Below are 70997 nucleotides of genomic sequence, written 5' to 3' on the forward strand. Positions count from 1 at the left end.
CCTGTTCTCCCAAGATCTCCACAGCAGAACATAAGTATCCTGTCTGCTTTGGCACCCAAACCCCAGAACTGAGTATTTATCTGCACATTTCAGCTCAGGCCTCCCTGAACGCTGCACATGGACTTGGCAAGGAAACCGGCATTTGGTATTTGGAGCCGTCATGTTTGCTCAGTGCTAAGCTGAATCTGAAGCCCAGTTCTCTGCCCTTAGGCCACGGGACTGGCAGAAAACATAACTTAAATCTAGTAAGTGCTCTGACTCTTCTGCTGCTTCCATCTCTGCCCTCTTCCTGCACAGCTGAGGATCTCCCAAGCACAACCGGGGAGCTCATGATGGATGGACCACGCACATCGCAAGGGGGCGAAGACCAACAACCTGCGCGGCCCCTTTGAGGAAAAACAGCAGGCTTCACTCAGCCGTGGAAGACACTACTGTCTTCTAAGAAAGTGCAACCCTAAGAGTTCTTTAAAAATGTTTTGAAGATGACATTTTACCTTACTAAAATCGGTTGAATTTTACTTGGTTATTTAAAAAAAATTGTATATTTTTGTCTCTCTCGCTCAAAGTTGTTACCACATCCAGAAAAAGCAAGAAACAGGAAACACACTGGGGCTCCCTAAAGCTGCTCAGTGTGTGGGAACCCACCACAGCCAAAGGACCACGTGCGTCCGGGCCAGTCGCCCTTCCAAGCCGGCTCAGGTGGCTGTAACTGCGGAATTGGTTGACCAGGTCCTGGGTTTCGACTCTGTGGACCTGCAGAGAGGCACCGAGGAGGCCAGACCCAGCAGAGGCCAAGAGGCACTCCCCTGTGGCCCTGTGGCCCTCAGCAGTGTGCTGCTTCTAACACCTGCCTGAACAGCCTGCTGGTGAGAGCAGCCCATGTGTGAGCTCCTGCCATATGAAAGGAGGAGACCGAACTCCATTACGGTTTGGATGTGAGGTGCCCCCAGAAGGTCATGCATGAGACAATGCCAGGGTCAGAGGGGAACTGACTGGTTACAAGAGCCTTAATCCAATGTGTGCATCGATCACCTGATGGGATAAACAGTAGCAGGAGGATGTGGCTGGGGGAGGAGGGCGCCTTCAAATTCCGTCCTGGTTGAGCAGAGCTCTCTCTTTGCTTCCTGGTGCCACGGCCCCAGCCGCTCCCCTCTGCCACACTCTTCTGCCATGATGTCCTGCCTCACCTCAGGCCCCAAGGAGTGGAGACGGCCATCTATGGACTGAGACCTCTGAAACCATGAGCCCCCAAAGGAACTTTCCTTCTCTAATTGTTCTTGTCAGTTCTTTTGGTCAGAGCAGTGAACAAGCTGATTGAAACAGTCACACCTCTATGCCAGCTAACTACTAATTGGTTCCATTTATTATAAACTATTTTTCTCAGGAGCTATCAGAGTTATAATTAAATATAAACATTTTGGGTTTTTGAAGTGTATCTTGAAAAAACTGTACATGTAGTTCTGTGCTGCCCTATTTATGCTGTTGGAGGGATTGTACCATGAGGGAATTATAGATAAGAAGGAGATATTTGCTTATTTCAGAATCACAGCAATTTGATTGGCCATTAATTTTGGAAGATATTTATGGAAGGAGAGAAGAGAGCAATATTTAAAAACTGCTGTTTAAACTTAAGAAAAGCACATTCAATTACAGCTTAGTTGCAAGATGATTGTGTTTTCTAGACTGTTCTGTCTGGATCTCATCACCCACAGCCAGAACTGATCTGCTCTGACCCTCTGCTCCCCTCTGTTGTACAATTTCGTTGTCATTCAGAAGCAGTTCCCAGGTCCAAGGAGGACTCTTGAAGTGCCTGTCCCTGGTTGAGATCTCTAAACTGCCTGAAGTTCTCTGCAGCACAGCAGAAGGATGAGCCGCAGTTTTGCTTCTTCATTCTTGGTTCATTTATTCTGGGGGGGGGGGGGTGTTTACTGGGGATTGAGCTCAGGGGCACTGGACCACTGAGCCACATCTCCAGTCCTATTTTATATTTTATTTAGAGACAGGTTCTCACTGAGTTGCTTAGCATCTCACTTTTGCTGAGGCTGGCTTTGAACTCGTGATCCTCGTGCCTCAGCCTCCTAAACTGCTAGGATTACAGGCGTGCACACCGAGCCTGGCTTGGTTCAGTTTTAGGCTTCGGTGTCCTCCCTGCACTGCCCTCCTCCTGACCTGTCTCCTAGTGGAATCTGAATAATGACAACAGTGTCACCATGCCTAAGACCTTGAACTCTTCAAGCTTGGACCAACTATTTTTCTGTGATGAAGATCAAAAACTTTTTTTTTTCTTTTGCATTTTGAAAGAATATGTTAGAATAACTTTTAAAGAGATGTAGGATGGATCTAAAAAGACATTCCAAATTTCGATTGCCAAGATTGTTTCTCAGAGGTTGGGAAGAAAGAATGTCAAGAGAAGGGAAGGAAATTGGGTCCAGATGCGTGAGGAGCCACTCCCAGGAAATGAAAACCGTCTCTGGCGTTCACGGAGAGGGTGGCGATCCAGGGCGAAATCGCCAGCCCGAGCTGCGTGTAGGACAGAATCGAGAGTCTTGATGAGCAGGCCATGTGAGATCCATGCTTTTCTGGATCTCTTGGGCTTCTCAAAGACAGTAAGTAGGAAACTGTGCCTCTCTCCACACATCGTGTCCTCTCTCCACACATCGTGTCTTCTCTCTGCTCTCCACTCTGACCACAACGGCAAGGCCCACACACCACAGCACTGTGCACTCCACTGGCCAGAACTCTCAGGGGAGAGCAGGAGGCTGAGTGTGTCTGATGCCTCCTGGTTCCTCAGCCCAAGTCAATGAAGGGCAGTCCTGGGGACAGAAGCAGAGGGCGAGTTCCCAGCCGATGTGACCTCTGTCCACCAAATCAGAGCCAGGAAGGAGGCTGGAGATGCTCCTGAGACCTTGTCAGATGCCGCTTTCACCTCAGAGTGCAGCTCTGGGAAAGTCATGCAGGCTGCCCCAGTGAAGATGGGCTCACAGGAAGTCCCGGCCACGCTGGACGGGAGCAAAGGTTTCAGTCTCAACCAGCTTCTGTTGCCCCAGCTGAAACATGGGAGAGCAGAGCCAGATGTTTGGAAAGACTGGCAAAGTCTCGGAAAGGATCCTGGATTGGCTTTAGGTCCGTCAAATCCCTTGACGTGCAGGGTCTCTGCAGGGTTTCTCTCAGGCTGTCATAACACCGTGAAGAACCAGTAAGCACGTTCCAACCTCTACACTGCGTCTATGAGCTTTTACAAACCAGAGCTTTTAGTTGAAGGATCATCATTTGGCTATTAGAGATACTGAGATTACAATTTTTTTTTAATGTGTTCTAACAACAATCAAGAATACATAGTCCTTTTCACCACTAATCCTTTAAGGCATGTTTTAAAAATTAAAGTAGACATGATTCTAGAGCAATTTAATCTAGAAAATAATTTGCTACAATTATTTATAGATTCTGAATAGTTTTCAATTCATGGAAACAGGGTTTATCATTAAAGCCATGGACTAAAGATCCTACTACCTCAAGTTTGTGTGCATGCAAGCTTAGATTAGAAATACTTTGTGTCTCTAAAAATAACAAAATGGCCATTAAAAACCTATTTTTTAAATAAGTTTGAAGTGGTCAGTTATAGGTAACACACATTCTTAAGGAAATCTGAAATGGTCTTAAAGAGTAAGTTGCCTGGAAATCAGAAATGACACAAAAAGTCTATTTCTTTTTGGAAAATGATCTACAAATGATTCTTTTTTACACAATAGTTGGTGGTTTATATTCTGCTTAGGATTCTGGAGTCTGGACAATGCCACAACTTAGCTGTTTGGCTATGAGAAGTTTTACCTCTCTCTGGGGTCTTTTTTCTTTGCACTTGACTAGTTAAGAGGTGAGCCCCAAGTCCTTAGACCCCTCCCTCCTGGGTGATGTGGGACTCCTGGGGTTAGGCACCCTGTCCAGGCCAGCAGCTCTCTGGCAGTCAGGCTCAGGATTTCCTTTTCTAGTTCTTTTGTTAATTAAGAACAAGTTATTCTTTCTTGTCTCTAGCTTATGGGAATTCTCCTAAAATCTAAGCACTTCAGTAAATTCAAGAGCTCTGCTTTACTAGGCTCCCCCTTTATCAATGACAGAAATTTCACAGTGTGCATTTCATTTGTCTATGATTTTAAAAAGGTGAATTTCACTGGGGCCTTGAGAGAACTCGCACACTGATCCAGACTGTGAAGAACCCCCATCACAGCGGGCTGAGAAGTGAAAGCTTGGCTGCCCTGGCGTGGCCTGGTGCCCAGGGCTCCTGGGCACGAGCAATACTGAGCTGTGGCCTTCGCCTTCGGAAGTGGCCATGCTTGGATCCAGCGCCCGCTCCGTCAGTCTCGGGAGGAGCTCGAGAGGCTGATCCTGCCCTCGAGGCCCCGTGTTGCAATGCAGGACGGCATCTGGGTTGTGGGCGGCCTGAACCTCTCCTTCCAGGGGTCACCTGCATGGCCCTGGGTACGTGCATTTCATCCTCTGACACCTTTGGGTGCTGTTGTGCAGATGTGTCCCTCTCCCTGGTCTGCGGGCCTCTGGGCTCTCACAGGGGACATCTGCTCCTTCACTGGGCAGTGCAGGGACCACCACCTACACCACAGTAGCTCACAACCCTACCCTACAGGGTGCTGCTCAGGAACACGGCCACTGGGAGGGTCCTGCCAGCACCGAGGTCGGTGAGGAGCGGAAGCGCCACACTGTCCCCACAGGGCATTCTAATTCAGCCAGGGACTCTATAAAAGATGCAGAGGACATCTAAGAAAGCCATCTTATCCAGACCTACCCTGGGGCTACAGTTGGGAAAAGGAGGAGATGGCAGGAACAGAGCCCCTGCAGTCAGATCAGCCCAAGGTGGCTGCTTCCGTACCCTTCTGGTGCTCGGGACACCTGGGATTAGGGACAGACCCCAGGAACACAGACGCCTAGGGTGCCCACGACGAAGCTCTGATAAATGGTTTCAGTCGTTATTTGCCTAAATCGCGTATGACACCCAAATTGCTTTTGGAAAAATCCATGAAAAATCAGAGGTAAGAGCAGCAAACTGTTCGTGTTATAAAATGGCAGCTTTCATGGTTTTCTCGCCCTAAGTTCTGGTTGGTGTTTGCTAAGTTGCTTCAGTTAAAGGTCACAAGGATCATTTCCATCATTAAGCAGATGGAAAGCACGCAGTCCTGCACACGAGTGTTTGAAACACACTGTGTTCTGGTCGCTGGGACGGTCCGTGCCGGCTCCTGGGGTTGACACGGCTTGGTGTTCCTCTTGCGTTAACTCAAGCACACCGTGGCAACTCTCACAACTGCTGACTCCTATCAGTATGAAAATACACATTTCATAGCTGTTTCCAATTCCTGGTAACTGCAGAGAGACACGCATTCCCTTTTAACCATTAAAAAGGGGTCAGTTTGGTGTCAAATTCCAGAAGGCTCAGTGTGAGGGACAGATTAGAAACTGGACACATCAAAGTTGCTGCTCGGGAAAATGGACAGTGTATAATCTAATATCTTTAATTTTATGTACATGACTATAATGTATGTCAACTTTGTACATGAGATACATATAGAATTTAAACATTTTACTCAACAAATAAGAATTTACAATAGTAATATAACTGACTAGAAGGCTGTCCACTTTAGGATACTTAGATTAGATCTGTCCTTAACAGGAAAAGAATTTAATAGTTTACAATCATAGAAACACTGACATTTAAAACATGACTTTATAAAATAATTTATATATATTTATATTTATATATATATATATATATATATATATATATATCTCCTAGCATCTATAGAGAGGAATGATTTGCATTTGTGGATGTGTGCAATGAATGGTGTACTTTAAACTTCTGGGTAATAAAATAATTTAGAAGCAGTTCATGCAGTGGTCAGAGCGAGGGGTGGCAGGCAGTTCCTTCAAGGTGTCCCGTGTCCTTGATGTCCAGCGGCCTCGGATGCACACTAGGTGCCGGAAAGCATGCTGGAGCGGGTCTCTCGGCAGCTCAGGTAGACATCAGTATTCACGTGGATCTCCTTCCTTCCATAGCACGAGCACAGGTTACGACTTCTGTGGGAGCTGTCAATTAACAAGTGACTCGAGGTCCCTCCTGCGGAACCTAACAGAGCTTCCTGGTCTTCACGACTTTACTCTGGTACTTCACAGAGTGCCCCCCATGCCCAATAGCGTAAACGTCGAGCAGGTAAGACTTGCCGGGCTGGAGACCTTTGATTGTCTCTGTGGTCACCGCTTTCTGCAGGTTCTGACTGTGGAAATACTTGCAGAGGACCTTCTCGGACTTCTGCCTGGTGTCTGGTCCCAGGCACTGGTTCTGCTCTCTCTTCCTCTGCTCTTCGTTGTAGTGATCATCCACCTCTTTTCTATAGATGCAGAACTTGTTCCTCTCCTGGGTGCCCAGCCACGCCACCGTAGCCGAGGAGCAGGTGCGGAGCCTGTCGAAGGCTTTGATCCGCGTGTCTTCAGGGAGAGAGGGGAAGGACTGCTTGCCGGGTCTTGTGGTCGCCAGGATTTTCAGCATGGAAGCCCCTTTCTTGTTTCCTTTAAGTCGGATGAGGTACTTGGCTTTGGGTTTTCCTCTCAGCTGGAACTGCCGGATGCCCTCCACACTCTGGGACAGAAGAAGCTTCCCATCTCTTCTTACTTGGACCTGGACAGCATCCAGGCAAGAGTGAACGAAGAAGGTCACTTTCTGGTGAGAAGAGACTGGAGCAAAGCGGAGAAACTTGGCCCCCTTCCTCTTGACAAACACGTCTGTCGCCTTGCCATCCTTGAGCTCCAGGGTCTTCTGCTTGGCCTCGCCCTTGGTCCTGGCGAAGGTGCCCACGTAGGCGGTGCTCATGTTGGTGTTAGCGTTGACCACGAAGACGTCAAAGTAGTGCTGCGTGTCGGGCTTCAGGTCCGAGACTGTGAAGATGTTCTTGCTGCCTATGCAGACTTTCTGAATGTCACTCTTGGGCCTCAGGTAGACAGGACGGGCCGGTTTGGGAGAAGTCTTTGCCAGGAAGCTTCGGTCTTTGCCCAGGTGGTCGGGAGGAAACCCGAAATGCGTGAAGTCGAAGGGACTGAAGTCGAGGCCAGGTTTGGGGACCATCATGAAGGCGTCGTCCGCACCCAGCTTGGCTTCCACAGCACAGAGACTTTTGAAGTTGTGCTCTTTGTTGATGACCACGCAGTACTGGACGGGCTGGTTCAGCAAGGAGGCGGTGGGGCTCGGCTTCCAGGCCAGCGTGACCGTGGTGCGCCCCAGGGCCGTCACGTCCACCCGGGGGTCGTAAGGGAGCTCCGGGTACGGCTGGTCTGACTCTGGGGTGGTGGTGGCGTACACTTTGAAATGCGTGTCCTTCTCGGTGGAGAGGAGCTCCAGCTGGTACAGCCCGGCGGGGGAGCTGGAGGACAGGAAGGCTTCCACGGCGTTGCCGCGGTAGGAGAAGAGCTCCGTGCCCTGCTCGTGGGTGGCCTGCTGCCTCTGCTGCTCCAGGGGCTCGCGGTCACCTGCAAGACAGGGGCGAAGCACGGGCTGCAGGTCCTGGGGCCTGTGCACCGTCCTCACCTGCTCTCCGTGATGAAGACGGCACTCTCACCACCGAGCACGGGGACAGTCACCATGGGCCGGCCACCTCCGTGCTCCGGAGGCCGGCCTCGACGGCGCTCTGGCCGACTTCCACGCAGCCCTTGCCCCGCGTTGCTGTGCAGTTGGGATTCCTGTGGCCTCTTCTCCACAGCCTAGTAAATTTCTTATCGTGCACCTGTAGACCTAGACCAACTGCTAGTTTTTGAATCCTTTTTCCCCCTTCAATCTGATATCGTAAGAAATAACGCACTGGTTGATTTCTGACCATTATGAATAACCAACTTATCAAGTATTTGGCTTTTGTGAATTTATTTTTTCAGCACAGAAGCTAGTTAGGGTAATTTTTAGGACCAAGCTTCAGACTTTTCAGAGATGGTTGACCCTGACCATCAGCCTGCCTGCCTGCATGGGGGAGATGGTCGACCCTGACCATCAGCCTGCCTGCATGCATGGGGGGGGGGGGGGTCAATTCACTGGTGTCACCGTCAGCAGGACTGGACAACCCAGTGACAGCAGCTAAGGTGCGATGTCCAGATGTGCCCAGACACCACAGGGGAAGTACTAAAGCCCCCCTGACTGCCATCCTGTGCCACCCTTGGCACTGTGGGCATCAGCTTGTGCCGGGCCTGGTGAAGCCTGGCAGCCAGCCTGGGAAGGAACCTTTGTGGCCTCGCTGCAGGTCGAAATCAAGATACATGAAATTTCATACTCCCCAACTCTGAGGTGGACAGGCCACAGCCCAGGGCAGTTAAGTCATGACCTCTGAGGGACAGGCGAAGCTGGGGTAGCTTCCAAACCCCAGGGGTCCCACCTAGGCTGCAGGTAGTCGCAGGGGCCAGCAGAGTATGCCTACAGCCTTCTCCTCCATCCTTCAGCCCCGGCCTGTCCCCCCATCACCCAGGCTCGTTTTACCAACAGGAGAGCTCCCAGTGTGGCCGTCTCCCTGCCCTGGTCTCCCTCTGCGGCCTCCCTGTCTCCCCAGCCTCTGCCCTGGTCTCCCTCTGCGGCCTCCCTGTCTCCCCAGCCTCTGCCCTGGTCTCCCTCTGCGGCCTCCCTGTCTCCCCAGCCTCTGCCCTGGTCTCCCTCTGCGGCCTCCCTGTCTCCCCAGCCTCTGCCCTGGTCTCCCTCTGCGGCCTCCCTGCCTCCCCAGCCTCTGCCCTGGTCTTCCTCTGCAGCCTCCCCGGCTCCCTGGCCTCCCCCAGGCTGCTGCTCACCTGAGCTCTCTCCGCTGCTGTGCTCGGGCAGCTCCTGCAGTCCCAGCTTCCACTCCAGGGGCGCATCGCAGGGCGTCACCGTGACCGAGAGCGGGGTGTTATCCTCTTCGACTACAAAGAAGTACCTGTGGGAGGGCGGGCCAGATGCACCGTCAACCAGCACCGGAGACTGGACGGAGACAGTGAGCCCGGGGAGCCTGACGAGGGGTCCCCAGCCTCAAGCCGGGGGCTCAGCGTGGGTGGCAGCAACGGGGTGACACTGAGACATTGGCAGGCACCCTCCCCAGGGTGGTGCAGGCGTCCCTGCAGGCATCCTGCCTGGTGCCCGGGTGGGGAGGGCCTCCGCAGGGCCAGGTTGCCTCCTGTCCTCGCGCGGCCCCGCCACCACATCCCGGTTGAGAGACGGTTTTAAAGGTGAAGAGGCCTTCCCGTCAGCGGGTCTCTCTCTCCCTGGTCAGGAAGAGTTCCTGGAACTGGACACGTTCGGGATTTTAAAACAGAATTGTTAAGGCAGGAGGCTGTTTTCCCCTCAGGGCCTTTACCTGATGCCTCCAAAGATCTTTAAAGGGGAACAGAGGTAAAAATGTGGCCCGACTGTAAAGACACTGACGCTGGGACTGCTGTCAAAGGTGACTTCACCAGGCTCTCTTAGGTCCAGGGCGTAGGAGAGGGTTTCCCTCCTGCGCACGTAGGGCTGAGGACCTTACTCCTGTCCTCTCCGCACCCACCGCCCACCCGCTGTCCCAGACCACAACCTTCTGCTCCTGCTGCCTGCTCCCTGCTGCGCAGAGCCAGCCGTCTGCACATCTCTGTCTCTCTGGCCCGGTGGACCTCACCCAGACGCTTCACCTCTCCTATGTTAACAGATGTGACCTTTCAGCCTGATTCCAGGTCCAGCCTCCTTCCTGCTGTGCTCTCTAAGACAGGGAGGGGATTTCAGACTGAAGACATCTATCCAGATTCCTGATTCTCTCCCCCAGATCAGCGCCTCCAACAGTCCACCGCTTTTCAGTGAATGACAACTTCGCCAGCCCTTTGAGGACGAAGGGTCTGGAGTCCTTCTATGTCTTTCTTTCCCCTCCGCACAGGACGGACCAGCAGACACCTTAGGCTTCGCTTTTAAAGTACACCCCAACTCTAATGCTCTGATCCACTCCGTGTGGCCCTGGCCCAGTCCCCCAGCATCCCATGCCTGAGCTTGCGACAGTCTCCTGACCGGCCTCGTGCCCCCAGCAGCCCTGTCGACCTTCCCCTCCCTCCAGGAGGAGGGCTCCCCCGGGCTTGCGGACAGCTTTCCCTGGACCGAGACCCCCAGGAGCGTCTCGTTCCACTCAGCACCAGGCCCTGAACTGCAGGGCTGCACAGGCCCCTCCCTGCTCCTCCGGCTCTGTGGCTCCTCACCAGCTCCTTGCTGGCCACATGGACTCCTGCCATGGGCCTCTGTGTGTGACGCTCCTCCATGGGAGAGGCATTTCCTCCGGGGCTGGCCTCGCCTGCAGACCCTTCTCCACTGTGGACCCCGTGTCTCCTGCGCACTCTGGTCCTGGTGCAAAAGCCCCCCATCTCCCACCACACGCCTCTCCTTCCCTGTGCCCCGCGCTCCGCCTACACCAGGGCAGGACGCTCGGCTCGGGTGACTGGACGACATACGTGCTGAGGGAGTGAATGGCGGCCAGCCCCACGTCCACCCATGCTGTTTGCCACTCCCATGCAGCCTTTATGTGGCTGTAGAGGGCTCGCTTCAGACAGGTCCACCTGTGACCTCGGCTTTGGGAAGTCCTGACCTTCCTCATGGGTAGCTTTCCCTCGGACGTCGCCCCCGTCGAGCGCTCTGTGTGCCGCTCGCACGGGACCTCTGGTTCCCAAACGCTCCCCTCGAGAGCCTGGAGGGAGGCTCCTCCGCAGCCCACAAGCTTCACACACACAGGACGCCGCTTCTCAGGCGCCTGGGCCACCCATCCTGGTCGGGTTCTCCTGTGGCCCCCGAGGGCCCTGCACTCTGCACTTGGGCACCTGCTACAATTTGGGATGATGCATTTGTAGACTGTCTGGTCGACGATGCTTTCCCCACAGGGCCACGGAGGCTTCACTTCCCAGCACCTCGCAGACTCCTGCAGGCACAGGCCTGTGAAAGACGTTTCTGGGTGAGAAATCACCAGGAGAACCCTAAGGCCAGTCCCGCCTTCTTAGCCTCCGGCCTGAGGGTGTGCATGCCTGGATCCACCTCTATCAGAGGCACTGAAGCTGAAGAAAATGGGAGCGTTTTCCCCTCACCGTCCAAGGGAGAACCTGGAGCGGGGCGTGGGTGGGGCGGGGAAGACGAGTGAAGACCCTATAAAAACAACACTGGTGCATAAAGCAGGAGACGATCATCTAGAGAAAGCAGCAGATGGTGGAGCTGTTCACGCACAGATTCAAGTACCACAACCTTCCTGAAGAGAAGGGTCAGCAGTCTTGATTTTAAGCTCAGCCTACTTTTTGGAAAGCAGACTTTTGTCCCATTGCCCAGGCTGCAAGAAAGGTACCAACCACAAACCCGCAACTGTGCCTGTCTGTTTTACAAGGAAACAGATTCAAAAAGTGATTTTTCTGGCATTACGCAGGTAGAAGCACCCCAACCTCCCCACTGCGTCTGGGACCTGTGCACCACAGACACTGGTGAGAAGCACCCCAACCTCCTGCCACGTCTGAGTCCCGTGCACCACGGACACTGGTGAGAAGCACCCCAGCCTCCCCGCTGCGTCTGGGTCCCGTGCACCACGGACACTGGTGAGAAGCACCCCAGCCTCCTGCTGCGTCTGGGTCCCATGCACCACGGACACTGGTGAGAAGCACCCCAACCTCCCCACTGCGTCTGGGTCCTGTGCACCACAGACACTGGTGAGAAGCACCCCAGCCTCCTGCTGCGTCTGGGTCCCATGCACCACAGACACCGGTGAGAAGCACCCCAAACTCCCCACTGCGTCTGGGACCTGTGCACCACGGACACTGGTGAGAAGCACCCCAGCCTCCTGCTGCGTCTGGGTCCCATGCACCATGGACACTGGTGAGAAGCACCCCAACCTCCCCACTGCGTCTGGGACCTGTGCACCACGGATACTGGTGAGAAGCACCCCAGCCTCCCGCTGCGTCTGGGTCCCGTGCACCATGGACACTGGTGAGAAGCACCCCAGCCTCCCGCTGCGTCTGGGTCCCGTGCACCATGGACACTGGTGAGAAGCACCCCAGCCTCCCCGCTGCGTCTGGGTCCCGTGCACCACGGACACTGGTGAGAAGCACCCCAGTCTCCTGCTGCGTCTGGGTCCCGTGCACCACAGACACTGGTGAGAAGCACCCCAGCCTCCTGCTGCGTCTGGGTCCCGTGCACCACGGACACTGGTGAGAAGCACCCCAGCCTCCTGCTGCGTCTGGGTCCCGTGCACCATGGACACTGGTGAGAAGCACCCCAACCTCCCCACTGCGTCTGGGACCTGTGCACCACAGACACTGGTGAGAAGCACCCCAGCCTCCTGCTGCGTCTGGGTCCCATGCACCATGGACACTGGTGAGAAGCACCCCAGCCTCCCCACTGCATCTGGGTCCCGTGCACCACAGACACTGGTGAGAAGCACCCCAGCCTCCCCGCTGCCTCTGGGTCCCGTGCACCGCAGACACTGGTGAGAAGCACCCCAGCCTCCTGCTGCCTCTGGGTCCCGTGCACCACAGACACTGGTGAGAAGCACCCCAGCCTCCCCGCTGCGTCTGGGTCCCGTGCACCATGGATACTGGTGAGAAGCACCCCAGCCTCCCCGCCACGTCTGGGTCCCATGCACCATGGACACTGGTGAGAAGCACCCCAGCCTCCTGCTGCGTCTGGGTCCCGTGCACCACGGACACTGGTGAGAAGCACCCCAGCCTCCTGCTGCGTCTGGGTCCTGTGCACCATGGACACTGGTGAGAAGCACCCCAGCCTCCTGCCGCGTCTGGGTCCCGTGCACCACAGACACTGGTGAGAAGCACCCCAGCCTCCTGCTGCCTCTGGGTCCCATGCACCATGGACACTGGTGAGAAGCACCCCAGCCTCCTGCTGCGTCTGGGTCCCGTGCACCACAGACACTGGTGAGAAGCACCCCAGCCTCCTGCTGCCTCTGGGTCCCATGCACCATGGACACTGGTGAGAAGCACCCCAACCTCCCGCCACGTCTGGGTCCCGTGCACCACGGACACTGGTGAGAAGCACCCCAGCCTCCTGCTGCGTCTGGGTCCCGTGCACCATGGACACTGGTGAGAAGCACCCCAGCCTCCTGCTGCGTCTGGGTCCCGTGCACCATGGACACTGGTGAGAAGCACCCCAGCCTCCTGCTGCGTCTGGGTCCCGTGCACCATGGACACTGGTGAGAAGCACCCCAGCCTCCCTGCTGCCTCTGGGTCCCACGCACCATGGACACTGGTGAGAAGCACCGCAGCCTCCCCGCTGCGTCTGGGTCCCGTGCACCATGGACACTGGTGAGAAGCACCCCAGCCTCCTGCCGCGTCTGGGTCCTGTGCACCACGGACACTGGTGCCCAAGCAGGGCACAGGGCAAGTTCAACCCTGCCTTCCATCCTGGCAACATGAGGTCAATCTCCCAAGCCAGCAACCCGTGTCTTAGTAACTTGAACCCAGAGCACAGGCAACCATGGCAAGGGAAGGCCTGCCTCCCGAGGCGGCCACGCACACAGGGCCACGGGCCGCCTCTCCACGTGGAAGCACTTCTGTTGTGACAGCGGCAGGGAATGGGCCTGTGCCCGCAGCGCTGTCGTCCACCACCACAACGCATGCGCAGGAGAGGTCAGCCGAGGGGACGGGCCCTCGTCCACACCCAGACATTTACCTTCCAGTGAGGGGGACAGGGGGAGGCATGCCAGAGGTTGAGGGACACACACGCACAGGCCATCAGCCCACACAGGCCACCTATAGACACCAGCAGACTCGTCGCGTCTCCCCTTCACTCCCCTGCGCTCTGCCTGAAATGCCGGGCACTAGCAAAGGCTGTGTGCGACCCTGGCGTCCTCTGCCCTGCCCAGCAACCATGACTGCACTCCTCACATCACCCCTCCCGTGAGAAGGGTCAGCAAGCACTGCACCCAGTCCTGGAAGCCAAGGACCTCGTAAGCATTTGGGGAAAAATAAAAGATGGAGCAAAGGAAGGGCGGGAAGAGGCGGCTTGGCCGCCGCTGGAACGAGGCCGTCCTCACAGCGCGCCTGCCCCGCTGCAGCCTGTGCAAGCTGCTCTGAGCAAGTGTGGACAGCGCTGCGTGCAGTGAGCACCGCAAAGAGAGCAGCGGGCACCAGCACTGGGAAGAGAAGCCATTCCCGAGGAAAGGCTTCCGTTTGACCCAATGTACTCAAACTCTGCAGGGGACAGAATCACAGAAAGCGAGCTGAGCTCAGCAAGAATGCAGACAAAAGAGCACCGGTCTCACGTGCTCCGCTGCCCTGCCCACCCCTGCAGGTCAGGGACCCTGTCTGCTGAGGAGGGGGCCACAAGCCACGTCCACACGGCTGTCCGTCCCCACGCACCTTCGCTCCTGTGAGCGTCACTTAGAGGTACAGAATGGCCTGGGATTTACTGGGCTCCTCCTCAGCCACATTGGTCCACATGAGTCTTTCCACTGGGGTCCCCCTGATCCCCTGCCCTCTCTCCCACTGACCACAAGGCAGCAGGTCAGGGGCCCAGCAGAGGGGCTGCCTCCCAGCTAAAGAGACCAACACGGCATCTTGTCTTCCATGATCTCCGGAAAGTGGATTATTAGTGAAACGAAATGGTTTGTCTCTTGGAAGGTCAAGCAAGGTATCTCAACTTCAAAGCAGAAACTGCTTTGGAAATGTAATTGTCCCAAGATGAACTAGGGAGGGAGGGGGGCGGGCTGGAGAAGGGCAAAGTGAGCAGCTTTGAGCACAACTGGCCTATCACGTGTCATTTACATGATGTGTGCACACACATCCACACGTTTTTAAGGTTGGACGACTTAGCAGTATTCTGTGAGCCCAATTTGTTGACGATGTTGGAGTAAAGGAAATGAGCAGCGGTAGTTTTTAATCACTGTTGGATTGAATTCTCTCAAAATTGGATCATATTTGGTAAAGAAATAGAATCCTTGTAGAACTTAATGGATTTGACGAATTGCATTTTAATCCTACAGTCCTACATATAAGAAAATAATCCTCCCAGAGAACAAAATAATGCCAGAGTCCTCTTCCAGCTGGAGGAGAACAGGACCAGCAAGGATCAGTAGCCTCCCTCGGCCCCCGAGGGGCTGCACCACCGTTCTTTCTCAGGGGAGCAACAGGTGAAGCTGCCCCCGGGTTGGTTGCCACCAGCCAGCTGCCTCTGCAAGGTGCTTCCCTTGAGGGGCCCCAGGAGCTCACAGACACAGGGGGTGGCAGGGAGAGTACCTTCTAGGAGTGTCTCTGAAGAGATAGCTGCTGATTTCCGCCCCATCTGGAATGACCGATGAATCGTGAAACAACGCCTTGTCTCTGATCTGCATCTGGAAAAGCTCCTCGTCTCGAGTGGGCAGCTTCTGGGCCCTAGAGCCAAGAGGAAGCAGCAGCCACAGCAGACTCCAGCAGAGCAGCACCATCCTGGGGCAACAGAGGGGACACAGCATTAGTTCTGTAGGCAGGCCTCCCAGACCCTCCTGCAGGGCAACACCAAGCTGGCACTGAGCCCCCCGGGGGTGTTCCTCGATTCTGGACGCACACTCTGGGAGTGTCTCCTCTATGTTTTTTCCCAAACTGTCTCATGACGTTGAGAATGAATTTACCAGAGTTTCAGACACTCAAAGGATTTTGAAATTAAAGACACTCATGCCTTAACCTCCCACTTCAGTTATGGTAGAAGCCAGGGTGATCATTACAGATGTCTTACAGTCCACGGGTAAAGCTGGAACCAGGCGGTCATTCGGGGTCAGCCTTTGCAGCTGCAGCACAGCTACCGGAGGTGAGCTGGTCCTGGCTCAGCAGTACGGTTACCACTTGCTGATGTGGTGGAACTCTTACTTTCAACGTAAGTCACAGAGACCCATTGAAAGCCAGAACATTACTATACAGATTATTTTATTCTTCCTTAAAATTTGAGCTGGGTGCAGTAGCACCTGCCTGTAATCCCAGCTAGCTAGGAAACTCAGGCAGAAGAATTTCAAGTTAAAGGCCAACCTGGCCAATTTTGGCAGACCCCCAGCAAGTTAGCCAGACCCTGTCTCAGAGTAAAACATAAATAAGAAGGACTGGGGGTGTGGATAAGTGGTAAAGCACCCCTGCATTCAATCTCCAGTACAAAACGAAATTGACTAAGAATTTTGAATCCATCAGGATTCAAGCATTAGAGAAATTTCTACATTTCAGTTCTTTAAATAGTGAGAGATTCTGATGCAAATATTTGCCATAATTCGAGATGAGGTGAATGCCAGTTTTATTTTAAATAGTCACTAATTTAGACACAACTAATCAACCTCTACTCAAAACATCATGTGACTCTGATCCTGTCTTTCTTTGAGTGCTATAGAAATAGACTGACAACTAAAAGCATTTTGTAAGGAATGCACTGGTCGTTCAGGTGGAAATGAGAGAAAGGCAGCGGGTGACACCGGGGCTCCAGCTTCTTGGGAGGCTGTGCAGCGGAATCTCAAGTGTGAGCCCAGCCTCAGCAACTCAGCGAGACCCTGTCTCAGAGTAAAAGCTGGAATGGGCTGGGTGTGGCTCAGTGGTGGAGCGGGCCTGGGGCCTGAGTTACACCCCTACTGCGGTGGGGGGCGGGGATGTGAGCAGGCTCACCTAGGAACCCCGAGCTGAAAGCCATTAACGTCTTTCCTTCAAACACTCCGTCTGCCTTTTATTTTACAGCTTTCTACTCAAAACATGAGCCGCTGAGCTGCCTGGCTCTGCCCGGCCCTGCCTGCACTCAGCGCCTGGCCACCTCTCATGGGACAGAAACCCATTCCAGAGGACACGCCAGCGCCAGCAGGTCCTGAGGCCCGGCCCCACGTCCCATCCCCTGGAAGCCTCAAGCAAGCCAGAGCAACTTCCCATTTCCCATCCACTCCTCTCGATCACCCTGTGAGGGAGAGAAAGCTTCTCCGCGAACTAAGAGGCCTGGCACTGAGCTTCAGTCCCAACCAAACGCACGGTCCCAGGCAACCCCAAGGCCGCTCTGGACCTCGGTTTCTGAAGGGTTTGGATGAGAAAGCCCCAAGATCCACAAAGGGATGGAGCTCTGAGACTAGCGGTACCCTTCCCACCAGACAGCACTCAGCAGGGAGGCCAGGCCCAGGATGACCTGTTCCTCGGGAACTAGGGGCGGGGGTGAGGGGGCTCCCAGTGTCCCCAGCTGTCAGCACGGTGCCCTCTGCGGGGTGGTGAGGGGGCTCCCAGTGTCCCCTGCTGTCAACCCAGGTGCCCTCTGCAGGACACGGCCAGGTGGCTCAACGTGATAGCTCAGTCAACTGACCCTACTCAGGCAGGTGACGGACGGAGCTGAACGGGGCCTCGGCTCTCCGCCACTATCCCTCCCCTCAGCTCCCCTTCTGCACTCTCGACCCCTGTGCGCAGAGATACTTATTTAATCACAACAAAATCACTTCTTTTCGTGGTACATACCCAAACTTTTCCTCCTGAGAAAAGAGGACAATATTAAACAGCGGTCTCTTTGGGAGCGGCTGGAAGTTGGCCTCCTGTGCTCACCAGGAGTGTGGGCGGACGGCCAGGGCAGCTGAGCTCCAGGGGCTCCGCATCTGTCCACAAGGCTGTCCGCTGCACAGGGCCTGTAGGACCGGCCAGCTAAGGACTGTGCCCCTGGAGTTAGCTCAGTCCTAGAACCAGAGGAATGGCCAGTCATTGTCATAAGGGGAACCCAGGTCCTCGGCTGCCAGTCGCCAGAGTGAACCGCAAGGGGATGGCATTAGTGAATGTCACCTCCCAGTTGAATTCTAACCTGCTGCCTGCAATGCCCACCAGTGCCAGCTGCGGCCCTCTGAGGTGGGCGCTGACGCTTTTCTTTAAAAATGAGAAAGCAGCACAGACAGGTAGGGTCCCCTAGGGAGCACCACACTCCTGAAAACTGACCATGCTCTGTAAGTGACTTTGCAGTGCAGTAAACGGGTCTGCACGTTCTCCACGCAGCTGCTCAGCACCGACCACTCCTGAGCAGTGTCGGGTGGCCGGCTCGGGCAGAGCAGGGCCCGCAGGATGGGGCAGCCGCAGCGAGGCTCTGCTCACGCACCCCTGCAGCAGGAGCCTGGACGCTTCCCAAAGGTGTTTGTAAGGTTGAGTTGTCTTTATTGAAATGCTTAAAACTCGATGTGCTTTGGGTTTGGAATTTATTTTTATTTTGGAATTTGGATATTTGCACCTACATAATGACATACTTGGGTGTGGACCCAAATCTAAAGGCAAAATCTGTACTTCTTATACGCCTCATGTGCATGGTCTGAAGGTAATATCACACAATATTTCAAACAATTTGCGGATGAAATGAAGTTTTATGGTGTGCGATCTTCCACTTGTGGCTCCTGGTGCTCAGAAGTTCTGGTCCTGGAGCCTTTCAGATCTGCAGGGAACCTTGGCTGGGTGGATGAAGCTGTCGGATCTAAGGGTGGCATGGTCCCTGGCCTCAGAGCCCTCCTGTGCCCTGTCAGCATTTGTGGGAACTGGTGCCAGGGAGGCAGTGGGCGAAGCTGGGATGCTGTGCTGTTGTTCCTGCTGAGCTGTGGAGACTTGCTGGAGGAACGGAGAGCGTGTTTGTGGTAGAGGAGGGTGGACACCAGGCAGCAGAGCAGTCAGACAGAAGGAGTAAGTTCCAGTGTCCTGGTGCCTGGTGTCCACCCTCCTCTATAAAAACACACCCTCCATTCCTCAAAAAACTGGGGATGGAACCACCACATGACCCAGAATGACCCTCGGTATTCATCCCAAAACACTAAAATCAGCATACTCTAGCGATCGGCCACCTCGATGTCTACAGCAGCACAGCTCAGTGGCCTCACTGGAATCACCCAGGTGTCCAACGACGGAGGCACGGACTTAGACACTGTGGTACAAATACACAACAGTGCGACTCAGCCATCAAAGAAAGAATGAGATTCTGGCATGGAAACGGGGGATCCCATGCTAAGGGACATCAGCCAAACTCAGGAACTCAAAGGTCGAATGTTTTCTCTCACATGCAGAAGCCAGAGCAAAATAAAGGGAAGGAGGAGGGAAGGAGAGGACAGTATAGAGGGGAGGCCAGGAACGCAGGAGACGGAGTGGCAGAGGGAGGGAGGGAGGAGGCAGTGCAGAATCAATTCTCCAAAAATCGTGTTGCGTGAATATATAAATACACCACAGGGAACTTCACCTTTATGCATGAATAAAAAGAAACAGTCAAACGTAAATAGAGGAGCATAAGGAAGTCTAGCAGAGAAGAGGAGGGAGGGAGGGCAGAGGGAGGCGGAGGGAGCTGAGCTGAAATCAAATTCCACGCATGCTTGAGTTTGCCGGGTGAACCCAGCAACCATGTGCGACGCTGAAGCTCCCATAAAGAAGCCAACCCGCCAAACTAAAACTGTGAGGTCACATTTTTTGTTTCCGAAACCATCCCAAGTTATGGGCCGATTTGGGGCAAAATTGATATTTTTCTTAAAAGTGTTCAAGATTAGCAGGACCCTGAAACACAGGAATTCTATTTTATCACTAATGATTTTCAAAATGCCATCTAATAATATTCAGCTGTGGTTGAGGAAGACATATGTGGACATCAGGGAGCATCAACCGCTAGTTCAGCTCTGTCAGTATACAGACGGGGTGTTTTGTGTTTTTAACAAAATGCATTTAAAAGAAGCTCCAAACACAACTAACCAAAAATTACTTTGCAGATACATTGTGTATATTTTTGTAACTTGTATTCACAGTACAAAATGGAAGCTTTACCCAGAAATTGTTTAAATGGTGGTTTTAAGATTTTATAGGTTTTTTTTTTTCCTTGCCAATAAAATGTTCTCTCTCAGACATTCAGTTTGAGAATTGGTCACTTTACATAAACAACTTATCCTTCCTAAGAACCAGCCTGGTTCCGTCGGTCTGTGTGGACAGACGTCTAAGGTTACACAGGTGCCCTCTGATGGATTCATTTTCCTCTTGTTTCTTTTTATTACTTGTAGGTGTCCGGAGCTTAGCTAGATTTCAAGTTTAAATAAATAACGTTAAGCAGAATTTCACTTCAGCGTGATTTCTTTTCCAAGGCCATCTGGTGGATAAGGCAGGAAAAGTCTCCTTACACCAGGCGATCTTCCTGTCTGTCCACCAACCAGTTCAAACAGAAGCAGAGCGTGGCCAAGATGATGCGAAACACTTTTCTTCTGCTAGCGAATTAATCAGCAGGGCTGCAGGGTCACTCACAGCCCAGGACACCCATGTGGTCAGCCCAAGGACCATGAAGACGGGCTTCAGGCTGGACTGGAAGGTTCTGGTGGATCAACCCACAGATGCTAACCCAGAATTCTGACACCATTTATGCTGCAAACAGGCTTCTTCACGCCTGGCACACACCCAAGGCTGCCAAGGCTGAAGAGAGAAAAGAGAGTCCTAATGGTTTGATGTACCTCCATCTTTGGAAAATAAACGATGTGAGATGGTTTCTTCTTTGGAATGCCAATGCATCCCAGGTTAAAAGGAGAAATTGTTTCAGAAACTAATTGCCCCCAAATTACACGCATTTTCTACTGACAGAGGAGAGGGAGAGGGTTTGTGTGCTGCAAAGTGAATGTCTTCCACCAGATTTAGTAATAAGGTGCACTCACGCATACGCGCACACAAACACACACGTTTTAGGTCGAAGACATCATGAGTCTGATTAGTTGCTGTGGTGGCCAAGGCAATGAGCAGTGGTCCTGAAGGATCCTCTAAATACGGGCAGGGGCGTGGCTGCCCTCCCTGGAGAGCAGGAAGAGCGTCAGGCCCAAGGGTTCTTCGAAGGGCTCTCTTTTTGAGCTTAAGGACCAGGCTGATGGGCTTCTCTCTCCCCTTTCTTTGCCTTCTCTGCTGGACTCCTCCAGGTCAGAACAGCAGAGATGACCTGGAGGAGCTTTAAGAACACGCCGATGAACAGATGTCATTGGTCTGCAGGACGCCGGGGCGGGCGGAGCAGACGACAGTTGCCGAAACTCGCAAGTAACTCTAAGAGTTTTGGGCATTGGTTTGAATTTCTCAATCTAAGGGACCTTTAGTGCAGTTAAAATAAAGGGTCACATGGACCTGGGTATCCGTGGAAGTGCTCCTGAATGTAAAAGGGCCTCGTGGTAAGCGGAGGAAGGCCGCGGGCACTCAAGCAACACGCCACCACAACCAAAGCCAGGTGACGCCCCCTGTGGCCACGCAGATGGAGAACTCCCTCCAGGGCTGTGGCAGCAAAGCGTCCCTGTGATCATCAAGAGCAAGCAGCCACTTGGCCAGTCTTGATTAAACCTGATTTGCTTAGAGAACACCAAAATTTACTCTATGAAACTGAACAGTGACTAAATGTATATGGCTGGATGATTTTAGTACTTTAAAAATATATTCAATGCTCCATTTGTTTACAATAAAATATAAAATTAAAAAATATACATAATAAATTATATTTGTCCAGCAAAAAAAAATGGCTTACATAAAATTTTTAAAATTAATTCTAAATATGTATATATATATATATATATATATATTCAATGGACCTAGACACAAAGGTTGATTGAAAATCTTAAAGTAAGGGAATTTCACTAAAGCACTTGCCTTCAATACTTACAGACTGCTGTTTGGTGACACTACCTGACCAGTTCAAGGAACGTGCCAGTCTGGTAAACACACAGCTGCAAGGCCCTCTGGATGGAAGACACTGCGGCACAGGGTGGAAGGCTGGTGACCCCAGAGCTGAGCTCCACGGTGCAGCGGCCAACAGTCTCCCCACGTGTGGTGGGAGGGGGTAAAAGCAGATCCCTGCCCTCCTAATATCAACATCAAGGCCCTGTCAGCTCCCTGGAGAATACAGGACAGCTCTGTTAAGAATGTGCTCAAGTGTGCGTAGACATTGCAAGCTAAGAAGCTTAGCACCGACTCATCAGCACAAACGCGCTCAGGACGCACACAACCAGAGAAAACAACACATCAAGAGGCACTTAGAGACTACCCAGGGCCCCTGATCCTGCACAGGCCACAGACTGGAAATGAATTTACATGTCCGAAAAGAAGGAGGGTATTCTGAATGACTTGCTGCAAATGCATCTGGAATAAATGAGATCTAATGTTTAATTACAGACAGTGGAAAGTGCATGATTATAACTTAGGATAATTTCAAGGAATGGTCTGCCGCAGAGATTTCTGTGATTTTCTTTTCCTCTTTAAATGCGAATGTTTAGTCTTTTCACTTCCATTTTTGAGCTGGAGGGCATTTGTTTTTGTTTGGACCAAGCCGCGCTCATCTGATGACGAATTTGAAGCATTTCATCCGGCTGGGAAGAACCGACAGTCTGGCCGGAGGAAGGCCCCGGTCCGCACTGACCCAGAGGCACGAGCAGAGGCCTGGGCGCCGAGCACAGACGGCCATCCTTCGCCAGCTTGGGTGTGGGGACCCCGCAGCAGGAGTGGACTCCCAGGAGCTGCACGTTTTGTTGTCTTTTGTAAACAACTGAAGTTAGTTGTCTGAAGTTAGTTGGTTGATGGAAAGAATCTAAAAATATCCTTTGTGACGGCTGGAGATGTGAGGGAAATGGAGCAGATGTCCCCGCACTGGGGAGAGCGTTCCAGCAGGGAGGGCCCCTGGTCTGCCCCAGGAGTGGCTCCCCGGGGGCAGAGCCAGCGCAGGGCAGACCCCCTGCCGACTGCGGCTGGTGGAGGGAGGAGTCTCCACTGCAGCCAGGCAGCCTCTCAGCACTCCCCCGACGTCCCCACTGTGGTTCTGAGAGGAAATCAAATGGATACAGAAAAGCAACCTAGGACGAGAGCCTGCCAGGGTGGCAGCAGGTTCCACCCCTCGTCCTGGCCACCCCGCCCGGCAGCCACGGCTCCAGTGGGCCAAGTCAGGCATTGGGATTTCAAAGCGGGGCCAGGCCTCCAGAGCCAGGGCTGCCTGAAGGAGGACCGGCGTTCCCTCCTGCACTGCTGCCAGTGCAGAGAGCCTGGGAGGGCCAGGGTCACCCGGCAGGGAGGGGCAGAGGCCGTGGAGTCCAAGAGCGAGGCCCCTGCAGAGCTTCCTCCCGCGAAGGCCCCTGGCGCGTGTGCAGGCCAGGCGGGGCGGGGAGGCCAGGCAGGAGCCCAGCGCCCAGAGCACCCCAACGCCCAGAGCACCCCCGCCCCAGCACCCCAGCGCCCCAGCACCTGGCTGGTGGCAGGAACAGTGCTGGCTGCTTTCCTTGCTTTCACAAGGAAAAACCTCGTTTCCTGCTATCTGCTCCCAGATGAGAAAGACTCCTGCAGAAGTGGTTTACTAAAGGCACACCGCTCTCCAGGAAACCCAGAGGCACAGGGCAGGTGCCCCGAGCACTGAGACCCTCTTGGGCATCACAGGTTCGGCCCCTGGGTGTGCAGCACCCTAAAATTTTGATTTTTTAAATAACTGCTCTAGCCGAGGAGTGAACTTTTCAGTAAGATACCCCACAGATTCCAGAGGGTGTCCCAAACTAAGTGTGGCCAGAAGAGCCAAAATCAAGAGAACAAAGAAGTAGCCAAGCACCAACCTGTCAACCACCAGGTCAAACTGAGCTGGGTGACGTATGAGCTCAAGAACCATCCCAGGAATTGACGATCTACGTACAAAAACAAAAGCCACATACCCCAGAGTCCAGGACGCTGGCATGTCCGGCATTCTGTTTGAGTCGACATCTGTGTGACGAGCCCTTGCTGCAGGCAGGCCCTCTCCAGGGCAGTGACTGCACCGGAAGTGTGCGTTCAGGCGAGTCACGGTCATGCAGAGACACATACGTAAATGGAAAACAGAACTGCCTGCTACTTTTCGCCATGCAGAAAATTAAGGCTCACCTGAAATAATAACTTTAGACTGAATGTTTAGAGAAGGTTTTGTGGAGGAAGTGACATTTATGCTCAGACCAAAATGACCAAAATCATTGGTGGAAAGAGCCTCCTGGACAGAGGAAGCTGGTGCAAAGGCCCTGAGGTGGCACTAACTTGGGTACTGAAGAAAAGCAAGACCATCTATGTGGAGTAGAGTCTGGGAGAGGTGAGGGACTTCCTTTGGACTGCATGGGGCTCAGCAGTACACCAGAGAGTAGAATTCTGCTGTCTTTCTGGAGCAGGGGAGGACCTTGAGCTAATCCATGCTATCTTACAAAAACTGTCTATTGGGCAGAAAATGGGTGTAAGGGAAAGACGATTTTAGAGGCAAAACCTCATCTTAGTAAAAGCAAGACTGTGAGACCAAGGCTGCTGCAGTTCTCCACGGCGAGGGAGGCCACCAACCTCTGCAGAGGAGAGGCAGAATTACAGAGGTCCGGGGGGCTGTGTGGCTGCACCCCAGAAGGTGCGGGCGGTCGGAGGCAGAGACCAGACTCCGCATCACCCACAGGCTCGCATTGTTCAAGGACACAGCAGAGTGACACAGGGGAGCCAGCAGATGGAGTTGCCAGCGGAACCCCATCAAGTAACGTATGAGTGGCTGCCCATCTCAGGTGCCCTTTCAAATTAGCCTGTATCAAAAAAGGTGTCAGGACAGGGCAGAGAGGAGGGAGGTACTCTCTGCACAGGAGAGACACAGGGCAAAGGGCCAGGTGGAGCAGCAAGGTGTGTGGGGAAACAGCAGGCGAGGGCTGCTGCCATCCCAGCTGCTCGGAGGCCGAGGCCTGAGGATGGCCAGTCCAGGCACCAGCGAGACCCTGCCTCAAAACACAACCCAAGAGGACTGGGATATAGCTCAGCCCACAGCAACCCGGGCTCAAGCCCCAGATCCTCACAAGAAAGTGCACGTGCATCTGTTTGTCTTTATCTATTTCCACACCCGCGTCCACAGACACATAGATATCTTTACACAGATGTAGATGTTTAAACACATCACTGACCTCCAGGGTCCTGATGAGAAATGGGATCTGTCAAACACCTCAAGGAAAGGAGGCATGCACACACACACACACATGCACACACACATGCATGCACACACATGCATGCTCACACATTGCACACATGTACACATTCACATGCACTCACGTACATGTATACTCATACACATACACACTCACACACACACATCCACGCACACACTCTTTCACACACATGTGCACACCCACACATGCACACTCATACACATACACAATCACACATACACATTCACACACGCTCACGCTCTTTTGTGCACACACACACACTCTCACACACATGCATGCTCACATATGCACATGTACACACTCATACCTGTGTACACTCACACATGCACACACACACACATAACACATGCATTCCCATACACTCACACACACTCTCTCACACATGCATGCTCACACATGCACACTTGCATGCACTCACACACATGCACACTCATACACATACACACATATGCACCCACATTCACACACATGCTCTTTCTCTCTCTCACACACACACACACACACACACACACAGTTGCTTCTTTGAATTTTATTCCAGGTGAAGGCATGCATAATATTTGAGGCACACTACTTGGTCAAAAGTTCCTTCTTCCAAAGAAGGAAGAAGTCTCAAGCCATGTTCTAGTTCTGGAAAGTGGTGGTTTATGGTAACTTAGCAGGAAAGAGAATAAGTTGGATACAGGAGTTATGAAGAAAAATGATAAGAATATCAAATGATCTGGACTATGACTGGATCTCTTCACAAACTACGTCCACACAGATCAACTAAATAAAACCCACAGGTCACACCTGCCACACGCCTGTAACTGAGGCCACTGGATACCAACATGAAGCAGCCCCAGAGGAGGGACGGCTACAGGCCACAGGGAGTGAACTCGACAGGCAGAGAGAAAGGCCAGGGGAGCTCAGAGGAGAAGAGAGCAGACGGGCCCACCGCCATCACTGGGCGGGAGGGGACCCTGAGAGAGTGCCAGGACCCTGCACGTTGTGTGACATTGCACAGCGACAGCACCGGCTGATGGCCTGTGGAACACAGCGTGACGGCAGGGCCTGCAAGTCAGGGGCCGGGACAGAGCTGGAGTCGGCCTTGGAGAGGCCCCCGCCGCCCATGGTCCATCACAGCAAAGCCGGGCCCCGGCTCTTTGCATCAGCCCTGGGAAACGCTGCGACCTTCCAAAGCACCGTGAACACAGAAAGGCTCTCCTCCTTCTGCCAGCCACTACCCAAGTACGGTCTGGACTCCTTCCGTGCGGGGTACCCCTGCCTGTGACAGACCTGGTTTCACAAGTTGCTTTGGGGATTCTGCCAGCTACGTCTGCTGGACACAAGGGCTGCATCTTCCATCAAGCTTCGATCAAATCAATCTTTCCGTGATGGACCATCAGGGCCATTGGCAGGGCGGGGCGGGGCGGGGCGGACATCGGCTTTCCAAGAGCAGCCTCCCTGCTCCGTGCTGCCCCTGGTGGTGCCCTGGTGCTCCTGCTGCCTTTGCCAGTGGGTAAGGAGACCGTGGGCAAGCCAGCAACCCCAGGAGGCCACCCGAGGAGGAGCCCAGCAGCCAGAGCGGGCAGAGGTAGTGCAGGACCAGGCCTTCTAGGCGGAGCACCAAGCAAGTAGGGTATGAGAAGGGACTTTCAACCAAGGAGGACACAGAGGGGGCTGGGAAGGACAGACGTCAGCCACCCAGGCCTCACACCCGGGAATCCGCTGCATCCATCAGCCACCAAGGGGCCACGGGGACCAGGGAGTGCCCTGGCTCACTGCAGCTTGGGCAGGGCAGTCCCACCAGGAGAGGAATAACTGGCCCCACTAAGCCCAGACGGACACCAGCTGCTCTGGGCCCATTACCAGATGAAAGAGGATTAGAGGCCGCAGGCGCTGCAGCTCACCCAGGGGGCATTAGGGTGCAGGAGATTGGAGTGCGCGATGGAAAGGCTTATCTGACAAGATGCCACCCTGAAGGGACAGGGAGTGTCCAGCAGAGTGAGGGGCTTCCTGACTCTCTGCAGGGAGACTGCAAAACAGAGCTGTAGAAACTCTGGGGAGACTGTTCCCAGGACGGCGGCAGCGTGGTGCTTATTTACATGGTTTCTTATCTGAGCGCTGTCTGTACACTGTTAGGAAGTCGACTCCTATTTATTAAGTGCTTATTGCAAGTCCCCTGGGGACCCAGAGGCCCCTGTCCTCCAGGGAAGCCAGACTCGTTGTTCACGCGCTTTCGTATTTTATGTTTCCTTTTGTCCCTGCGGAACACATTTTCATTGGGCGGGGGGCTGGTTCAGTGATGGATAGAGCCTGTGCCCAGAGAGGCAAGGCCCTGGGCTCAGTCTAGCACCCCTCCCTCCTCCACAGAGTGTCTCTACAGTGTGACTATAGGTGGGGCAGGGACCGTGCTGAGACTCAGTGCCCATGGCTGAAATGTGGCAGAAGTTCCCCTGGGGGCAGCTGGAGGCCGCCTGAGGCTGTGCGTGAAGATCAGACACACACTGGGCAGCTGGGCACGGTGGGTGGCCACACCTGTAATCCCACCCTCTCAGGAGGCTGAGCTGGAGGACTGCAAGTTCAAAGCCAGCCTCAGCAACTTAGCAAGGCCCTAAGCAACGTAGTGCACTCTGGCTCAAAAAAAAAAAAAAAAAAAAAAAAGAAAAGAAAGAAAGAAAAAGAAAAACAGTAAAATAAAAACCAGCTAGGGATGTGGCTCCTTAGAAAAGCACCCTGGGTTCAGTCTCTGGGACCACAAAAAAAAAAAAAAAGAAAAGCAGCACACACCACGCCCCCTGCTGGGGACAGCACTAGCCCAGGCAGGGCCTCACGGTAACCCATTTCTGACCTCCTGCCAATCTGCACAGCCTCCCACATTTGTTCTTTTCCACCCGACGTGCCACCACCCCAAGCCACCCATGTCACCTGGCCTAGCAGCTCACGGTCACCCCAGCTTCTGCCTCCATCCTTGGTCTGCCGTGCTGACCCTGCAGCCTTGAGTCACACCACCTGTTTCATCTTCTGCCACAAGTAGGTCAATGGCTTCCCCTTATGAGGGGGGGTCCTTGGCAGGCGGGGTCCTCTGGCCCACCCCCACTCTGCCACCCGGAGTCCACGGCCTCCTCCGACCCCTTCCAACTGTGCACAAGAGACCCCCAGGGCAGAGTGGGCGTCTCCACACCGAGGGCAGTTGCAGTGCTGACCACCCTGCCGAGAGCAGTGAGCGCTCACAGCGTCCTGTGGGCCTGTACTGAATGGAGGAGACTGAAAACACCCCCACCAACTCTTGTCTCTTCGGGGAGCTGGTCCACCAAGTGACGACGTGAGGCAGAATCAGGCACGGTGTTTTGGACAATTTTAGGACTGCTGAGCGTAGGACAAGTTCCTAGTGTGTCCTTACCATCCTGGGTGAACCTCAGGGGCAGGCATGAGCAGCCGCCGCATGGTCCAGGCATGCTCTAAGCTACCTCTCCTGCTTAAGACGGAGGTAAGTGCAGGCATACCTGGAGGGCGTCCTCCCCTGGAGAGGGACGTTCTGGTTTGGCTGGGGTGCATCCTGCCTAAGCAGAGGAAGGGCCTAGGCCAGAGCCTCCCAGTCTGTCCTGTGCCCACGTGCCGCCCAGCTCAGGAAGCGGACTCTGGTCCAGTGGCTCTGGGTGGGTTCTGCCAAGCACTCCTAGGACACGAGGGTGCTCACAGTCCCTGAGAAGCCAAGTTGTAGACGGCTTGGTCTTTCCTGGTCCTGTGACCCTCATGTGTTTTACTTTAGAACTCCAAAAACACCAAGAGGCCTCTCACCGCGACTTGAGTAACTAGAACCAAGACGATACACGGCACAGGCGGCAAGCGAGAATGACCTTACACAGCTAATACGGCCAAATCCTAAGTTCTTAGTTCTAGGAAAGAGAAAAGGGGTGGGGGAGGAGGCAGGGGTACATGTACTTAGTTGTAAAAAAGGACTTAAAAGCCACGTCTTGTTACACGTGTCTTCCACGAGCCCTCCTGTGAAGGCCCAGCCCCTCGCCCCTGACGCAAAGGCAGGTCCGTCTCTGCAAAGAGGAGATCACACTCTCCAGGACACTGTTCTGATGGCCCAGGAGGACCCAGCAGGCAGCTCAGGTGAGGTCCCTGTGCAGGGGGCACCCAGGCCTTGATGTGCTAGGCAGTTGCTGGTCCACCATGCTCCGCCTGCCCTTCTGGAAGCTTCACTTGATCCTTAAGGATGAGCTGCCCAGGCCTGCAGCTGGGACCCTCCTGCCTCAGCCCTCCGAGCAGCTGGGACTGCAGGCATGGCAACAGCCCCACTGTGACTTCCTCTTTCTTTCTCCATCTTGCTCTCTTAGCTCAGCTCTCCAGATCTGAGGTGAACTCTTCCTGAAGTCTGGCTTCCCATCAGTTCAGGACTGAATTTTCTCACACACATCTGAATTCAATTTTGTTCCTGCTTTTTACATTTTCTGTCCTTCACTATCATGCGATTGTTACTTTTATTTATTGAAGTTTGAGGATCCAAAAGGCTGCCAAAGCCAAAGAAGAAAAGATCACCGACTCAGGGCGAGAAGACCTGAGTGAGAGAAGTCTGCTGGGGCCATGCCAGCAGGCTTCTGTCCCCGGAGGCTCCGTCTTCCACCGTTTCCTTATCTGCAGAGTGGAAAACTGTTCTCAGGGCCCTTACGACATCAAATGACATAAAGGACACAAATGTCTGTTTATAACAAGAAGTCTTCCATTGACCCACAAGAATGGGGCCAGTTTCTCAAATGAGTTGCCAAGTCCTCTCCCACAGCAAGTTACCTGTGGAGTTGCTTTCTTAAAACAGAGCAAGGAGGAGTTTGCACATCTGATGGCCCACCCTATCTGAGGACAGCCGCACTGCTTAATAAACAAAGCTGGATTAACAGAGGCTCAAGGCTGGATGGACCCCAGCTTCCCGGGCAGTGGACGCAGCAGCGGATTTAAGACACACGTGTTCGGATTAGAGCGCTGCGGATCAGGACCCGTTCCCGGGATGTTCCGCATTATTATTTCTGGATTAAGAGATGATTTGAAAAGAGGACACTTTCAAAGGGCAGATGAGGCAAACAGACCCCAAGATCACTTCTAAAGAAGTTCGTATCAAAGTATGATGAAATAATATAGGAATATAAACCTGCAGAACTAGGGAGACCCCAGGAGAGGCTGCAGCTGGCGGGTGCTGGAGTCAGCACGAGATAGAGGCGTCAGAGGAGAGGGGTCATCCCACCATGGGTGGGATGCTTTGCCAGTGTGCACAAACACCAAAAGTGGAGCTCTCTAGAGACAATGACGGAGTACACCATGGACGTGCCAGTGTGGTGGGGGTGCATGCCTTCAGGGGCCATCCTGCTGTGAAGGATGAGGGAGGACATCTGCTCCAGCCTTTCCTCTATCTGCAACTGCTCTCCTTGGCTCACTGACAGGCACAATCTCACCCAATGTTTTTAGGAATATTTATTTAAAAAATCTTAACTAAACCTAACTTCAGCTCTTAACCCTTAGGAATGCTGCACTGCTAAATGGACTAGTGGAACAGCTAGTGAATTACTACCAGTGAGCACCAGAGGGGCGCCAGAGAGCTACCCGGGAGCACCAGAGGGGCGCCAGAGAGCTACCGAGGAGCACCAGAGGAGCACCAGAGGAGCGCCAGAGGAGCGCCAGAGGAGCGCCAGAAAGCTACCGGGGAGCGCCGGAGGGGCGCCAGAGAGCTACCGGTGAGCGCCGGAGGGGCGCCAGAGAGCTACCGGTGAGCGCCGGAGGGGCGCCGGAGGGGCGCCAGAGAGCTACCGGTGAGCACCAGAGGGGCGCCAGAGAGCTACCGGTGAGCGCCGGAGGGGCGCCGGAGAGCTACCGGGGAGCACCAGAGGAGCGCCAGAAAGCTACCGGGGAGCGCCGGAGGGGCGCCAGAGAGCTACCGGGGAGCACCAGTGGAATGCTACAGACCTACTAGTGAGCACCTCAGAAAAGCCAGAGAACTACTACTAGTTACAGTGGAATGACCTGTGAACCACTAGTAAACCCTGGTGGCATGACTAGTGAACTACTAATAAACCTGGTGGATAGACTAGTGAACTAGTAGTAAGCCCTGGTGGAACAACCCATGAACTACTAGTAAGCCCTGGAGGAACAACTAGTGAACTAATAGTAAGCACCACCAGTTTCAAAGGGGATTCTGCATCATGTCGATTGTGATTGCTGGGCACCTGTACAGTGTCTCCATATCATGGATCACGTGTCTCAAATACATTTGTGACTTATTTTTCTAATCTGTTTTTCTTCTTGTGCTCTATATTAAAGAAAATGTGTCTTCTGTTTCCTTGTCCAGGTGACTTGTCTCCAAGGTGTGTTTAAGTCTCTGTCTACTAGGGCAAAGCTCAGACTCAACAACAGGCAGGGAACCTGGGAGCATGGAGCTCCCCAGCGTGATGGGTGCTGTCAGATTCCAGAGGGCTGGAGAACGGCAGAGGGATCTCCTTCAAGCGGGACCTCAAGGCCACGAGTGGACTTCCTGCAGAAAGCTGACACTGTCCTTTGCCTTCACGAGGAAGCAGGACTTGTGTGATGCCAGCTAGGGCGTCAGGGCCAGGAAGTCAGCCTGGGGACCCACCGCGATCGGGGGCTGACACCGCACCTCACGTTCAGCGATCCCCATCAAGGAAGACCTTCCAGGACAGATGTGGGACATTACTTACCTATTTATCAGGGCCAGTCCTTTCCATCCTGAAGGACCAGCGGAGTTCTTACTCTCAGACTTCTTATGCTTTAGCTTAAATAACAATATAAAAGTGAAAGAGTTTGACCAGCTTCCCAAAACACTTACCTAATACATTACTACCAAAAACAAGCAAGCAAACATTTAGATTATGAGGATGAGCTTGTGGATTTAGGCTAAATAAAAGGTATTTTTGAATCATTAAGTTGTGAGAAAATGCTAAGCAAATTGTGTCTAGGCAAATTGATTTGGCCATTCATCTCAACTTGAAATTGGTAGACATTTCCGTCAATTTTGCTTCTGAAGCCAGAGAGTAACCACTTTGTTTAAAGTTTCTGTGCATCAGGCAAGTCTCTTCCCTGAGACTGGGTTTCAGATTTCTCATGAGCAGCAGGGCACAGCATCATTGTCCTGGGCTGCTCTGAAGATGAAGGGGGGCAGAGGATGTGCAAGTACCTTATACACAGCCGTGGGTCATTCAGGATTAGGATGCTGTAACAAACACAAGTGCTTTCATCTACAACGCGAACTCAAAGCACAAGAAACAACTTCAACATTAGCAGAGAACTGACAACATTACTGAAAAAACAGTGAAATTTCAAAGAACATTTTCAAAATGTAGCAACATACACAAAAAAGAGTGTTTTTCAGAACTTTCAGAATACTGACATTTTCAGAACATAATGGGGTGCAAGATGGATTGATGACGGAATTATGCAATGCTTCTACAAGCAAGCAAAAATAGTCTTGAGAGTGACTAGTTTATTTGGGGGCTTTTAAATATTTTTTTAAATTTTACATATTTTATCCTATTTATCCGAAATCATCTTTAAAAATTATCCTAAGTCTTTTTTTTTCCCTTTTAAAACTTACTCTTGGTGCACTGGCTTAAACAGTAGTGGGCTCCTTGTTGCAGATTCATAGATGCACACAATAGGCAGTACGACTTGGTCATTCACTTAGGGGCTTTCTCAGCTTCTGTTCAACCCTTTCCAAGACCTCTCACTCTGCAGCCTGTGTCTGTGCTGTGTGGCCTCCAAACTTCTTAGCGTCACATGTAAAACGCTCCTATGTACATACGTGTTCTACAACGTGGCGCTCTGTGCTGAGGTGAGCGTCCTGGTCCATCGGGTGATGGGATGCGCACTCCACATCTTTCCCTAGCAATGTCCATGTTGCGGCGTGGCAGGGCTGGCTGTGACGTCACGGCTTTACCTTGCCTTTCACTTTGTGGAGACGGTCACTTCTGCTAGGTTTTACTTTTCAATGGCCATCTGATGTGCCCAGTAAGAGAGTGTTGGTTGATTTGCACACTAGCTAAGATTCACAACTACCCTCTTCATTAACAGGTAAACATAAACAGAAGTGACCTGTGCACTGCAGTCCTGTGCAAAGGCGCCCCTCTCAGGACCTCTGGGGCCGTCGTCATCAGAAGCTGTGAGACCGGCAGGATGCGGGCAGCCAGAAACCCCCACTGAAGGAGTATCCCGCAGTGATACTCCTTGACATTTTACTAAATGTCAAGTTTTTAAGTGTGAATATTCACTGGGTCTAAACGTGCAGAGATAATCTCAGTGTCCCAACTCCTGGACATGGAAAGCCTATGTCTGAATTTACACCAAGGCATGATGAGGACAGCTGACACAACCCAGGGGCCCCGGGCAAAACTCCCTGCTCCAAAATAAGAATCTCGAGATGGTAAGGGCAGAAAACCCAAGCAGTGCAGTTCTAAGTGTGACCAGTGAAGCTGGACCTGGAGTTACTGGTACTGATACCCAAGATGGGGTTATCAGAAGAGGAAATGAAAGAGGGAACCCGCTCAGAAAAGGCAAGGCTGAAGGAGCTCAATTAAATGACATTTCTCCCGAAAATCTGTCTTGAGGTAGCCTCATTTCCACCCAGCTTTATCCAGTCACTGAACTTCTCCATAAGCTGTTAACTGATGTCAGTTTACCGTTTCCTGTCGAGGGGTATTTTCATAGCTACAGGAAACTCCCCAAACAAGGTTACTTTAATAATTAAGAGACGAGACGGTGTTTTAGTTCCAAAGAAGGCTTGAGAACACCTGGGGCAGGTGCCTTTCCTACATGTGACACACCCATTAGTCCACCTACCAGTGAGGCATGTGCCACTGCGGTCGTTACAGAGCTAAATTTTTATCTCCCACTTAAGAGGGCTTTCATTTTTCCATGATTAATTAAGTACTTTATTTTTGCAAACTTTCAAGGATCACCAATGGAACTGGCATGTCAGAGACCCAGGCAGGCATGGAGGTAAGCCATTGCAGGTCTCTCCCACTGGGATGGGCATTTGGTGAACACTGCTGTCCCCCTTCACTGTCACCACCGTGGCCACATGTCTCTTCATTTACGGGATCCACTTCTGAACTGATCCAAATTTGAAGCTTTTGGTGATACTGATGTGTTTGAGTGAGTGTATAATGTAACATGGAGTCTTGGTGTGGACGTGCAGACAACAGTCAGCTCTACGTTATGAAAAACACACACGAAAAACTGGTGTATCATTATCCATAAGCACATATGTACTATGTGTTTTTAAATGCATTTTTAAACAAGATTATTCAAATAGATTAAGGATATTTATGTTTGAGTGAAATATTTTTGGGGGGCATGACTGATAGTTCAGTTAGAAGTGCATTTCATGCCAGGCCTATTTTCCTAGCAGCTGGGGAGGCTGAGGCAGGAGGATCTCAAGTTCAAAGCCAGCCTCAGCAACAGCAAGGCACTAAGCAGCTCAGTGAGACCCTGTCTCTAAGCAGAATACAAAATAGGGCTGAGGATGTGGCCCAGTGGTTGAGCACTCCTGAGTTAAATCCCCAGAACCACCTCTCCCCCCCAAAAAAAGAAGTGCATCTCATTGCTGGAGTAAAATGCACACTGCCCTACAAGGCAATCCTGCTGCTTATTCTGCATATGCCTTGACCTCAGGAGGCAGGGAGGTGTGCATCACTGACTTGAGGTGTGGGTCACATCTCACTGCAGTGTGCTGTGAAGGGGAATCAGGCACACGCCGTGGTCACTTCCCACCGGCAGCATCTGAGCTGGAGGGCCTGCTCCTGAGCAAATTGGGTCCTCGAGCATTACTTTCCTTTCTTAAACACAGTATCTCCAAGTCAGTGTGTGGTGCTGTCCCCTTGGTGTGTGCCAACTGTCTGAAAACAGTACCAACAGTCCTGGTATAAAAGAGAGTTGTTCATGGTTCCTGTGCTATGATTCTAAAAAGTCACAGTGATTTCAGAAACCACTTCTCAGGACTTTCTGAGTTCAGGTCTATTTACTTCAGACAGTGTTAACCTTCAGTCTCATTTTACCTACATCTGTGTAGGCAAGGGTGTTGCCTCGGAGGACACCAGACAGTGACGTGGCTTTTAGCTGTTGATAGAACACACACTTGATCGGAGTCCCTGTCTTGGCTGTGTCTTCGGGCTGCGGAGTGTGCATTCCTCCAGCTCTCAGCTGCAAGAGTGCTGTCTTGACTTCCTCCTAAGAAACCCACAAATGTGTACCGTCTCCATGCACTTCAGCCGTCACCAGCATGTGGTGCGAGCTGAAATCATCCCAGTCAGAAATGTGCATGCTTCTAACTTGAGTTCTGTAACCTGGTTATTATGTTTAAAGGTCTCCACACTGCAGGGCAGTGCCTACGAGTTCCACTCAAATTAGTTAATTTCTGATAGTGCATAATGCGTTCTTATAGAGCTCCTTCCAAGTTGAATAGAACCTTATTTTATAAAATGAATTATTTTCTCGTAACTCTAAAAAGGCAGCAAGTTATTTCAGAGGAAGATTTACAACACACATTTGACAGTTCAGCTATCCATTTATGCAACTTCAGTCGTAGTTTTCTTTCTTAAAGATTCAATCCAGAGTTTTCACAAGTGAGGCCAAAATACTTCAGAGAAACATGTGAGACATCAGATGAGCATCATGTTCAAATCTGCTACAAGAAAATATTGATAAATGAAAGTCAAGGGTCATTTACCACTTTACTGAAATAAATCTGTTTCCAAAGGATCCGAAAGTTATTAAAAGGAGAGTGACATGTAAACTATGGACATTTCTTATAAATGTGAGGCTTGTAGATGTTAAAGTGAAATCTAAGTCAAATCTAGCCTACAGAGTTCTTGAAAACATGGGCATCATATCAGGACCCAGCACCCAGCTGTTCTGGGTCTGTCTCTTCAGCCCTCAGGGAAAATCCAAGGACAGGTATTACTATGTTGCTACTTTGCTTTTATTCCACACTGATCACATTCTTTACCCTTAATTTTTAAATGCAAAATAAGCAACTCTGTTAGAAGATCTTGACAGAATTCATATTACTATATGCATTTCATGCTTTCTAAATATTTCAAAAGACTAAAATTCATGAATTTGTTGGTTTGCAGTTTCTAGCAAAACACAAAAGGAAAACAGAAGGCATGGATCTTGCATCTTTGGGTTTTGTGTTCAAGAAGCGAGCTCCCCAAAATATACCTGCTTCTAGCCCTGGCTTGGGCCCTGTGGGCTCTGGAAGGGCAAATTCCAGGAGTCATGAATCTGCATGCGTTCGAACAAACGCGGCGGCACACTGAAATGGGGTGATTTCCCCCAGAAATATAGTGGAATTCATGGTCAACTACTCCCAAGGGGCATAACAGAGTATCAGCAGTCTCGTACCACCGTGCGATTGTCTGTCTAACAACAGCTGCATGATATGTACTCTTCTTCCTGGGTGGAAACTGACATCCAAGTACACGGCACACACCCTAGAGTGGTTTCATTTTCCCTTTGTAACACAGAGCAAAAATAAAGCAGAAAGTGCCCTAACTTTACCGCATAAAATACAATGTATTTCTAAAGGGAGTATTTAAATACTGCAGGAGTTGGATTTTGAAATCAGTTTTCAAAGCAACAATTTGATACGGTTTACTTTGTAACTATTCAAGGGTGCTGTGGTTTCTACTAAATGTTTGGAGACCAACAGGGTAGGGATAAGTTATGTTCCTCAGAACAATCATTCCAAAATAAATGCTTTAAGGTTTTAGAAATTATTTCAAGGTCTGATGAGCAAGCTGAGTGGTCTGCTAGCTTCTGCTTGCCTGCTGCTCAACGCACAAGGCCGGGCCACGCATTTTCTTCCTGGTGACTAGCGGGTGGCAACTGACTGGTCAGGTTCTGTACCTAACCAGCTGTTCCTGCTGGTGCATGGCTCTCCAAGGCAAGACAGACCAGGGGACAGGGAGCAGGAAGGATGGAGGACACATGGCTGGCTTGGTCACTGGAATCAGCGACCCCATCTGGGAAACCAAGGGAGGGAGGCCGAAGAGTCCCTCAGCTGCTCCTGTGCTGTTAGTTCAGGCACAGGACTCCATCCCGGTGTCCGTCCGTCATACCAAAAACGAGAGATGCCTTCTTCTAAGAGTGGTGACGACAAAAGCAATTGGTTTAAAACACACATTCAGCTCTCTAGGTAGGCTGCTACAGAAACGAAGGCAGGGAGGCATCTGTGGACTCACCCCAACGTCCCTCCTTCACCTCAATCGATTTGTTAAAGTCTTAAAACCCTTTCTGCTGTCAGATGCAAAGACTGGTGGAGGAATTCAAGTGAGAAAACTAAGATCTGATCTGCCAGGCTCAGGATGCCATTGAAAATGTCTCTCAGGTTATCTGAAGACTGACCCTCGGCTGCGAGTCCCAAAGCAGACCCTCCCTGGGTCTGGGCAAGCTATGACATTGTCTTTTTCCTTTAACATTCATGCTTTACCACATGAGCGTTAATAAGACCCAGGACAAATCACCCAGGGTGGGGGCTTCCCTCATTCATTGGAGGGTATTTTTCAATTATATATTTTGTTACATCTTCAGAGATAAAAGCTGTATCTGCAAGTGATTAAAAGATGTTTTATATTCATGGTTTCATTTCTGCTGAAATAAATGCGTAATTTAAACCACACATAATTCATAGTAATTTAGGCCCATTACAGAGTTCTAGCTTCTTTTTTATGATAGTTACTAATTAAAACAGAGTGTTATGCCATGCTGAGCCTCAGTCTTTGACATACAGGTTTAATGAATAAAACGTCCTGACACAAAAATGAAAGCAATAATGGGGACGAGGCTGCAAGCTGCTATGCTCTGTGTGTGGAAAAGATTAAGGACATTCACGGAGTTGAGCACTGTGCAGAGAAGGAGCCCAGGATGTCTTTCTTTAAAGGAAGAAGCAAGGGGGTTTTGAGAGAAATTTGAAATAGTACTAATCTCTCTAACTTCTGGGCCCCTCATTCCCAGTTGTCCCCCTCCCCGACTAGGAATTTAAACTCATAAGCGCCACTTTTACAGAACAAATGATGGGATATTTTAATATAATCCTGAATATAGGTTTAGATTGAAAATGGGAATTGGGACCATAATTAATTATGTTGAGAAGTTTTTTTAAACTTTAAGAAGGCAGGGGAAGGTAAATGACATTTCATAAGACTGAAACCTTTTAAAGTTCATGGATTGAAACTTTGGTAAATGACAGTATCTTTTGGCATTTGATTAATCCCATATGCAGAATGAGTGTGAGCAATTAATTCGCTTTGGTGTTTTCACTTTCTGAGACCACGGTAATAAGAGACTGACATAAAATCAAACCAAGTGTAAACACAGCCCTTAGCCAGGGTTACGGCCTTATTATCACTCTTAATAAGCATAATTAATAATAATAAATACCGATCACCCTCAGCACCCTGCTCCACATGCGCGTGCCCCTCCACCCATCCATCACTTCTTTCAGGATAATAAAACAATTCAAGCCCATCAAGTCCTGGCAGCCGCTCCCTCGGGAGGGACGTTTTATCTCTACCTCCGCCAGCCCAGGGAGGACTTCTCTTGTTTGAAGGGGGCGGAGAAGAGAGCGGGGTCTTATTTACTTCCATTGACGACTCCCCTGGTTCTCACGGGCGCCCCGGGACGGGCGGGAGGAGGGAGGAGGAGGTGGCAGATTCCCTCCTCCGCAAAAGAAAAAGGGTTCAGGAAGCGAGGCCGAGGAGGAGGGCGGAGGGGAGAGGGCAGTGTGTTTGGCGAGACCAGCAACTCAGTGAAAAATAAATCCTCCACTGTGATCTAGTGGGGCCGCAAGAGGAGAAGTAAACAGATTAACCAACCTAACTAAGTTGCTAAAGAGAACTCGAAGAGACAAAACCAGACATCTGCTCAGGTTCATTTCCCGCTCAAGGTCTTGCTTTCTGGGAGCCGAACGTCCCCGGAGCAGGAGATGGACAGCGCCCCGAAAGGGGCCGCGAGGGGAACCGCGACCCAGGCGAGCGCCAGCCCGGCGCCCCGCAGAGGTGCCCGCGGACGCCCAGGGCCTCGGCGGCCCGGCGCGGGGCCCGCGGGGAGCTCTCTCGCCTCAGTCTGGGTGGGGCGCGGCGAACCCGCACTCCGAATCCAGCAGTTGCGAAGTATCCCCAAGAGCAGCGGGATTCCGAAATCACGCACTGGGGCTCCTGAGAGTATGGACCGCAGAGAGGCTCAGGGCGGAGGAAAGGCGGCGCAGGCCGGCGAACCCCACTCGCGCACAGACGGGGCGAGGCGCGACACCGGGTGACGGGGCTGCGGCCGGAGGGGCGTCCCTCGGTGGCGCTCTGCTCCGGAACCACAGGAGAGCCGCCCCGGCCGCCCCCTTGGTGTCTCTAACGGCGCTCTCCAGCCACGCAGAGGACAAACGCCGAGATGGAGTGGCGGGGTCCCCGGGAAGGCCGAGTGGGAGTCCCGCGCGCTGCGGGGCCCCTAGCTCCTCAACCCTGCGCGGGAGCCCCGGGGCCCCAGTCCCGCGGACTTTCTCTGGCGGCAGGCAGAGGCGTGAGCCCCGCGAGGGAGGCGACAGGCTGCCCCGCAGGAGGGCCCGAGCGGGGATGGAGGCTCTGCGGCTTCCCGGACCCGCCGCACCGGGTACGCGACTCCCAGAGCTCCCCGGCCCGCGCGCTTTCCCTTCAGCTCCTCACACTACGGAACCGTCCGGCCACGAAATCGGCCAGAAAAACCGAGTACGACCTGCTCCACGCCCCTCACGCCCCGCCACTCTTCTGGGTCGGGCGCCCTCGGGACCTCGCTGGGCCCTTCCTAGCTGGGGGACGCGCGCCTCGACCTCGGTCCGGCTGAGCCCTCGGTGTGAAGCTGCTGTGCCAGTCTGGGGGTGGCGGGCTAAGGCGTCCGGGAGTCGGGAATTGCTTTCCTTTAGCACTTACCTTAAAATATGTTTGCTTTTCCAGGGGGGCAGAGGAAAGATCCGTCCCCGAGGTGTGGCGTGCGAAACAGTCCACGTCCCGGCTCCGGCCAAGATGCCAAGCACTGGTATCCAGGAACCAAGGGGACGGGAGGGCAGGAGCGGAAGCAGATAGGAGGAAAACCAGCCGGCTCAAGTGTCCCAACTTTGCGGCGGGCGCCGCTAACTTCAAAGGCCGGCGAAGAGCTGGCGGCGCGCGGCCGCCGAAGTTGCCGCGAAGTGGAGCGGGAGCGGCGCGGGCCGGGGGACCGGGCAGAGCCGGGAAGCGGCGGGAGGTCCTTTCAAAGGTCGCGGAGCGTGCGGGCCGGGTGGCGGGAGGATGCAGCGAGGCGGGTGGGTCTGCGGGCAGCCGCTCGCCCTGGGCGCCGGGCGCACCGGTAAGTGGGAGAGCGCGGCCGACACGGCGCAGTGCTCCGCTCTCTGTGGCTGGAGCGGGGATTGTGTGTGCACTCCCGAGTGTCACTGCTCCAGCCCGAGCCTCTCCGCCTCCCGCCCCGCGGCTGCCCGCCCGCCCCCGCCCTGCTTTGCCCGCCGCCTCCCCCTCCGTCCCCCTTTCCCTCCCTCCTGCTGCGCGCCAGCGTGCGCGCACACACACACACGCGCACACACACACACGCACACACGCGCGCACACACACACATACACGCGCACACACACACACACCCTCTCTTCCCCACACACCCCGCCCAGCGACCCAGCGCTCTCAAACGGGACGCTCGCGGGCGGCATCGCGGGGACACATTGCTGTCCTTGCCTCCCCGCCACCCGGGGGAGGAGAGGGAGGCCTCCCAGACCCTGGCGAAGCTGCGAAATCCAGCCGGACGTGCGCGCAGGACCCTTCCAGTCAGGGAAACGGGGTGCACAATGGAGGGGAGCTCTGGGGTTGGCTTGGGGGTGGGGTAGGGAGTCGTGTTAAACCCAGAAGGTCGGAGGTCGGACGGAGGCGGAACGCGGAGCGTGCAAGCTGTGCATTTCTGGCCCACTTTCCACCCAACGCCTGCCGACCACAGCGCACTCGGGACCGCTTCCCCTCGGCGCAGACCAGCCTCCTCCGGTGGAAACTCAGCAGCTGTTTTAACAATTGAAAAGCGGCCCTACAGGACCGGTGAGCAGTGTGTGAAGCCATTAAGGCTGACTAGGTAATTACGATTAGAAGTTACCTAATTAGCAACCTGGTCAGAGCCTAGGAAAACGGGGGTGGTGGGGTGGGGGAGAAAGTACCCAGTGATTTAGTGATCTCATTTCGGGCAGTTGTGAATCTAGTTTCTAGCAAACCTGATTTTTTTTTTTTTTTTCAGACTGGGTTTTGGAATGTTAAGTTCTAAGAATAAACGGTTTATTAAAATATAGTTATCAGTATTGAAAGCTTCAAAAACACCTTCCCTGTTCTCATTTTTCAGTAAAATGAAGATAAATAAGATGGAAGTCAGCCTCACCGAGAACTACGATCTTTTTGTTAAATACCTTTAAATGCCTGATTACAGGAGATTCCAATTCAGCTCCTAAAGTTTTGTGGCTACTAGATGACAATATTGCCATAGGTGAATTTATGAAACCACTTAAATGACACCTAACAGTTTTAAAGGCTAAAAGGGACATTTCAGATCGCAGCAAGCTTATATTTTGCAGATGAGGTAGGGGAAAGGCAGCCCTGGATCTCCCCTCCTCTGTAGAAGTGACTTCTGCACTTGATGTATGACCCAAAGCAGGTCATTTAGACCTTCACTAACAAACATTAAATTTCTGCTGTGTGTACCAGGTATGTCTTAAGTGCTGAGATTTAAAGGTGAGACATGGTGTCCACCTTTAAAGAACTCGCAGCAAAGTGGGGAGACAGGCATAAATGCAAATGTGATCAGCACCATGATACATCTTTCAGGGTCCTGTGGGAACTCAGAAGAAGCAGCCAACTCCCTGCAGAAATTGGTAGAGGTTTGGCATAAAGCTCTGGAGCACCTGGAAGAGAATTCCAAGCAAAAGAAGATGGGGAGGGGTGGAACATTCCAGAAACAGGAGTTTGTGGAGGTCGGGGAGTGTCAAAGTGCAAGGTGTGTCCTGGGAACTGAGACACCTGAGCCAGTGGGCTGCAGGTGGCGCATAGAGGCCAGACCACCTCAGGCTTGGGGACCCTGAGAGCCAGAGCTTCCCTGAAGGCGTTGGATGTTCTGGGAGCTCTTACAAGTTTTAGGCCAGGACAGATCTTCAGGTTTTAAAGTGTCTTCAGATACCTGTTTTAGGAAGTTTCCTCTGGTACTGCTATGGAGGAAAAATGGGGAGAGGAAGTCATTTCCAGAGGACAAAGGTCTGAAGGAAGCAGAAGTGCCACCTGGGAGCCAGCAGTTCCAGAGGTATTTAGAAAGTGGAGTGGAGTAGAGGGGCTAGTGCTTGGGCCACAGAGGAGAAGGCAGGGAGGAGGAGTCCAGGCCGCTCCATTTTCTGGCTGGGCAAGAGGCAGGCCATGGTGACCTTAGCCAGGAGACACCCGCACAGAGAAGGGCAGAAGCGGGGGCAGTGTGCTGAGCTCTGTTTTACATTTGTTGAACTGGGGGTGCTGGTGATGTCAGCGTGTTGGCAGCCAGAAGGGATTTCCTGGAGAGAGAGGGTCCAAGCTGGAAGAGCACCTCAGGAGGCCTCAGCACAAAGGTGCTCTCAGAGTCAGGGATGAGACAGGAAGGCGAGAAGAGAGGACCAGGGGTGGACACGGACGCGGCAGGACATGGTGTGGGAGGCACTTGAGGAGGAAAAGGGGTTGTGAAAGACAAATGAAGACCAGAAAGGAAGGCACAGAATTAGAAGCGGGCAGTGTTGACCTGCGTCTAGGGAGGACTGGTCGGCCACCAGGGTAGAACGCAGCAGACAGATCATGACAGCCCGATTGAGGAGAGTGTCCCTGTGATCTTGACCTGTGAGGCCCTAGTTTATGTGGGTGGTTGAAGGAACCAGATTGTAGGGAGAGGAAATGGGGTGATAGGGACAGAGACCTTGAGCTCACAGTCCTGAGAGCTGGGAGGAAAGCCTGTAGCCTTGTAGCACCTGTCCTTCTAAGGAGTCCCCTGGTCTGGGTTACCTGGTGCTGAGGGAAGCAGGTGGAGAGGGAAGGCCTGAAGGCAGAGGCAGGTGGAGTCTGTTGCATTCTCAGAGGTCAGTTCCCTCCTCAGTATGATGGGGTCTCAGGATCCAGCTGTAAATTTCACAGAGTTGCTGAGAGTCCAGATAACTGGGCGACTCAGTATTGCTTCAGATTGCTGTGGGGAAGAAACTGAATCGCTGTCATTAATTCAGCTCATGAACCGCAGACCCGTGTCTATGGAACAAGTCTTGGAAGAGCTCTGTAAAGAGGCGCTCACAATAATTTCCGAAAATGTCCTCGGTTGGAACCTCAGAATTCCCATCTATTAAGGTACCCTGTCGTTTCAAAAACCAGGCCACTGGTGACCCCAGTGGCATTGACTATTTAAAACATGCACCCTCTGGGTGTTTAGAGGGGCTGGGCAGTGTGCCACGTCGGACAGCACTTGTGGTATTTAGCCAGACAGACGTATATTTAATCCTCGAGTTTGACAGTTATTTGCCATAGGACAAAACTTCTCTGAGCATCAGGTGTTTTGAAATAAAAAGGAACCAAGTATAGCTGACCTAGAGATTTTGCAGCAATGGGTAATAGAAACACCCAAGTGGTGGCACGTTTTATTTACGTGAGGACTCCCATTTTACACGAGAGGCACAAATATTCAACAGGAAAAGCCAGTCCACAATGATTAAAAGGTCAAGAATGCGGATCAGGCTGTTCAGGAGGACCGCCAGTGGCAGTCTGAGCCGGCAGGCCTCCCATGTGGCCTGCAGACCGTGGGAGGTCTGCGAGGCCAGAGCTGTCCTGTCTTGATTCTGAGACATTGGCTTGCCTTTAAAAAAAAAAGAAAAAAGAAAAAACACGCCATTGACATTTGCACTAATGATACAAAAACAATGGTGGGAACTGCGGCCCCTGGCGTGCTATGCCGTGGACCAGGCTGTCCTCACTGTCGCTGGGCTTCATTCTGCCACGATTGTCAGATCCACTTGGGAAGGTCTTTGATGAAGCAATAAAAATTATTCATTTAAGTAAATTTCAGCCCTTGCCTGTGACTTTTTAATGTTCTCTGTGGCCAAACGTAAGCATGCAGAGTGGACCTTGCGTGCCAGGGGGCGGCACGGTCTGTCCTGACTCAGGCGCTGGGGCCTTGAGCTGGGAACGAGGCTGGCCGGAACATCATGGGACATGGAGCATACTTCCTTTCCATGTTACTCGAGGGAACAACTGACACAATGCGTACACTGGCCCATATTTTTTTCCCTAAATGAATGGAATAAGCCTGTCACTTTGAGGTAAACCTCCAGCAATATGTGTTTTCAGTAAAAAATTCCGAGCAGAATTTAGAGAACTTGTATCTGCCACCACGCTTCCCAACATCAATCTTCTCTCGTAGTCATAATCATTTCACTTAATGTGGTTTTGGACATTGTACAGTAAAATGTATCAACATTTGAAAGATTTGCACGATGGGGTGCAACAGTATTTTCCAAATGATTAGTGACATGACGTTATAAAACCAAGCATCAGTTAAAAATCCATTCAAGGGACAAAACAGACCAATAGATTTTAGCATAATGCAGTATGAAAAGCTAACTGATGTGGTTTCATGTTCCACACTGCAATTATAAGGTTTGAGAAACTGGCACTTGTCGAGTTTTGGTGTAACATTGAAGAATAATATCCAGAATTGTTTGGAAAGGTCATTAAAATACCTCTTCTTTTTTCAACTGTGTATCTGTGTGAAACCAGAATTTCCTCATTTACTTCAAACAAAACAACAAATAGCAACAGATTGAATACAGAAGTGGCATGAGAACCAGCTGCAGTGTGAAGCCAGACATTAGAGAGGTTCACAGAAACGTAACAGGGTGACTCTTCTCACGGAACTGTTGTCTTTGGAAAATTCATTTTTTAGAGAATGTGTTACTTATGTAGATTTGCTGGCATTGCTTTGAAATGATAGGTAAATATTTTAAAAATTTCTGTTGTAACTCAAAGTGTATTAAGTTGTGATAGAAGTAATTGACATAAACAAAAACCCCTGGGAGTCTGTCCTTGCTTTAAGACACTATAAGTGGCCCTGAGCACCACCGTGCTATGGAATGGGAACACCGTGATCACAGATCCAGAGACGCCTGAGGCTGATCGTAATATGTTCCCTATGGACACCACTGTCACCTCAGTTACACTGTGTGATACTTTTCTCATTTTACCTAAACATAAGTAGGCCCTTCTGTCCTCGAACTTATTTCTGCAGGATGTTAGAGTGGACAGATTTCCTCCAATAACTGGAACAAAAGAACTGGTGGAACCCGTCCTGCGGATCCTAAAACTTGGATAAGACCCTGGCACGGTCCGTTCAGGTTCATCCTCTCCCCTCACTGCTGTCTGCACCCAAGGGCTGTCACCCAAGTCCTGAAGAGGATCTCTGAAGTCCCTTCTGAATGAAGGACTGCCTTGCACTTGGTGACTCTCATTCACCTAGCCTGGTAACGATGAAGCGCCGTCCTGTCACAGTCCACTCTCCAGAGGGCACCTGTCACTTAATACATGTTTGCTGAGCACCTGTTAACTCGCCAGGCACAGTGCTAGCTGCTGGGGATAAGAGAATAAGTGAGGCCTTGCTTTGAGGGACCTGCTGTCCAGTGGACGCTGAGCTAAGGGGCTGATGGGGAGAACCGTGGAAGGAGGGCATGAGTGAGGGGTGGTTGGAGGCGTGACCCTGAGGCCGCGGAGGTGCAGCTCAGTGGAAGAGCACTTGCCTAACGTGTATGAGGCCCGGGCACTGAAACACAAGCCCGGAAACACAAGTAAGTGAAAAGTAGAGTGACCGTTAAGTAGAGATGGGAAGGCAGGTCTGCCTCTTGACTAGGCTGGGAGGGCGGCGGAGGTGGGTGTTGGAGGGGAGAAGGAGCCCCCTGCACCTCGACATCTCCGTCCGAGAGAACCCACCACTGCTGCGGAAGCTCGCCTGCTCGTAACGTCGCTGAGACCAACGTGTTGCCCTTGCATTTCAGTTTGTTCGAGAGGCAGAACGGTTTTAAAATCGTTGTAGTATATTTCAACACCTTTAAATCAGAACTGCCACTTCCTTGGGAAAGAATTATTGGATGGAAAGGAAAAGTTTGAGAAGTTCATTAAAAACCTCAAGCATGATTTGCCCTGGGAGAGCATAGGAGGTGGCAGTGACAGACGAGATGGCTGCTGCACTAGGCTCACAGCACAGACAGCAGACGCTGGCAGCCAAGGGGGCACTCAGAACCACGGGTGGTGACTGGTCACCATGGGAAGGTGAGCGTGGTGGGGAGCAGGGGCCGTCAAACCTCAGAATGGTGTCGAGAGGATGCGCGGGAGGGAAGCCCAGGGCGCACTCTGAGAGCCGTGTGGCTGAGACACACCGCCAACGGATTCACAGAGGAAGACCCTGGGAAAGTCGGTTGGGCAATTGGAGGCAGCCCTTGGAAATGGGCACGACCTCAGTCAGAAGAGCAGTAAATGCCACTTGCCGCACTGAGGAAGGACCCTGGTTGTTTGTGAAGGAGGTATTCTTTTGATTATGGTAAATGGGTTCCTCTAACAGAAAATCCCTGTTTGTTTCTCTTCAAAGATCATATCCGCCCATTCATCCCATTTCCTGGGAGCAGTTTTATTAATTGGTGCATTATACTTTATCAATTACGTGGTGGAAAAACCCAAGTGTCTTTTGAATGCTAATCCAGAGTACATTTCCTGAGAGTGGACGTGGAGTCCACTGATGATATTGGAGTCAGCCTGTGGTCACCCACCATGGTCCTCTGGCTCTGCTGGCTGAGAAAGTCAGCATGGACTGCTGTCACAACCCCGGCAATTAGGCAGCAGTAATGGACAGTGCTGGCCTGAACAGCAGCAATGTTTTGAGGGTGCTGGCACTGCGTGCACATAGAAATTGAGATGAGAAAAATCCTGAGGCAGTCTAGAGTATAAAGAGGGCCAAAAGAAATGGGTGGAGATGTGTCCTTAGAGATAACTGGGAGTGGCAGAGCGTGTGACAGATCCACGCTTGTGACTTGGATTTTTCCAGTATCCGCCTCACTTCCTGCATCCTGAGGCTGTGCGGCACAGCTAAGGAGGACAACTCTTTCATGCAGCTGTGTAGCCGAGTTCCTGATAGTTAGGTGCCATTGACATCATGCTGCCTGAAGCCACACAGACGCAAAGCCCAGTTATTTCTTAAGAGTTGTGAATCTGAACACTCAGATGTGATGGGAAGAAGACAGGCTTCCTAGACAGAAGTCTTGGGCAGGGTTTCCTACATTGCCTCTTCATAACTTTGGGCCTATGTGAACTTGGGAAGTTATTTAGTTTCTGAGGTTCTATTTCCTCCTCTGTAAATATGGGGGTAATCAGGTTTCCCTGGCAGGGTTGTTGTCAGGATTAAACTATTCTGAGCATGCATAGCCCCTGATGCACAATAAGCATGAAATAATTGCCACTTCTTATTCCTGGATTCATTTTTTTCCCCAAAATGCACAAGACACATGTCTTTACCTAATCAGAAGACCATTTGCAAAGGAAAACTAAAGTGAACAGAGTCATCCAGACCTGCTCATTAGGGTGACCCATGTGATGGCTCGATTGATGTCACTTTTGACAAAATGCATCCACTCTAATAATATTCCTTTTACAAGTGTAGTCTAATTTATTCCTAAAATATCCTACAAAAAAAGTCATGCCTCTCTGCCTTTCATAGGTGAAGAAACTGGGGCACGTGGCTCTGTGCACACATCTGGGACCACCCAGCCTCCTTACCAGTAGCTCCTTAGCCTCAGAGCTGGAAACTTCAGAGGATGTGTCCAGATGCACTTGGTGGATTCTTTTGCTCTTGTTACCAGCCAGCTGCTGTGGCTGCCCAGGATCCCCACCCCCACCCCCACCCCCGCCCCAGGGCTGCGACCCTGACGTGTCCTGCTTCTTACCAGGACCCTGGAAGGCCAGGCATTGATACGACCTCCCCACTTCTGGAGTGGGTGCAAGGAGCTCCTCGTGGACGTGGATGATGGATCAGCTGGGTAAATGATGGACCAGGGCTAGTCATCTCCACCTCCATTTCTGATTCCTTCCCAGGAGCTTGGCATTTAAAGACTCTCTTTTTGAGAAAATCAGACTTCTCTTTAATAAGATAGCATTATTTTAAAATTATGTTAGGCTTTCCAATGTGTGTTGTCAGACTCAAATACATCAAATTCCTTATTGGATTAAACCAATTACCCTTGGATTTTGTCACATTCCTGCTTTCAAATACCACATCTAGGAAAGAAATGTGTTAATATTTAATTCATTGTGCCAAGTCAGATTCTATTATTAGATAAAATATAAATTGCTACCCATAAAGTTCAGAATCTGTATGTGGAACATAATGAGAAACAGGGGTTTGTTCTCATTTTCTGGGTGTAACGTCTCAACTCTCATTATGCTCTTAAAGAAAAAAAAAATATCCTTATTTCAGGTCACTTAAAAAAAGTAGAGCCTTTTTTTCTGGAAAATAAATTATAATTAAAATCACTGAATAATTTTGGAAAAACAGTTTTCATACCAAGTCAGATGTGATTCTGAAAACTGGTGTTACAAAGGGAAATTTTGGTTTTCTTAAGGCAAGCTTAGATTTATCAAGTCTAAGTCCTCTTCATTCTTCCAGTTTAATTTTTATGTAATTTTCTGTCCAAAAATGTAACCAAATACAGAACCTTGAAAACTTCTCTTTTGTCTTTGTAGCCATCAATCAATAGCCCTCCACATTTCTGAAGCAACACATTTCTCTTAATGTTCTAATCATGGCAGTCTGTCACTTAAAATAATAATTAGTCAAAATCTGAGGGAATTCCAGTTCTGAAAAAAACTACAAATTTAGGGGCTGGGTTTTCTTTTTTCTTTTTCTTGGCAATTAGCGGAGAATAACATAATGGAAAGTCAAACAGGTTTGATACTAAGGATATTTGAAACACTAAACTCACACTCATTTGTAATCTGCTCAAACACAGGACAGCAGCCTTGATTTTGAAGATAGTTTTGAGAACTTCATCTGTGTGTGAACTCCACACTCACCAGTCAGGACTGTGGGACTAGGGTTCAACACAGCTCATTCAGGAGCTAAAGATGACCTTATAGCCAATCAACTTCAGAGCAGTTCTGCACTGGGAGTCAGAATGTTCTTGAGTGCGTCTTACAAGTTCAGCAGAACTCAAGTGCAGGGAGCACTTGGGAATGCTGGCGGTGGCTGAGGGTCACCTTGGCTTCAGCGAGCACCTTCACAGCCCCCCTACTTCAAGATGAGCATGCAGGACCTAGTGAGGGGAAAAGCAGGGAAACAAGGAAAAGGCAGCAGGTGGATAAAAGGGAGAGAGAAGAGCAGGCGAGAGCCCCACCGAGACCCTGAAGAGAACAAAGCCAGGCGGGTGGGCTCCCTGGGACAAGGACGTCCTGGAGAGCAGGAGGCAGAGGGTGTCAGGGCTGAGGAAGGCAGGGAGGCAGGAGCAGAGCAGAGGCATCAGTGGGGTCCAGAAGCCAGGAGGAAAGCGTGACCTTGCACCCCCCTGGAGGCGGTACCAGAAAGGGGCTTGCGATGCAGGGAATGCAGGAATTACCGCTGGGGGGCGTGGGAAGGCAGATGACACAGAGCAGGGCACAGAGCCTGAGGAAGGAGCCTGGCAGCCTTCTGCCAGGACTTCACATGACACCACAGAAAACTCAGCAGGGGCCCCGAGTGTGTGTCAAGATCAGTCATATTGCTACCAGGTAAGGAAGCTTCAAGGAGCTTCTTGATTTCCAGGGTGATTTAAGCGACTGGGGAGGGAGCAGGGAGGATTTTGGCCTGAGGGGGTCCTTTGGTAAAGGAGAGAAAGTAGAGTGGATTGTGTGTCGACACCAAAGGAGATTTGAGCCAGTTTGTCTTAAAGCAGAATTTCCAAAAAGTTTTACAAATTTAAACTCAGCTTCTAAAATTGCTTGATTGATTTGATTAAACTGTAGACCTCTTTACTAAATAGATTATTTTAAAAGGAAATTAAAAACCTAAACAGTTCATGGGCTGTTTTTCCCCCACATACAGATCAAAATAAACAACGTATTTCCAATAGGATCACCTAAAATCATATCCCATGTCTTTGTTCCGTCACATCCTCCTTGGGAAGCCCCCAGTTTGGCACAGAGAGGAAGGCGAGAGGGCCCGTCTGATCTTCTGCAGTGGGGGGATATCCCCAGGCCTTCTTTGGAGGCAGTGGGGTCATGGCCAGTGAATGCCAGGACCTGGGAGGGGCTGAACTGGGGAGGAGCAGAGTCCGGGGGACAGCCCCACAAGGCCTGTGGGTGGTGACCCTGTCACTTCTGTCCCAGTGCAGAGAAGAGAGGATGAGAGTTTCCTCCAATGGAGGAACTGCAAGGGATTGGTGGGCATTTTTAACCTACCACAGCTTGTGTGAGCACACACGCTCCAATACCAGACCGTCATCAGCATGATTCTGAATGGCAATCTCACAGTCTCTCTCTTTCTTCCCAGTGCTGGGGATCAGACCCAGGGCCTCATCCATGCTGGGCAAGTGCTGTACCACTGAGCTACCCCCCAGACACATGGTCCATGAAGACATCATGTTAGAACTGGGTCTACCAAACCAGGTACAGAAGGAAAGGCGGTATGCACAGGTTATTCTAGCTCTCGTTTGTGTCTTGGGATGCCAGTTCTCATGGAGTCTGAAATATGTGTGCACACACATAAATCCACATTGCCAGTCCAGGGTACGTGTCTTCCATTACCTTGTTCATGTAAACAGAAGGTCACTCTTACAGTATGAATTGGAAGAACTTTAAAACGAACTTAATTAAGTTTAACCTAAGGAAAACACAGCCTTGTTTTTGTATAGGATCTGTCCAGGGGTGAACAGCTAAGTTAAGCATCTCTGCAGAGGAACATTCATATAGGCAGGGGAATAACTCCATTTCAGAGTGGAGGTATAAGAAGGGCTTACACCCCACCTCACTGATTCTCACCCAGAGAAGTGATGTGATCATGTGGCATGGAACACTCGCGTGCTGTTGCTACCTCCAAGAAAGAAACAAACACGGTGTCAATACTCCACTGGCAAATATTTAAAGAGCTGCGGGAAGTCACAGGTCCTGAAACACCCTTATTTCCACGCTAGGGTTGGGGTACTTTGGTTTTTTGTTTGTTGGAATTTTCAAGAAATTCGAAAGTAGGAAGTTCTGCTGTGAATTTCAATTCCACTATGGGCCCAGCACTGAGCTATTTCTCTCCATTTTGAACACGCCCTCCCTGCCATCATAAGGCTGCTTTGCCAGCTGCTCCCGAGGACTAGTGTGGTAGTGTAGTGGTGGAGGAGAAGGCAGGGCCTGGGCAGGCTCCTTCCTGGGCTCTTCCTGGGGAGCCCGGCTGCACTGCAGGTGTGCCTCTGTTCTCAGCTGCCTCCCTGTGGCTGCAGTTCCTTATTCCATGGCCATGCTTTGCAGAGGTAGTAGCTGACTCCTTAGAACCAGCCTGGTCTCAATCCCTGGCCACAGCAGCAGGACTTGGGGTGCCCTCTCCTCAGCAGTGGGGTCTCTTACAGCCCCAGACAGCAGCACTGCCTAATGAAGTGACACTGTGGGACCCGGCATCTCCCCGCAGAGCCCCCCACCCCAGCCCTGCCCGCTCTGACTCCAGCCACTGGGTTCCGGCTTTCTCTCCCCTTGACTCCAGTTCCCTCCGCACCCCCAAGTCCTTGCTGTTCCCCGATTGCTCTTTATTTCTTCCATACCTGGTCGTATTAATTTCTCTGTTCTGTAGATAACAGATAAGGCTTCAGTCTTATGATTGAACTCTGATATCTATTATTTCCTATATGAAATAAATTCAAGTTTTAGATCGACTCCTTTCCGATTGAAGACATTTTGTTAATGGAGCAACTAAAGATTCTACCAAACACTTAAAGAAGAATTAGTGCCAAGCCTTCTCAAAGTTCCAGACACCTGAAGAGGGGGGACACCTCCAACTCATTTCGCCAACATTACCCTGGCACCAGAGCAGACAAGGCTACGGTAACAAAAGAAAACCACAGGCTAACAGTCCTGTGGACATAGAGGTAAGAACTCCTCAACAGAATAAAAGGAAAGCAAATTCAACAGCACACTGAAAGGTTTATACGCCATGACCAAGAGGGAGTTATGCCTGGGATGCAAGAATATGAAAATCAATAAATATGGCACACCACATTTACAATGGACTGTAAAAGTCATACGATCATCTTAATAGATGCTGAAAAAGTATCTGACCAAGTGCAACATCACTTCATGATAAAAGCTTTCAACGAGTAGGTTGTAGAAGGAATGTACCACAGTATGACACAGCCATATGACAACCCCATAGTTAATATTATTTGCAATTTTTAGAAGCTGAAAGATTTCTCTCTAAGCCAGAAACAAGACAAGGGTACTTATTCTCATCACTTCTATTTAATATACTGCTGAAATTCTTAGCCGTAGCAATTAGGTAAAATAAATATATTGCATCTAAATAAGAAAGAACGATATTTAACCGTCTCTGGTTTGTAGATGACTTGAATATGTATGTATATGTGTGTGAATGTGTGTATCCAAAGATATTCACTAAAAATCCGTTAGAACTAAAAAACAAATCCAACATAGTGTCAAGGTATAAAATTGACAATAAAAATTAGTAGTATTTCTACACACTAGCAACAAAGTATCCAAAAAAGAGATTTAGAAACTCATTTACAATTGCTACCTAGGAATAAATTTAATTAAGATAGTGAAAATTCCGTCCACTGAAAACTATGGAACATTGATGAAAGAAATTGATAAATGGAAAGATAGCCCACGTTCATGGGTTAGAAGGATTCATATTGTTAAAATGTCCATATTACCCTGAATGACTTACAGGTTCAATGCAATCCTTATTAAAAAATTCCAATGACATTTTGACAGAAATAGAAAAAAGCCATTTTAATACCAAAATGTTCTAAATAACTAAAGTAATTTTAAGCAAAAAGAATGAAGCTAAGTGGGGCACTGTGGTGCGTGCCTGTAATCCCCAGTGGCTCAGGAGACTGAGACAGGAAGATCAAGAGTTCAAAGCCAGCCTCAACAAAAGTAAGGAGCTAAGCAACTCAGTGAGACCCGTCTCTAAATAAAATACAAAATAGGGCTGGGGATGTGGCTCAGTGGTTGGGTGTCCCTGGGTTCAATTCCCAGTAACTGCTCCCTGAAAATAAAATAGAGCTGGAGGTATCACACTACCTGATTTCAAAATATACAATACAACTATGATCATCAAAACATTATGGTATGGCATTAAGATAGGATAGAGAGCCTAAACCAATTAATCAATTATTATCAGTTGATCCTCAATAAAAATGCCAAGAATACACCATGGGGGATGGAGCACATCTCGGGTAAAACATAACGGGAAAGCCTGGATATCCACTGAAGAATGAAATCAGACTGTCAGTTCGCACCATGTGTAAAAAATCAACTCAAAATGGACTAAAAACTTAAGCATGAGTCCTGAAACCATAAAAATACCAGAAAAACAGGGAAAATTTTTTGACAGAGGTCTGGCTAGTGATTTTTTGCAACAAAAGCAAATGTAGATAGATGGAATTGCGCTAAACTAAAATTCTTCCCAGCAAGGGAGAGAACCAACAGAGTGAAGAGACAGCGGACTCTCTGGGAGGGGAGAAACATTTACAAGCCTTGCAAGTGACAAGCAATTAGATGTCAAAACACACAAGGGATTCAAATAATGCAATAGCAAGAGAATAAATACCTGATTGGAAAGGGGGCAAAGAACCTAAAGACATTTCTCAAAGGAAGACATGCAAATGGCCACAGATACATGACAAACGTCCCACATGCTCTGTCATCAGGGAAATGCAAGTCAAACAAAACGAGAAGGTGCCTGATGTTGTCACAATGGACAGTACGAAGAGGATGAAGTCTGCCGCAGTTGGCAGGGCATGGAGTACAGAAGGCCCAGTGCACTGTCGGAGGGAACGCGAGTTAATACAACCATTGTGGAAGGCAGATGGAAGTTTCTAGAAAGACTATAAATAGCACTGCAGTGCAGATGGGTAACCTCCAAGGGAAATGACGTCATCATGTAGAAGGGAAGCAGCTCTCCGAGGCTTTCTGAAGGGCTGTTCCTGGTAGCAAAACCAGGTAATCAACCTAGGTGTCCATCGGCAGGTGAATGAAGAAGAGTGACACCCCCAATCCCCCCTCCCCACATGCACATGGAAATACTGTGCATCCTGAAGAAGCAAACCGGTCATTTGCAGCAACACAGAAGAGCCTGGAGAATCATGCACTGAGCAAATACATCAGGCACAGAAGAGAAGTCCCAACGACTTCACATATACGGGATCTAAAAAACTGGAACTCATCAAAAAAAAAAAAAAAAAAAAATGGGGGGGAGAATGGCTGTCGGCAGGGACTGGACTGGGGGTGGGGGGTCGGGAACATGGCAGAGATGGAAGGAGCACAGGTCCTGCGGGGCAGGATGGAGGGGTTCTGGGACCTGCGGCACCCCACGCTGACAGTGATCAGCAGGATCAGTCCTGCGGCACCCCATGTCACAGTGAGGTCCTGGGAGTTCAGGGTGTCTACGGAAGGTTCCAAAGAATGCCACGTCTGCAATGGTTCAGCTTGAGCACTGCCTGGAAGTGCTTCCAACCCAGAGACTCGCGTGCCAGATCACCCGTTGAATGTAAATAAAGGCACACTTCACGGGCAGGCTGGACACGCTCTGTAATGCTGGCGGGTGGATCCGCTGGATCTTCCCCCAAGACTGACAGGAGGTAGGAAACCGCACGCAGGTCACCAGTGGAGACTAAGATGGTCTCAGGTACACGTTTTTCAAGCAAATACAGAAGAAAATCCAAATACATTCTATTATGTGCAACTAAGTTGAGCAAGAGCAGACAGGAGGGGAAAATGGAAGGATGACTTTTTGAGGGTTGCAGCTTCAGCTGTGACACGTGGAGATGGGCATTGGGTGGTTGCTGTGGTTGTGCTCGTGCTGAGCACGATGCAGCAGTGCCAGGCTTGGCCAGGTCCTTGTCCCCTGGCGGGCCTCGAGCTGGGAGTGATGGCTCCAGACATGGGATGGAACCCTTCCTCGTGACGGTGGGACTCTTGTGAACACGGGTAACTGTGCAAGCTGTGGCGTCAGCCCGGTGTTGTGACTTCAAAGGTGTTCAGCGGAGCCTTAGCTGGAGGGGGCTGGGCAGAGCAAAGGTTTTTGAAAGTTGAATAATAACTTGCTCATAATTAGAAGGTCTATGGGAGGACCTGGTGGCATCTGCTTTCCCTAGGCAGGGGTCTGAGTGGTGGGAACAGGCACGGGAAAGATTTGCTTTCTAGGATTATCATTTGCAATTTTTGGATTTTGTACAAAGTTAAAATATAGCGTATTAAAAATAAGCATGCTCTGGTGGACACAGTTAGTGAGAGCACCTCCCCAAACGTAGACACATGCTACGCGGCGCAGGGAGGAGCAGATGGCAGGACAGACGGAAGGCAAGTGCCGTAAGATGTAACGCGATGAGCCTGAGTGTTTTAAATGAAACCGAGAGAATCGCCATGAGGTTGCAAAGAGATTTTTTGTCTCGTTTAGATGAGTTAGACATGGCTTCATCAAAGAGCGAGGGTATAGAACAGAAGGGTATAGAACAGACGTTAAAGAATTACCAGGAGCTTGAGTACAGAGTAAGCCCATCTGAATGCTTTAAAGGTGATCTGAATCTGGACAATAAAGCATATTTTCCAAACAACGTCTGTCCTGGGTCTGGGTTGAGTGTACTTTGGGTGCTGTGGAGATGCTGGTAGATGCAGCCCCGTGGGGGATGCACAAGAACAAACCCACCCCTAGTGCTGCTGAGTGATGAGTGAAGGAGAAGTGCAGGCAGACCCCCACCCACCTGCAAGCCCCTGTGTCGGCCTGGTCTGGGCGGAGCACTGAGCACAGCGACCATTGTGCTTGACTGTGACATGGTGCTCAACACTACTGAGACAGGTAAGAACACCAGGTAACATTTTGTTCATCAGTCAGTATTCTCTAAGCCCGTCTGGGACCCCTGCTGCCAAACTTGCTCCCTGGATAAGTGTGGCCTTGAGGAGTGCGTGGGTCCTGGGGCCGTGACGACGGAAGCTGCCTGGAAGTACCCTCCATCAGTTTCGTCTGTTTCATGTGTGGCGGTTCCGGGTAAGAGTCAATTAGTTTGCTTCTATCTACAATTCCAGCTTGAAAACATGCATCACTACTAGACGGTGTTGCAAGACCAGGAGGTCCTGAGCCAGGCTGAGGGTGCCCGGCGCCTGCTGGGCGTGAGAAGTGTGGCTCAGCACGGCAGCAGGTGTGAGAAGAGCCGGTGGAGGAGGCGGCTCTCCATGACCCAGTGACAGGAAGGGAGCGTTGCCACCAAGTCACTGAAGACCCTAAGACAGTGCCCTGTCTCTTGGGACCTGCTTTCCTTCATCTACGAGATGAGGGGATTGAAGAAAGATGACCCTCGATAGTCCAGCTCTTGCCAGTTAGGTACTGGACACATGTAAGATTAAACCGCACTTCGTTTATGAAGTGTGTATCTATTTATGCAATGTGGCCAACCATCTTAGACAGGTAAAACTGTTCCACTCACTGTGAATCTATAAACTGGACTGAAAATCTCACTTCAATTTGTAAACGGCTAGTCATCCAGCACAATGTGATCTTCAATATAATCAGTGACAAATGACTTCAATATAAATGTTACGAAGTGTCAATACATGTGCAGGCTGAATGTACAGATTTTTCCTGGCCAATCCATCTATTCCGACCCTCTTAAAGATCAGTACTGACCATCAGCACATGGCCCGAATGTCGTGATGGGCCACCTGCGTGGACTTGTGCATCTCTGTGTGTGAGGACGGGATGCCCTGCAGTGGCATGGTGGGTAGTGCAGAAGCATGGTGCCCACTGGCGTGGATGACCCACTGCAAGCTGGGCAGCCGACCACTGCGGGCCGCTCCTCCCCAGAGACGTAGGTCCACTGGACCACCACACAGCGCGTACATGGTTGGGCAACTATATGACTTCAGTGCAGATGAGTTCCTGCTCTGTGTAGCGGCACTGGCACTGTGGTAATGGCTGTGTACAAGAGACACAGTCCCTGCGAACTCACTAGTGAGCATGAAGTTGTGTAAACAGGCGAATCACGAATATGCCCCATGAAGTGCAGGGCACTGCTGGGTGCACAGGTGGACCCTGGACCCAGGCGCAGTGAGTCAGCGATCGCTGGAGGACGAGCGGTGCAGACTCAGAGGCTTGGCAGACCAGAGGCAGTCGAGCTGCAGAGGGCTCGAGAGATGGGGCGAGAGCAACGGAGAGAAGGGAGACCTACCCAGAGGCCCAGCCTGGAGGGAGATTGTGGCCTGATGAGGGAACTCAGAGAAGGCCCAGCTCTAGGGGTGCCACAGCACGAGCCCAGGGCAGCCTGGCCAGTGATGTTACCTGTGCTCTCATAATCATCCAAGGCCGCTGGACTTTGTCCCACAAGCCGCTGGAGTGATTGACGTGTGTAATCAGGGGAATAATCAGATTTACATTTGTCACATTTATTTTCCCTCAGTGTGAAAAATGGATTACCAGAAAGCAAGGCTGGAGGTGGAGTGACCAGAGGGTGAGGCTGAAACCCAGGCGAGTAGCGTGCTGGTCCCCACCAGGGCAGCAGAAAGAGACTGAGAAGAGGGTGCGCAGTCTGAGACTTGCAGACGGAGAGGGCAGCTCAGGGAAGGCCCGGGTCTCTCATCTGGGAAACCTGATGGATAGCACTGCCTTTCAACATAATAAACAAGGGATTTGGGTGGAGGGAGGAATCGAGATGAGCATCTGGTTGAGGGTGTTCTGTGCATTGGATCCATACCGACCATCCAGGAAGGCATGTCTCACAGACTATCCAATGTGGGGACAAAGCCCAGAAGAGCATCTGGACTGGAGATGAGAGAAATACCGACGTCTCCAGGGAATGGCGTCCAAAGCTGTGGGCGGATGACCATTCAGCACAAGCGGGCAGTCAGAAAGAGTGGAAGGTGCCGGGACAGAACGCCAACCAAGCCCACTTTCAGGAGATGAGTCGGGAAATCAGGCTATTCAGGAGGACAAAGTGTCAAAGAAGCTGAAGGGAAGCCTGTGACTTAAAGAGGAAAGAACGGTCGACAGGGTGGATGACATGGAGGAGCTACGTGTGTGAGGGTGAGAAATGCCCCCTGGGCTTAGGCAGCTGTGGCCATTGGTGCCCCTTCATTGGGAACAGCTTCATTGTGGGGTGGGTTGGGGAGCAGATTCCAGAGGGTTGAAGAGCAGTGGCTCTGTGCCATGTGGACGGTGTGTGTAGAAGACCCTTCAAGGGGTCACACTGTTAGCAGGAGAAAGGAGGGCACCTTCAAACCAAAGGCCTCAGGAGAGACTGGAACGTGCTTCTGTGCTAATGGAAGAAACTGGGACCTAAGAAAAGAGAAGAGTTAGTGGGAGGAGAAGTACAGAAAGAGGAGGAGGCTGTGGGACACAGTTCACTGGGGGGAGCATCACCCTTCACTGGGAAGAGGCCGTCCCTCCAGAAACCAGGAGAGAAGATGGCAGTCACAGGTCAGGTGACCAGGATGAACAATAAGGGATTTTGGTGGAGGAAGATGAATATGGCAGGTCCTGGTCCTCATGCAGTTTGGAGGAGAGAGAAACATGTAGTTAATTCTGTTATTCAGTAGAAACTGATGAATGACAGGAGAGATTTGCACATTGGAGACACTGAAGGGTGGATTGAATACTGAGAGGTGATCTCATCAGGGATGAAGTAGAACCTCACCAAGGGACAGAGTAGCATCTCACCAGGGATGGAGCAGGATCTCACCAGGGATGGAGCAGGATCTCACCAGGGATGGAGCAGGATCTCACCAGGGATGGAGCAGGATCTTACCAGGGATGGAGCAGGAACTCACCAGGGATGGAGCAGGATCTCACCAAGGGATGGAGTAAGATCTCACCAAGAGAAGGAGTAGCATCTCACCAAGGGAAGGAGTAAGCATCTCACCAAGGGATTGAGCAGGATCTCACCAAGGAGATGAAACTCAAGATTTACTGAAGAATTTGAGGAACCTGGAGGTGTTGCCATTGTATATCAAGAGAAGAGTTCAGCAAAGGGCAAGTGTCACTGCAGTGAAGGAATGCTTGCAGACCCGTGGGGGGCCCAGCTCTGAGTGGACCATGAGCTACGGGATCCAGGAACAACAGGCCACTGTGTCTAGAAAGAGGACAGAGCTGCGCCCAGGAACCATGCAGATCAGGGCACAGGGTCTGGGCTCGTTCTCAGCACACAGCAGGAAGCTATGGAAGAATTATTTTATTATTTACAATCCAGAACATTCGGGAATCAGGAAGACATGACAGCATGCTGCAAATGGAGGCTGGGGCCTGGGGGGCACCTCTCAGGGCCTCGGGCGGAGGCTGAGGAGGAGGGGAGCTGAGGAGCAGACCGGGGGCAGGGGTTGCTCGTGGCCCAGCAGGCTGGCTGCAGTTCCCCTCTGCTATCCATGCCTGTCCGTGCCTGTGCTCATTGATGTGACCTGTGGCCTACAGTCCCTTAGATTAGCAGACAAATCTAGTTGTCTAGCTTTAAGTCTGAAAAGTGAATTTCTAGACTTTTCCAAGTCCAAAGGTTTTTCTTTTTTTAAAGTAAAACTGACAGCATGTGAATTATTTTTGTCTTTGTACACATTATATAAAATCAAAATCTAATGCTTGGAACTGCATTTTGACCAATAATTTAAAGGTAGATTAATTTTTAAGAACTTGAGTTTATTTGCTGAACTTTATTAACTGAATATCTAAGGAAGACCATACACTCTCAAAACTAAAACTATTTAATTCACTTGTGAGAAAAATCACAAGTGAAAAAAATCACAAGTGAAAAAAATCTTTAAGGAAGCATTTTAAGTATTTCACTCTAATTTAAAAACCTCCCCTCACCTTTCATAGGGAAAAAGAACCACAGTATTTTCAAAGCCATCAAGGTGAGCCAGACTTGCCTTCTGAAATTCATGCTGCTTGAAATTCCCACTTATTACCTTGTCTGGGGCCGTCAAGGGGGCTGTGTGCGACCACAGGTGGAGTGGGCTCATGGGAGGGGGGAGCCTCCAACTAAAACACTGTGATGTTCTGTCCTAAAGTTGCTTCCTTGGAATTGTACCTCCCAAAGGTAAAGTTAATAATTAAATCTAAAGATATATCCAATCATAAAGCATAAAATGCCAGAGAGGTTGAGTGAGCACTTTAAAGATGTTAGTCATAAGCTTAGTAAGAAAGCAAATAGTTGCTCAAGATGTGGCCTCAAGTACTGCAGAACAATGGCGAGCCAGGGTGGACCTCAGAGGAGGGACTTGGTGTCCACAGTGCAGTCACAGGTGGGCATGAGTGGCCACAGTGGACCTCAGCAAGCAGGGACCTGGTGTCCACGGTGTGGCCACAGGTGAGGATGCAGTGCGTAGGCAGCTCTGCTTGGCCACGTGGCCTTGTGCAACACAGGAAAAGAAATTTAACTCAGTTTTGAGACGTCTTAACTAAATCAAATTTTTATAGAGATGCCAAGATTTTTTCCAGAAGATAAGCTGCCAAATGGCATGCACTGTAAATGCTGGTGCCATGCGTGTATAGGGAACTTAGGCAGGGAAAGAAGGAAGCGTCGCTCAGGTCTCAGGCTGCGGCTGCAGAGGGAGGCTCGGAAAGGGTGAAGGAGCTGCCTTCCTTCTTCTGAAGCAATGGTGCCATCTAGTGGGCGTTTTACTCAGAGACCGGTCTTTCATTCCAAATGTCCAAGTTTTATCTTCTGCTAAAATTCACATTAAAGACAAAAAGAAAATAGGTCATTTTTAAAAAATAATAAATTTACAACGAGCAAAACAAAGCAAACTGATAAACGGCCTAAGCGCGGCACTCCCAATGCCTGTGCTGGGGCTTGGTAAGAATCTGGCTTACCAGATTGAGTGGTGTGGAGAGCTCACCAGGACAAGCACAGGTCCTGGAGCAACGGTGGACAGTGACCAGAAACAACTGACAACTTGGTAAAACAGTATCTGGTTCAAAACTTCCAGAAGCACAGAGTGGCCGAGATGATTCACCCGCATCCTCATTTTGGCAGCCGTGTTCACTGGACTGCAGTCACGACACGGCGATTGCTTCACTCACAGTTCAAGGGGGGCTTCCTGTTAATATGCACAGCAGTCACAATGAGTCATTGGAGTAATTTCAAAAACTCAATTTCTGATCATGGCTCTAATTTGCAACACCCAATTTTGCAAACTACCCAAATAACTCAGATGTTTAATTCAACTATTAATCATCCAGATGATTCCAACATATTTGCATGGTTAGCTTTTTTACCAAATGTGATGAATGTTGGTTCTAACTAGCTTATTTCTAAAAGCAGATCTAAAAGGCCTGAGATGTAAACTCCTGAACACCATCACAGACCCAGCCTGGAGCAACCGAGCTTTCCCTGTGAGCCTGCTCTTCATAAACGGAAAACCCAACCTTCCACAAATGGCTCCATGAAGCAGATCAAGAATTAATTTTATTTCCAAGTTCCAAAATGTTGTTTGGATATTCATTTGCTGTTATTTTGGTGCACAGTCAGAGTGATGAAGCAGAGTGAATCCTGTAAGGGTGAGCTGTTGGGCACAGGTTTGGATGGGGAGATTTCTGGGTCTTCCCCTCACCCTGCTGGGGGTTGCCTGGCTCAACCTGGTGCTCACCACCTGACCACCAGGGCAGCCCAAGCCCAGCAGATGCTCTGTACTTGTCTGCGCGCCCTGGGCAGTGCTGGGGCTTCCCTCTGATGCTTCTGGGTTTCTGCCACAGCCTGAATCTCCCCAAGGACTCCTGTATACTTTAGGTTGACAAATGTCACCTTGTGATTATAAACAAGTATTTCAGTGACAGAGTCCTTGAATGTCATCTATCTAGGCTTCAAAATTCAACCACTCTTGTCCTTTCCAAAAAACAGAATCTGACCAAATGTCTTTGTGACCATTCAAGTACTTTTGCACATATGAGCTAGAAATTTAGATATGCATGACCTTGAATCCTGAGACTATGTTGACTAGTGATTTTCCCCACCATAGCGGTTACTACACAGATCTGAAGGTAAACGTGGCAGAATGGCCCATTTGAGAGTGAAATGTTCAACAGGCTGCGGACGGTGCTTCCATCTACGTACGCAGTTGGGATAAAACCTAAAGGCGCTGGAGAAAAGAGTGGGAACGGAACCCAAGCCTGACAGCGCAGCTCGGCTCTATTCAAAACCCAGGGCTGCATGTGTGGCCACTTGGAACGTGTACCATGGCCAGCTAGTGCTGTCCTCCTCCCGTGTCCTCCTATGGGCCTCTTCACTGCCCCGACGCCCATTTTCATAACAAGGTTTACAGCAGAAATTGTCCTTGAACCATTTAGTGGACGGAAAAGCTGAAGTCAGAGGAGCTAAACTCTTGTTCAAGTTCATGCAGAACGCAGTCAGCCCACCAGGCACCTGCCAAAACCAATGCCCGACTTGGCGACCGCTCCAGTGAGACCATTTCCCACCCTTGGAGTGCTCACGTGTGAAACCCAAGAAGCCGTGCTTCACGGACAGGGGTCTGAGATCACCCTCACCGCCGGCTCTGTGCAGAGCAGGACCCCCTGGTCACCACAGTGCTGTCCACAGCAGCCTCGAGGTGGGAAGGACTGGCCTCAAAGAATGGCCAACCTGAGTGTGCACGCACAGCAGGGTATGAGTCAGCCTCAAAAAGAAGCCATGTGCGTTTTCATTTTTCACTTTGTGCAATTTATTACCCGCCTTCCCTCTGGACAGCAAGGTTCATAAGGACTCGCTTACCTTGGTCTGTAGGGTAAAATGTGGTGGTAAAGGAAAAGCTCATCGTGAACGTGTCGCCCTCTACATTAGTGCAGACACAGTGGCATGTGGCCCTCAGGTGACGAGACCCATTTCCCTGCGTCCTCTTGGTCCAAGAAAATTACAACATGGTATCTGAAGACCTGGGAAGGGCCTCTCACGTGACGTCAAAGAGAATGTGGGGAGCCGCTCTGCAGGGGGTAGGGAATCCCTCCATCATCTTGCAGAGTAAAGTTACCAACGTGACTGTCACCATGGTGACAGTTGAGATTTGGTGCTGGACACCAGTTTCTTTCTCTTCCTTCCTTCCTCCCCTCTTTCCTCCCTTTTTTTCCAGCTTTAATGAGATACACTTGACAAATTGAAGCTGTAGGTCTTTTAGGTGGGGCACGATGTGGGTGGGGGTTGTATGCTGAGGATGGGACCCAGAAGCACCTGCCTGAGCCACACCCCCAGCTCTTCACTTTTTCTTTTGAGACAGGGTCTCACCAAGTTGCCCAGGCTGGCCTGGCACTGGACCTCCTTCTGCTTCTGCCACCCAAGTCACTGGGGTGGCAGGTGTGCTCCTGGGGCCCGACCACAGGCTGCCTTGACAGGTGCGCACTGTTGATGACCCCACGGTCGGCCAACTGACCTGGCCGACACCTCGCCTGGCTGGGGTCTGTCTTGGGACCCTGAAGACCAAGACCGTGAGCCGGCTCTCGGTGTGCAGGTGGCCTTGCCGTCTGTCGCGGCACTGTGCCTGGCCTCCAGAGCTCGCAGCAGAGCCCGCATGTCTGCCCCACACCCCCAGCTCCCACCCACGCCCTCAGCCGGCCCCTGCCCACCACTCAGAGCTCAGTGATCTGTCCACACGCCTGAGTTCCCGTGGCAGCTCTCATGCCCGCGTCACCTCTCCAGGCAGACTGTCCTCTGTGCTCTTGTGAGTGGCAGGGTGTCCTTCTGCTTCAGGCAGAATCTGGTCACGTCTTCCTAGTCCCTGAGCCCTGAGTCGGCAGGCCGCAGACAGCTCCTGGGCCTTCTGTTCCCTCTGCCTGGATGTGTGCCCGGAGGTCAGGCCAGGGGTGGGGCTGCTGGGTCCGGCACGGGTGCCACTGCTGATGCTTCCTGCCGTCTCCTCCTGCTCCTCTGTGCTGCCAGGCCACTTCCCCCGCCCACCCTGCTGGGGCAGGCCTGTGTTTCTCCTCACGTCCTTGTTTGGGCCATCTGGACCAGAGTGTTCTCACAGGAGAGACATGAGCGTCCGAGGCTCTGCTTGTTCCCTGAGCAGTGGGCGTGTCGGTGTCCTGCCTCCGAGGTCTCCTGAGAAATGCCAGCAGGTCCTGGCCTCTTCTTAACGACACTACCTGGGGCTGCTGCCCTTGTGGGAGCCTTTCTCCCAGTTGGGTGTGCACACGTGTGCGTGGGAGCCTCCTCAGGTGGGTGTGCAGGTGTGCATGGAGCCTCTCTCAGGTGGGTGTGCACACATGTACGTGGGAGCCTTTCTCACAGGAGGTGTGCATGTGTGCATGGAGCCTCTCTCAGGTGGGTGTGCATGTGTGTGCGTGAGAGCCTTTCTCACAGGAGGTGTGCACACGTGTGCTTGCTCTGCGGCCAGAGTGCCATCGGTGTCTTTTCCATGCGAAACAGCCACCGCCAGGCCCTCCCAGGTCCTGCCTTGGTGTTTGTGCCTGTCCTTCCTGTGTCCTGCTGGAGCCGTCCTGGCTGTGCCAAGGCCCAGGGGCTCCCCTAGGAGTCTGTGGCTCCCGGTCTCACCATCGGGAGTTTGGGCCGTTTCCAGCTGTGTTTGGTGGGCGGCGTGAGAGGCATCAGTTGGACTTTTCTGGACGTGGATATCCAGTTGTCTCAATTTTCTCTTCTGCATTGTGGGCCTATTGTGGCTCCATGTGGATTTAGAATTTTTGTATTTCTGTGAAAAACGTTGGGGATTTGGGCAGGAACTGTATCCGATCTATACATCACATTGGGTAGTATGATGTTTTTTTCTTGTTTTTCTTTGACTGTTTTTTTGGTACTGGGGATTGAACCCAGGGACACTTAACCACTGAGCCACATCCCCAGCCTGTTTTATTCTGTGTTTTGCAACAGGGTCTTGCTAAGTTGCTTTGGGCCTGGCTGAGGAGCTGAGGCTGGCTTTGAACTTTCCATCCTCCTGCCTCAGCCTTCCAAGTCGCTGTGTATTTTAACAGTATTAATTGTCCTACTCCATTAACATGGTTTGTTTCCATTTATCCGCTTCCTCTCTAATGTCCTGCATCCACGTTCAACAATTCTTCAGCGTACAAGCCTTCCACCTCGTTAGAGGAGTCTATGCCTCAGAGCTGCGTTCCTTCCGTGGCGATGCTTGGCTTCCAGCCGGGCAGCTGAGGTCTGCCTGCAGAATGGCAGCGGCCTGCATGCCTCCTCTGCAGCTCCGGGCTTCCTGCAGGTCCCGGCAGCTGGGAACAGGGCACGCTGCTCCTCCCTTCCTCCTCTGGTGCTGCTTCCTTCTTCTCATCTCAGTGCTGGGTCGGCTGTCCGGCCGCATTGGCCAGAGCGGGCAGGGTGCAAATCCTCACCTGGGACTGGCCACGCAGGAGAGCCAGCTTTCCCGGGGTTAGGACGTCTGCTGAGGCTTTCCGGGTGGCTGCTGCTGTCCCGGGGCAAGTTCCTGCTGCGCTCCGTCTGTGGAGCTGCGTCCTGAGCGGAGGCTGAGCTTTGCCGAGGCTCTTTCTGAGTCTGCCGAGAGGCTTCTGTGGCTGGTGCGGCACAGGCTGTTGTCTTAGTGCCTGGGTCTGACCACTCGCACCCGAGGTGACCTGGCCTCCTGGCCTGGGGTCCTTTCAGTGAGCTCCTGTGCTGGGTGTACCCACATCCTGTTGTCCCTCAGGGATGGTGGCCTGCAGTTCTGCTTCCTTGTTTTCTTTGTCTGGCTTTGGTGTCAAGGTGACGGGGGCCTCATGGGTGAAGCTGGTAGTGTCTCTCCTGCATTTGGAAGAGTTTAAGGATCGACATTAAGTCTTCTTTGAATGATTACTAGAAATCACCTGTGAAGCCATCTGGATTCGGGCTTTTCTTTGTGGTAGGGTTTTGGTGGTTGTTGTAGATGGACACAAGACCTTTATTTTATTCATTTATCTTTATTTGGTGCTGAGGATCAAACCCAGTGCCTCACAGGTGGTAGGCAAGTGCTTTGCCACTGAGCCACAGCCTGGCCCTGTTTAGGTTTTTGATTACTCATTAAATTTCCTTGTTTTTAAGTGGTCTGTTCGTGCTTTAAATTTCTTCTTCTCCTTCACTTCCTTCCTCCTCCCCTCCTCCCCCTCTTCCTCTCCTCCTTCCTCCTCCTCCTCCTCCTCCTCCTCCTCCTTCCTCCTCCTTCCTCCTCCTCCTCCTCCTCCTTCCTCCTCCTCCTCCTCCTCCTCCTCCTCCTCCTTCCTCCTCCTCCTCCTCCTCCCCCTCCTCTTCTCCTTCCCTTTGCCTTCTCCTTTCCCCTCTCCTCTCCTCCCCTTCCCTCCTCCTCCTCCTCCATTTCCAGGGCTGGAGATGGAGCCCGGGCTTCACACATGCTAGGCAAGTGCTCTACCACTGGCCATGCCCCCAGAACTTTCTATTTCTTCCTGGTTTAGTTTCCCTAGGTTGCATGCCTCCAGGAATCCGCCCACCACCTCTAGCTTCTCTCCCTGTTGGCACGAGGCTTTTCCAACAGTCTCTTATGCTTCTATTTGTTCCTGGAACATGAGTTGTATTGCCTCCTCTTTCATTTCTGATTCTATCTATTTGAGTCTTATCAGTCCTGATTTCTTTCTGAATGGATGTAGCTGAGGATGTGTTGGCTTTGTTGATATCTTTGTGAGCCGACTCTTCATTCTCTTGATCCCCTTGTTTTTCTATTCCTCATTTGGCCTATTTCTGCTCTGATCCATATTTCCTTTTGTGTGTGGGCTGATGTTGGGCTTGGTTTGCTCTCCTTTTTCTAGCTCTCGGGAGTACACAGCTTGGTTGTGTATGTATTTCCTCTTTGTTAACGTAGCCATGGAGAGCTACCTTCTTAGAACTGATTTTGCTCATCCTCATGAGCGTTGATATGTTGTGTTTTTGTTTTCATTTGTGATGAAGTAGTTTAAAATTGCCTTTGGTCACCTCTCCCATCCAGCGATCGCTCGACAGCACATTGTTAGCGTGCACTGTGGACGTGTCACTTTCTTACTTATTGGCTTCTAGTGTGATTCCATTTGCTAGGAAAGACACTTGATGCCATCGGTGCCATCGTCCCAGAGCCCCTCCCACCCGAGAGGCAGAGAGGCTCGAGTCTCACTTGCCAGCCAAGCAAAGAATCAAGTTTCATCTCAAAACTCGAGTGTCCCTGTCTGTTGGAGGCCGCTGCCCTGTAGGGCCCGCAGTGGTGGCTGGCCTCACCCTAACATGGCGCCGAGAAGCCCAACTGCAAAGAAAAACAACTTTAAGGAAGTGCTTTCTATTGGCTGACTGATCTCCTCCGCGTCCGTGCTTAGCTCGTGATCAGTACATGTCCTCATTGCCCACCATGAAGTCTCCACGAGCCAAACGCCTGACCCGTTAAGGTGGTTGGCTGTTATATCCCATAAAGCTGCGTACTTTGCACGGCGGCGAGAGCAAGCAAGGCAAGGAGGGCAGGCAGCAGCTGCAGGACGAGAGAAGAGGAGAGAGAGAGAGAGAGAGCTGAGCGACAAGAGAAGAAGAAGAAGAAGACGGCGGCGGTGGAGGAGGAGGAAGAACCAGGCACTTGGCTCAGAAGCTCTCCCATAAAAATAAAGACCTTAAAACTTCATTTGAGAGCCGAGTCTTCATTGTACTCGCTGGACGAGACACCTGTCCTGTGCCACAGGCCCTTCCAGCAGGTATCTGGTCCCCACGGAAGGCAGCCTTCCATTTACTGGCTGACTGCTCGCCGGTCCATGACCTGCAGTGGGGTTGGGGCTGCTGACCCAGGAATGGCGCTCTGATGGCCCCTGCTGCAGATGGAGCAGCAAGCCCTGGGGCCACGTGGCACCACAGACCCCATGGTGCAGCCATGATGTGAAGCATGCCACCAGGAGAGGCCGTGACATGGGAGTGGGCCTCGAAATTCAGCCCCTTCTGCTCTTGTCACTCCTGGAGGGCTGCGTGGGTGAAGGAAGGGCCAGCTGTCTGTGTGGCCACCAGGGCCCCTGGTACAGCTGGCTGCACCGGGGTCTGTTTTACCCTGGTCTGCCCAGCGAGGCCACGTTTCCTCAGCTTGCTCAATGGCGTAGTGTGTGCTGGGCACTGCAGACACATGCAAAGGGGCACCGACCCAGAGCTGGAGACGTCTCTGTACTCAGGCTGGTGAGTATTGCTGATGCTGTGGCCCACACTGGCCAGCCGCTGGCCTGACTTTGGCTCGGCTGCTCACACTCAGACAGCATCCATGTTGCAAGGATCCCCCTCCAGGGAGTGGACTGTCCTTACCTCCCCGTGCCCATGGACAGCTGCTCAGGCTGTGTCCGTAAGCTAGGTCATGCTGTCAATATCACACAGATGCCAGAAACAAAGGAAGGACGCAGGTACAGGTCAAAGAAAGCCAGTGAAATGAGTGCTTGGCTGGGAGCCAGTGAAGGAAGGCCCGAGCTGGGGAGGATGCCTGGAGACCACGGGATCAGCGTGGAAGGTGGAGGGACGCCACCTCACGTCAGTCCATGAACAGTGGGAAAGCACTTTCCAGAGGCGTCGGAGAGTTTAAAACACGTGCTTAGAAGAAAGCCGGCCTAGGTAGGTGAGTCTGTGGACGAGACGTTGGGAAAGGAGCTTCAGGCATGAAGGGCAGGAGGACCTAGAGGCCAGGACTCTGCCTGAAGCACCTTCTCCAGGGCACAGCCTGGGGCTGGGTGGGATCAGCGCTTGCCTGTGGCCGCCCCGCATCACCATCCCCACCATCCACGGGGCTCCCTTCAGAGGCGTGCTTACGGGTTTCATGTGAAGGAGACCACAGGGAAATGTCGGTCTTTCTCAAGGGAAGGCGGGGGCTTCACAAAGGGTGTGTGTGGGGTAGGTTGTCCTCCGGTGACTGTGGTTTGAGGGGCAGTCCTCACGTGGCTCAGCAGTGGCAGCAGTGGGAGACGGCAGTGGACACTGGAGCTCCGGGCCTCTTTCAGGAAGGGCTGCAGTGCCACCAGCCAGGACACAGCAACACCTGGTCCTCCACAAGGAACCTTGGGGCAATCCACCCAGGAGGGACTGTAAGGCCCCATCTGGAGGGTCTGGGGCCATCTGGGGTGAGACCGAGATTCTGCGTTCCTAACGAGTTCCTGGCTGATGCTGACGCTGCTGGTCTGGGGAGCCCACTTTGCACATGTGAATAAGGCCCTTCTTACAGTGAGGCGATCTGCAATCCAGGGGTAAGAGCTGCAGCGCTGGACACAGGAAGCCTTGTGGCACAGCCGCTGCGTCAGACTCTGCCCCTCTGCTGCCAAGACACATGGGTGAGTTTGCCCAGACTGCTCATCAAAGATGGCATAGACAAAACGAAGCAGCAGCTTTTCAGAAATCCTGCACCATGGAAGAGGACTGGTCATCATGTCATGCCAGGCTGAGGCACAATGCCCACAAGTGGAGGGTGGGAAAGTACGGACTAGGGTAGGTTTCCCGTCACACAGCCACAGGTAAGGTCTCAAAGCTGCCTGAGGGGACGGAGGGGACTCAGCTCCAGCCTTCAGTCAGGCTGAAGTCTGCTCTCCACCTTTGAACACTCCATTCTGCATTTGAAGAACACGGTCAGCTGGAAACCAGGACAGAGAGAAGAAGAAGAAAAGACTCCCAGGCTGTCCCCAGCAGGCCAGAACCTACAGGCCCTTTCACAAATCAAAAGAGCCAGCGCTGCCCGCATTAGCTAGGCAGTTATTTAAGCTCTTCTAGACGAAGGAGCCAAAGGAGCCGATTCAGCCCAAACAAGTCACTGAGATAATTGGAAACAGAAGCGGCTCTGTGCTCCATCCCTGCTTCCCTGACCGCCGAACACACTCCTCCAGGAAACAGCTCTCACCAGCAAAGTGATGGAGGGCTTAAGACTCCAGTAGGACGGGCCCATGGAGTGCAGGGATGGCCGAGTGACCAGGCGGCCTCTGTCCACACTGCTCATGGGCTGGCGTATTCCCGTGAAAACCTCAGTCTGCAGGCTGCAGCGGGATGGCTGTGTGGCGGCTCCTTTTCAAACGGGGTCCCCTCCTCAGCACTGCCATTCTGAGAACGAGCACTGTGGGTCCTGAAAAGAGACCTCGCAGGCCCGGGCGAGCACCCTAGGGAAGCGCGCGGTCTTATGAGGAGTGGCGCCCTGGGAAGAGGCTGCGGTGGAGGGCGGCGCTCAGCTCTTCAGGAGGAAGGTCGGGACTAGGAGTCAGCGCTCAGCTCCTCTCATTAAAAGAGACTTAGCTGAAGACTCCTGACTGGGAAGGGGAGGCCACCAGCCTGGGTGAAGGAGGCAGCCTCGGCTAACAAGCCTGGTGTGGGGGCTTCACGGGAAGCCAGCACAATGGCCTTGCTTTGTAGTCCCTCGGTGGACCCAGGTGTGGAGAAGGCCCTGATGGGTTAGTTAGGAAGAGCCCTGCGAAAGGAGCCAGAGGTGAAAAAAAGACCAGCTGAGATCAAGGTGGCGCCTCTGCCACAGCTTGGTGCTGCTGTCTTGCTGGGAGAGAAGCCTGTGCCCCTTCGGGTCGTAAGCTCCGCTTGTGTGCGTGTCTCCAACGTGCCCATCAAAATGCAGGGGACCAAAAGCCATGCAGCGTCACTAGCTGCACACACAGAAGGAGCTCAATCAGCCCTCCCGTGCCGTCGGCTCTGCATGAGGGGTAGAGCGAGGTCATCACCAAGCCCAGCTGGTGAGCAGGAAGGCCTCTCTCCAGGCCCTGGCTGGGCAGCGAGGTTCTCGTAGCACTTACTCTGAGCTCAGCACCTTTATGTTCTGGTGCCATGGCGCTTGGGCCTCTGCCAAGATGGAGGCGCAGCGGGACCCTACTGTCCTTTCCCACCGCCTGGCCTTGGGAGAGGGTGCTTCTGGTGGGTGAGCCAGAGGAAGGGGCCCATTTAAGTTCCCATCACCATCAGGCAGGACTGTT

The 70997-nt window shown here is 51.6% G+C and overlaps 1 protein-coding gene across 1 annotated transcript; it reads right to left on the reverse strand.

Annotated features, from left to right (window-relative positions):
* Positions 1-1345: 1345 nt before the first annotated feature.
* NDNF (neuron derived neurotrophic factor) lies at positions 1346-40355 on the reverse strand. Its single transcript, XM_079153398.1, has 4 exons — positions 39839-40355; positions 15232-15420; positions 8815-8939; positions 1346-7521 (listed from the first exon to the last, which is right to left on the reverse strand). Exons 2-4 carry the CDS (start codon positions 15417-15419, stop codon positions 6128-6130), a joined length of 1707 nt encoding a protein of 568 aa, XP_079009524.1. The 5' UTR covers position 15420; positions 39839-40355; the 3' UTR covers positions 1346-6127.
* Between the last annotated feature and the right edge of the window lie 30642 nt (positions 40356-70997).

Source organism: Sciurus vulgaris (genome assembly GCF_902686455.1).
Source record: "Sciurus vulgaris genome assembly, chromosome: 9".
Lineage (NCBI taxonomy): Eukaryota > Metazoa > Chordata > Mammalia > Rodentia > Sciuridae > Sciurus > Sciurus vulgaris.

Bases quoted from the DNA above. Each gene is read 5' to 3' on its own strand.
- NDNF (XM_079153398.1), bottom strand. From the start codon at position 15,419: ATGGTGCTGCTCTGCTGGAGTCTGCTGTGGCTGCTGCTTCCTCTTGGC. The intron at 8,940-15,231 runs GTACTCTCCCTG...GCCCTCCCACAG, and splicing joins TTCAGAGACACTCCTAGAAG to GTACTTCTTTGTAGTCGAAG. The intron at 7,522-8,814 runs GTGAGCAGCAGC...CCTGTCTTGCAG, and splicing joins CAGCAGCGGAGAGAGCTCAG to GTGACCGCGAGCCCCTGGAG.